The sequence below is a fragment of the Schistocerca piceifrons genome, chromosome 3, assembly GCF_021461385.2.
Source record: "Schistocerca piceifrons isolate TAMUIC-IGC-003096 chromosome 3, iqSchPice1.1, whole genome shotgun sequence".
Lineage (NCBI taxonomy): Eukaryota > Metazoa > Arthropoda > Insecta > Orthoptera > Acrididae > Schistocerca > Schistocerca piceifrons.
In genome coordinates this window covers 587396099-587468187 of record NC_060140.1, presented here as the reverse complement: position 1 = coordinate 587468187, position 72089 = coordinate 587396099, and the positions used below count along the sequence as shown (strand labels likewise).

Here is a 72089-nt window from a genome sequence, read left to right as displayed (position 1 = left end):
GCCAATATCATTTCACTTCCATAACAACTCTTTCCTCTAGTCAGTCTCCTTGAACAAGTACAGATAAAATCCTAATGCAAACCTCATCATCCCATACAATCCGAAGACACATTGTCAACACACAATCTCTGTGTAATCCATCTGAGCCAAATCTTCTACTCATTATGAATTATAACCAAAAGAAATGCATACATGACCTCTAACAGACTTAGTTCGAATAACTCTCAGTAATTAAGTACGATTACGGAGTGTGAATGATCATAATATTTCATAGTGTGTACACCACTTCACGAATTATGGCAAACAGAAGCAAACATGTGGAGTATTTCTTGTGTCAAGTGTCACTTTCTATTTCAATTGCTCACGAAAAATGCAGTGTAATAACTGTCAATGGTCTAAACCTAGTTTTGGTATGTCATGTCGTTAGCTTTCTTTCTATTAGCATAAATTTATACAGCTTCCATAAAACCTTCAGCTCATGTGACTTCTATGAAGTTTCTTGTACTAATGTCGTTCGTCGAATTTTAGCAATTCATTTTCTTATCTTAAAAATATAAGGCACTGAGCGTAAGCAAAACAAGCAATACCGAATAAATATACCAGTAGAGAACAGAATGTCAACAAGTGGATGCAGCACAATTCTTACAACGAGGCTCTGCCAAGTGAACAATCTATAATTAAGACAATAATGTGACCTAAACTCTATGTTCATACACAGTATACCAGCATTTCTATATACCAAATTAAAGAGTAGTTATGACAACAAAACAGAAATGTATAAATATGCAATCCATACGCATAGCAGCAAACATATATCTTACGTAATAAACAGGTCATTAGCATCATATCAGCATAAGCAAATAAATGTTCATATGTCATCTTAATAAGTAAACATGAAGGCGCAAGCAGATAAATCACAAAGTATAACTTACATACCTAACCACATCAGCACAATTAATCAGGTGACAATTATAATTTAAATAAATAAGCACAGCAGGCACATAATAAAAAAATATGACAACAGTGAAAAAGCAGTGCAGCCAAGCGATGCATAATATATACAAATAACAATCCTGTTCATTAATAAAACATTGACAAAATCAGCAAATATACGCAAGCACGTCGCTTCACAAGTAAATTCATAGAACATGAAATTAGCACAAAGTATGAATCACGTAATCGCGAGCAGCAAATTTCGTCTAAAGTACGTACCTAAGTGGAAATATGTTACCTGAAAAAAAAAACTCAATTAATAGTTACCTTTTTAGTTTATTAGTTTCTTCTTGGAAATTACATTCTTTCTGAAATTTTCTCGATAGCAAGTCCTCTTAACGTCGGAGACACACAGAATTTACCTAAAGTTCTTAAATATTTTATACAACCGTATCCTGAAAAATACTGAATGTTAATAAATAATTTATCAAGTCACTATAACTTTATACTGATTTTAGTCGGAGAAATTAAACCGTGTATTTATTTACGGCTGTCAGTGCATTCGCACTGAGCGCTCGATCAGCTGTAGACGCGTGACATAGGAAGCAATTGTTTGCGGTCAACGACTGCCTTGTGCGGCGCGCAGACTTGACTGTTGCTTTGAGTATGTGCCGCCGCCAAAACACAGCGCGGTATCCTTGTATTCTCTGCATGTTTACATGTAGCTGTTAGTTTCTCTAAAGTATGTCATTCCACAAAAATTTTAACGTTGGATATATGATTTATTCCCTTAGAGCGTCGAGATTTAAGAGTTTCTACTTCGACAGTGTTATCATGAATAATTTTGCGAATTCTATATGGACCGTTATAAAGCAGAAAAAATTTGCGACACAAGCCCTTTCCTTTGTGAGACAAACGATGAGACTTAATTAATACCTTTTGACCAATTGAAAAAGTTTTTAAACGACCAGGACGCTTAGCTGATTTCTCTCTTCTAGCAGCCGCAGATGCAATATTTTGTAGAGCCAGGTTGACAACTTCAGAATGCCGCAGTTTCCGTGAAGGCGGAAAAGGAACGATTTCAGAAATGCGATTTGTTGGTGCTTTGTTTTTTAATATCAGTATAGGTGGTAAAGAAGTTGAATCATTAGGAAGTTCATTCAGAATGTTTTGAAAAATATGAAGATACTGATCCCACGTTCTGTGATTCTGATGACAATAAAGACGACACAATTTATTGATTTCCTTCATCCATCTCTCTGATGCGTTAGATTGAGGGTGAAAAAGTGAAATGAAGATTGGTTTAATTTTACGACGCCATAGAGTAGGAAGCCAAATTTTAGAACGAAACTGTGATCCATTATCTAATATAACCTTATCAACATGATCAACTTCCTTAAGAAAATGTTTGATGAAAGCGTTAGATACTGAATGAGCTGTTGCTTTGTGTAAAGGTGTAAAACACACATATTTTGATGTCAACTCCACTGCTACGAAAATGTATGCAAAACCATTAGTAGAACGAACCACTGGACCGAACAAATCAACTGCAGCCATGTCCTTTAATTTCGCTGGAATGATAGGAAACAACGGTGCCCTGTGAGAAATTGTTGGCGGCTTAGCCTTTTGACATAATTTGCATTTGGCCAGAACAGCTCGAATACGTTTTTCCATATTACTGAAGTAGCAATTTTCCCATAATTTATTAAAGCATTTTCTGGGACCAAAGTGTGCATAACTGAAATGCGTATACCACATCAGCTTATTAACCCACGCATCAGGAATACAAACTAACCAAATAGAGTTGTCGACCGATTTTCGTTTAAAAAGGATGTCATTGCGGACTAAATAATGCTGTCTAATCGCTACGCTTTCCTTTCTCCTCCACTTCTCCTTAATGTCCTTCCAGATTGGATCCTTATTTTGCTCCTTAGCGATGTCCTGGAGCGAAGACGAAATGAAGTTCTCAAACGCAACACCTTGAATATACATCAAACAATAATTGTTTTCCTTGCAGTCCTCTTCAGCGCTTTGTTTCAAACCCATAGGTGCACGTGATAAAGCATCAGCAACAATATTTGAAGAACCCTGTATGTAAACAATACTAAAGTCAAATTTCTGTAGGTACAACGCCCATCGTGACAATCTGCCATGAGTTAATTTTGTCGACATAAGAAATTCCAGAGCTCGATGATCGGTGTAAACCTTAGTATGTCTGCCAAACAAAAATGTCGGAAATTTTGTAAAAGCCCAAACAACAGCCAAAGCTTCAAGTTCCGTAATCGAATAATTCTTTTCTGATTTAGAAAGAACACGACTTCCAAATGCAATAGTCTTTTGTACTACAACGCCGTTTTCTTCTGTCTCTTGAAATAAATGTGCACCTAGGCCTTTGTATGATGAGTCCGTCGCCAAACAAACATCTTTAGATAGATCCGGATGTGAAAGAAGTGGAGCAGCAACTAAAGCATCACGAAGTTGTTCAAATTCTGACTGAGGTTCCTCATCCCAACACCAATTAGAATTCTTTCCGGATAGTTCACATAAACGAGGTGTGGCCAAATCGTCCAATTTAACAAAGCGTCTAAGAAAATTACAGACACCAAGAAAACTACGAACATCACGTTTTGTGGTAGGAACAGCATAGTTACGAATAGCGTCTAATTTTTCTGGATCAGGAAGAATACCTTCTGTAGAAATAATGTGACCGAGAAATTTCAACTGAGAACGACCAAATTCAGATTTTTCTAAGTTCACTGTAATGCCAACTCGTGCAAAAATACGTAATAATGAATCCAAAATTTTGTTGTGCTCACTCCAAGAACGTTTAGCAATAAGAATATCGTCAACATATGAAGTAATATTGTCACGAAGATAAACAGGTAAAATTTCATTTAAGCTACGAATGAATGCTGCTGAAGATACAGTAAGTCCAAACGGTAATTTCCGAAACTGGTAACAGTTACCAAAGGCTAAAAAGGCAGTATATTTTCTACAATCAGGGTGGAGTTCTATTCGCCAAAAACTCGCGCGCATATCAATCGTGGATAAAACTTTAATTCCATGAAAATGTTGAAGAAGTTCATCTAAATTTTGTGGACGGTCAGTTTCAGGAATGATGATATCATTTATCTGTCTGGAATCCAGAACCAAACGAATTGACCCATCCTTTTTAAGAACAACGTGTAATGGGCTAGTATAAGGACTGACTGCAGGCTCAATAATGCCCTGATCTAACATGTACTGAAGTTCATTCTTAACCTTGTCTCTGTAAGCCAAAGGAATAGCGTACGTTTTCCCGCAAAATGGTGTGTGTTCTTTTACTTTAAATAAATATTGTAAGCCTTGTATAGTTCCTGTGTGATGACTAAACACTGTAGCATGTGAAGTCAAAATGTGGTGCAGCTCTTCTCTTGCAACGTCATCTGGCACTTCAGCTTTCTTAACCTTTTCATTAATTAATTCTTCGTTATTAATTATATCATCCATCGCGTCTCTGTATCTTTTGTCATTGTCATGAATAAGCACACTGTCGTCATAATGCTCAACGAAAACATCAGAAGTAAGAAACCTTAAACATTTTGTATCTGACTCAGATCTTGTTAAACACTCGAAAAATTTCAAACATTTCGGCATTCCGGCAACAGTCAAATTCACACTTCCTTCTTTAAAGTTCAAAATTGCCTTATGTGTGTTAAGAAACTCCATACCTAATATGATTTGGGTACTGAGTAATGGAACAATAATAAAATTAGCAGAAAATTCGTATCCTTGACAAATGAAATTTAAGTTGGTCTGTTGTTTAACTTCCACACTTTTTCCAGAAATAGCCCCTCGAATTGTAGTTTTAGAAACAGGTAACACAGGACAAGCAATAGTTCTTACACATATACGAAAAACTGGTTCACTAATGACATTCAATGGGCTCCCAGAATTTAAAACTGCAGTGAACTTATTCTTACCCACACATACTTCAATAACAGGATGTAAAATTGCGTCTACATTATTTTCCTTTTCGTCTAACAAAATATCTCTCATGTCTTCCAGGCGTACGTAGTGTAAAGTCGTAGTGTCATTACTTTCTGAACCGTCTATATTGCTGCCAGAAGTCATTGTCGATTGTTTGCGTCACGTCTTTGATTATTCCCGTCATTTCACGGATCAATTTCTACTATTTGCACTTGTCTCTCTGAAGTTCTGTCACGTGGAGGATGCCAATTAGGTCCCTCCTGTCTGTTAGATGCAAATTCCTGGTTGTGTCTGTTACAAAAATTTCTATTTTCCTGTCTGTCTGCATGACTACTCCTTGTATAATTTCTACTGTCACTTCTGAAATTATTGTTGTATCTACTACCCTGGCTATTTCTGTAGAAGGAATTTCTATTATTGTATGAATAATTTCTGTCTTGATGGTACCGATTACTGTTTCCGTATGATTGATCATTCCGGTAGGAATTGCCGTTATTATAACTGTCTGTGTAATTTCTGTTAGAACGTCTGTTATTGTCATAAGGCTGGTATCTATTGTCCTGTCTGTTTCGTCTGTCATTCTCAAAATTACCGCTATAACGTCCGTTCCGACCGCTATCCCTTTTCTCTGAAAATCTATTGTAATTACTGTTACTGAAAAAATTACAGGAAGTCCCGTCGTGATTGTCATACTCGAGTTCTTGTAGCAAAGTCTTAAAAGTCTCAATGTCGTCTTTACATCTTCCGGCTAAAGCAATTTGTCTTATGGATTGTGGCAGCTTAGTTAAACAAATTAATTCAGTCGGGCTGTAAGGGTTGGAAAGGAACTGATTCTTTCGAATCATGTCTTCAAAATATTCTGCCGGCGTGCGGAACTCAGACTGTTCGAAATTACGCTGCATAATAAGACTGTGTTTGACTCTGTCTTGCGTGTTTTCGGACCAATATGCCGATAGAAATGCATGATAAAAATCATTTAGATTATTACAATCTCTAATGAGTGCGCGCATCCGCGTCGCCGGTTCGTTTTCTAAATATCTACACATAAATTCCAGTTTGTAACTTAGTGGCCAATTTGGTGGAAGTGCGTACATAAATTGATCTAACCATGCACATGGATGTATGTCATTCTTAGAATTGTGGAAGATCTTAAATTTCCGAACAGTCAAAAGGTGTTTATAGTCAAAGTTTTCGCCTCGTGGCGACAAAGACCTACCGCGTCTGTCCCAGTCACAATGACGATTATTGTTAAATTCACACGCCTGGCGCTCTCTTGTTGCATCCCGTACATGAAACAAATTACTTTCTTCAAAGCCCTCTGCTATCTGTGATTCTAAATTTCTTCTACTGTCTTTTACTACGATTTCACCTTCAATTTGTTTGACTTGCTTTCGTAATGCCTCAACTTCCCTTTTAACGCGTTCATTAAATTTTCCCTGATTTTCAACATGTTTATTTATGTTCTGATACTCTTCGGTTTCTGCAAATGACAATGGTGCTGTATCATCCAAATCTCTGTCCCCATGTAAACTAAGATTTGTCAGTTTATCTGAAATTTCCTCAACTCTTTCCGATAAGTCACCTAATTGTTCTTTCTGTTTATTTACGTCTTCCGTAAGTGTCGTGACTCGGGTTTCAGTATTGACACATTTGGTAGTTAACTGTTCATATTGTTGTGTTAGATTATTTAATCTGTCATTTGGTACGGATTCCTCGATTCTCTCAAATACTTCTTCCTTATCTTTTGCACGTTGTAAATTTAACTCTGAAAATTTCTGTACTATCACGCGATCTCTTTCTTCCTGTTCTCCATCTTGTTCCCTTTGTCTGATTTCTACTGCAATTAATCTATTATTGTGAGCATTCAAAATTGGTTGTACTTCTTCTCTGATTTCTTTCTTTAATTCATCTTTCATATTTTTGAAACATGTCCCTATTCGTGAGTCTAACCGTGTTTTCAAAGTTCCCATCCCTGTTTTAAATTCAGATCGTAAAGTTCCCATCTCTGTTTTAATTGTTCCCATCTCTGTTTTAAATTCAGATCCTAACCGAGTTTCCATTGTTCCCATCCGTGTTTCCATTGTTCTTATTCGCGATTCTAACCGTGTTTCCATACGTGCTCCCAAATTTAATATAGCACTCATCAGCTGCTCTATATTAAATGGTTCAGAATTCTTTTCGCCCCTAACATTTCCCGCAAAACTAACTTCCTTCTGCATAGCCATAAGGCTATCTGTGTTCGATACTATTCCAGAATCTTCTGTCGTTAATCTCGGATTCTGTGAATTTTCTGATGGAGAAAAATTTTGAAATGGTTCCGGACTATTTTCCCGACTTATTACATTGTTTTCCACTTCATTATCCATCATACTGTTTTCCTCTGTTGGCGAGTTCGCCATGTTAAAAATTTCGTCATTCTCACTATTCATCATTTTTGCCTTTTTCATCGATCGCGTAATCATTTACAAAACATACAAAACTCGTCACTGTACGAAAAATACACACAATGACTCTTTATCTCCAACAATACCATTCACTCGAAATGTTTCCCTCAAACACGATTAAACGAACAATTGAAATAATTGCACTAAATTGTCAAACGCGTATACAAGACAATAAAAATTACATTTTGAAAAATACCATTAGAAGAATGCTAATTACCAAATCTACACATGCAAAATAGACTACAATTACTAAACTACAAACTACTACAACAATACTACTGTCTTCTATTTTTACAGTCAGAAGATTCCAAGGGACGATCCGAAGCAGCCGTCGCCACGTGCATGGGGGCTTAATTAAATAAAATGCAAATATTTTTGGTAGCTGTAGGTCCGATTACGCTGTGTCTCGTAAACTGTTGACCCTAACTAGCATTATTACGCTATCTGACTGCATAGAACAACAACAAAGAATGAAATGAAAATTTTCGTTAATACAATTAATTAATTAAGTCCCCAGCAACTATAAAACCTACGAAGCCAACAAAGCTCAAGTGTAGCTGTTCTGTGTGTGGGAGTGTGACTCAACGTACACATCTGGCACGGTTCTTCTTCAACAAGACAAGAAGTTTTAAATATCATTTGTACTGAAGTAATTAAAAAATAGAAATACTATAATTGCGTAATGAAAGCAGAATTACACTCTAATACAAGAACACAAGCCAGATGCTTTGTTGACTGAACCTGTAATGACGCATTATTCAGGACATTGAAATAATGAGAAAAAAAAGTAGTTTGTTACCTTAATTTACATTGATGAAAGGCACTCTAATCATTACAATATCTCCACACCGACCCGTTACTACCACATCTCAACCAGAACTCTCCAATATCACATCTCAGCAAGCACTGCCTACTAGCACATCTAAATTTTCATATTTCAGAATTTTTATCTCATTATAAAATTTGAAATTTTCCGAATATATATATATATATATATATATATATATATATATATATATAGGGTGTTACAAAAAGGTACGGCCAAACTTTCAGGAAACATTCCTCACACATAAAGAATGAAAATATGTTATGTGGACATGTGTCCGGAAACGCTTACTTTCCATGTTAGAGCTCATTTTGTTACTTCTCTTCAAATCACATTAATCATGGAATGGAAACACACAGCAACAGAACGTACCAGCGTGACTTCAGACACGTTGTTACAGGAAATGTTCAAAATGTCCTCCGTTAGCGAGGATACATGCATCCACCCTCCGTCGCATGGAATCCCTGATGCGCTCATGCAGCCCTGGAGAATGGCGTATTGTATCGCAGCCGTCGACAATACGAGCACGAAGAGTCTCTACATTTGGTACCGGGTTGCGTAGACAAGAGCTTTCAAATGCCCCCATAAATGAAAGTCAAGAGGGGAGCGTGGAGGCCACGGAATTGGTCCGCCTCTACCAATCCATCGGTCACCGAATCTGTTGTTGAGAAGCGTACGAACACTTCGACTGAAATGTGCAGGTGCTCCATCGCGCATGAACCACATGTTGTGTCGTACTTGTAAAGGCACATGTTCTAGCAGCACAGGTAGAGTATCCCTATGAAATCATGATAACGTGCTCCATTGAGCGTAGGTGGACGAACCTAAAATGAGCTCTAACATGGAAATTAGGCGTTTCCGGACACATGTCCACGTAACATCTTTTCTTTATTTGTGTGGGAGGAATGTTTCCTGAAAGCTTGGCCGTACCTTTTTGTAACACCCTCTATATATAGGGTGTTACAAAAAGATACGGCCAAACTTTCAGGAAACATTCCTCACACACAAATAAAGAAAAGATGTTATGTGGACATGTGTCCGGAAACGCTTAACTTCCATGTTAGAGCTCATTTTAGTTTCGTCAGTGTGTACTGTACTTCCTCGAGTCACCGCCAGTTGGCCCAATTGAAGGAAAGTAATGTTGAACATGTGCCTTTACGACACAACATGTGGTTCATGCGCGATGGAGCTCCTCCACATTTCAGTCGAAGTGTTTATACGCTTCTAGTTTCGTCCATCTACGCTCAATGGAGCAAGTTATCATGATTTCATACGGGATACTCTACCTGTGCTGCTAGATGGGTGACCGATGGGTTGGTAGAAGCGGACCAATTCCATGGCCTCCACGCTCTCCTGACCTCAACCCTCTTGACTTTCATTTATGGGGGCATTTGAAAGCTATTGTCTAGGCAACCCCGGTACCAAATGTAGAGACTCTTCGTGCTCGTATTGTGGACGACTGTGATACAATACGCCATTCTCCAGGGCTGCATGAGCGCATCAGGGATTCCATGCGACGGAGGGTGGATGCATGTATCCTCGCTAACGGAGGACATTTTGAACATTTCCTGTAACAAAGTGAAGTCACGCTGGTACGTTCTGTTGCTGTGTGTTTCCATTCCATGATTAATGTGATTTGAAGAGAAGTAATAAAATGAGCTCTAACATGGAAAGTAAGCGCTTCCGGACACATGTCCACATAACATCTTTTCTTTCTTTGTATGTGAGGAATGTTTCCTGAAAGTTTGGCAGCACCTTTTAGTTACACCCTGTATATATATATATATATATATATATATATATATATATATATATATATATATATATATATCACTTATAAACTCACATGGAAAGTATTTTATTTTATTTTTTAAATATAATCTACACCAGTTGAAATGTTAAGATTTTTACATGCTTTACTTCAAGATGTAATAAAATCGGTAAATTTTTATATAGAAGGCTGTGGATTGCTTTGGTATAAAGGTTAACAGTCTTGGTCATGTCCAGGAGAGGATGGGCACCAGGTTGAGAAAGTCGAAACAAAGTTTGAGAGACAAGAAATTTGCTGATTATAAAACCATAAGAGGCAGGCTGGCAGACAAAATTGTTGATGAACTGCTGCCGTATTATGTGGTGGCCATTAGAAATAATACTGAGGATTTGTTGAAAATGAAGCAGGCGGTATGGGCTACCTCCTTCCATAGACTGTCAACTGATGAAAAACCAGTACATCCTCCTAGACCTGATTCTTAGTGCAATTACCGCAATGACCAGTAGTCAAACAGTTCGTACAGCCCTAAACAATCCATCCCAGCAGCAGTCATGGATATAATGAAACCTATTTACAGAGATCTGGCAAATCCTGAATTACTGAGGGAGTATATCTACATGGTCAAACTCAAAATCCAAATGTTCAATATTCTTGTATGGACTCGCTTAGCAAAAAATGATTTTGTTGGAATGAAGACGCTATACTGAAGGGTCAGTGATGCTGTTATTGCTTTTAACGATGGCAACATAGGTAGGGTGAAAGTGCTGCCGCATATTGGAGTTAATCCTGGTTGAAACTGCATCAGATAACTTGAACGGATGGACAAAGTTCGCCTTGATAAAGCAGAGTATGCAGCACAGATGGCCACTAAGGAGTCCAGTTCGAAGAAAAGAAGAAAAACCTTGGAAAAAGATCAAGAGGATGATATACAATATGCATATATTAAATCAGTTATAGTTTTCTGAAACCTTAGAAGCCTTTCCTGAAAATGTACATTTTCTTTTGCATTTTCCCTAAATGTCAGAAACCCCTTCAAGTAGAGTATTCAAATTTCCAGGGAGCAATAACGTACATATCCTGAGTCTACTGAACTAAAAGAAGAAAATAATGTTATGTATAATTAAAATTATTTAGGATAACGTACAAAAAAGTACACAAAATTTTAACAGAGTAGTTAAAAAATTGTATTTCCTAAAGAAGTGGCTGAAATGCAATTATTGTAATTCAGTCGACTCAGAACATACAGCTGAATGTCATGTGAAACTCTCATGTCAATGGCTACAGTGGTTCCTGAAATACAGGGAAACCAAGTCACTAAATTGAACATTGTCCGGATAGGGCGTTCCAATTCCCCCCAAACTGACTTACGCTAAGAATAGCACACACACCCATGCCCGAGGGAAGACTCGAACCTCCGGCGGGAGCACGAATTTAACAGTAGAGTTCTAATCACAACGCATCTGGCTCTGTAACTGACAAATTCGTGCCCGTAGCAAATTTTAGTGTGACCAGATAAACAGGTCTAAACGTATGGTAGGGGAGAGGGTTGTAGCTCGAGGATAGTGTATCTAGTGGTGTTTCAGTCTTGTGGCTGACTTTTGAATCACATTAGAAATCGTCAGAAACAGTTACCGACATGTTCTGCTGTTTTTGTTGTTGTGTGAGATGAGGTTGTGTTTTGTACAGCGTTGGTAAATATTACGTGTTCTACATATTTAAGTCCTGTGTAACATATGAAACCTGTTGTTAATTCTTCAGTTACACAATTTTGTGGTGTATTTTTAAAAGTGTTTTCATGATGTGTGGACGGTTAAGCCATACTTCGTCGGTCGTCATCATCTTGTACCTCGAAAGAGAAGAAGGTCTTCTACTACGACACAAGTGATTTGTGCCCAAGCACTAAATTTCTTTAATGTCTTAACAATTTTTCTTGTATTAAAAATGGAAATTTGAGTTAGTTGCCAACAGCTTTTATTTCAAAATGTTTTTAAGTTGTAACTGGTTTTTCATAATACTTCTGCTTACTTTGATTTCACTTACTGGTTGTTTATATGTAGTAGAGTAATAATGTAACAGGTAAACTATTAAATACAATATGACCATATTTTTTCTTTTAATCAGCGTTTTGTCTGGTTTGATGCCGCCGCCCACGAATTCCTCTCAGGTGCCAACCTTTTCATCTCTGTGTAGCAACTGCAAGCTACGTCCTTAATTATCTGCTTTTTGCTAAAAGTATTCCAATCCCTGTCTTCCTCTACAGTTTTTACCCTCTATAGCACCCTCTACCATCATAGACGTTATTCCTTGAAGTTCTAACAAACGTCCTGCACCGTTTTCCCGCCTCCATTTTAGTGTTTTTCGTGGCCGATTCCGCGGAGAACGTCCTCTTTCCTCACCTGATAAGTCCACTGATCCACAACATTCGTCTATATCTCCACATCTCAAATGCTTCGATTCTGTTCTGTTCCGGTTTTCCCACATCATGTTTCACTACCAACAATGCTGTGAGCCAAAAGTAAATTCTCAGAAACTTCTTCCTCAAATTAAAGCCTATGTTCGACACTAGTACAACACTTCCTTTTTTCCAGGGCTAGAGTGCTTTTTATGCCCCCCTTGCTCCGCTTGTCGTGCGTTATCTTCCTGCCTAGGCAGAAAAACTCCTTAACTTCCCTAACTCTGATGTTAAGTTTCTCACTTCTCTCATTTATGCTATTTCTCATTGCTATTGTCTCTCTCCGATTTATTCCCAGAGCATATACCATCACATGTGGCCTGTGATTGACAAAGTGTGGAGATGATCTCTCCATTTGGCAAAAGATTACGGACTAGGGCACCATTCAGATCTACGGGAGGGGAGTGCCAAGGGGAAGGTGACTATGGGAAGAAGATTGTATGACCAACGAAGCAGTGAATACTATCATTTGAAAACGGAATAAGACGACACATCAATTTTCTATTATAGGGCTGGCTAGAGGAGGAAGTCTGAAATGGTTTCTATGGTAGAACACTCTCCCTACTTATAGATTGACTTTTGTACAACATAATTATTGGAACACACTATAATTAGTACAACGTAATTAAGCCACAGGTAAAATAATCCAATCCTGATTCATCTAGTGCATTACAGCAACCGAGAGCACTGAATTGTAGTGGTATAGATGTTCGGATGCTAGAAATCTGTTCGATTCATGTTCGTGGAACAAATGTTCATCATGACAAAGTGGTCAGTGAGGAGAGAAGAGATACTGCAGTGCATATTTTGAGCACTGTACGCTGTAAAACCACTCAGCAGAGTCATACACACACCACACATTGTACTATATGTCTTATATACTCCATAAAATTTGTATTTCTTTGTCATTGCAGGGTTGCGTAAAGTGTAATCTTGTACGGCCTGACAGACGCCAGTTACTAATGAAGCTTAAACGTGTAGCAGTATCATACGAAGTACTATTTTTGCAGATGATTTTTATAATTAAAACTGCAAAAAATGTTTATAAGAGAATTACAGCCGTGATAACGGGATAGGAATGAAATGAGCAGAACTAAAATATTAATATACAAATCCATATTAGAGAGTGTGGTTCTGTATGGAACGGAGACCTGTACAATTAACCTAAAGCACATTAAAAAATTACAATCTCTAGAGATGGACTTCTGAAGAAAATCGGCAAGAACCTCCAGGAAAGAAAAGATAAGGAACACCGAAATAATAAGGAGAATTGAAATAAAAGAAAGAATATATGATGTAATGGATACGAAGAAATTACAGTGGTTCGGGCATTTACGACGAATGGAGAATGCCAGAATACCAGGATTGATACTGGAGCGGAAACCGGAGGGGAGAAGAAGAAGAGAACGACCTATAACCACCTGGCTCCAAAATATACAGCACACAATGAGGAGAATAGGCACAGAGGAAGAGGACACACAAGATCGAAACATCTGGAGGAATATTTTGAAAAGATATTTTAAGAACGTTTATTCTTTGTATTGTAATTTCCGAGTAAATTTCATGTTGGATATAACCCTCTGTAATGAGGAAAAGCTCAAAATAAAAACCAATTACAGCCGTATTAAATTTCGTAAAATAAGTAATAGCTTTCTTCACATACACCTTAAATGCAAAGAACTGAGCAAAGGGTGTGGATGTAATTTTTTGCAAAAAATAAAAGCACTTTCCTTCTTATGAGCAGTAAGCAAATAATCAAAAATTATTTAACCTTTGTACAGAATTCTATCGACTGTGAAGCCTGCTGCAGAGGCGAGTACTGTTACATGGAGAAAAAAAAGGAGTCAAATGCTTATAATGTAGCTCTAAGAGCAGATCGATGTACCCGCTGGAAGCTGGAGTGAAGCCTGCGCGTGGAGTGACGGCACTCAGAGCTAATGTGGCTCAAATGATCCCGGATCGTCTCCTAGGGGTGTTCTAGTCTTGAACCGACAGCAGAGCAACGTTCACACACCTCTGGATCGTGCTTCACTCGCTTCTTTCTTAGCAGTCTACACACGACGGTCTTCACATCTTACTAGTTCCCAATCAAAAGCACTGATCTGGGCTACAAGTCAGATTAAAAATTCAAAAGTAGGAGAGAAGACTAAATTGAATTAATGCTGAACTTCTGTTTGATCACTTGATGGCATTCGAACATTAACTATACAGGTGAAGCAAGCGCCTAAAACCGTTAGTTACACCCAGGAGCCATCACACTAAAACTAACAGCGCCCCCAGACTTGAAAATGGCTTCAGCTGAGTGAGGAGGAGAGTCCGCAGGTTTGTTCAGGTCTCCCACATCCAGCCACTTAGACTTAGATCCTACAGAGCAACCAAATCCAGTGTTAACTGTTACATTCCATTCTCCATTCCAAGTAGTTCCGGATATTTTTTTACGGCAGTGAGATTCATCAGGTTTGATTCCATAGGAATTAACATAATCCAGAACTGAAAGAAGGTCAGTATCGGTCGTAATATCATCTGCATCTTATTGCAGATCTAGATTTCAGCTAACAGCGCACCTATTGTCAGTGCTTTATAGGTGTAACGAAACATATTACATAGCGGTAGCATCTTTGATTACTGACAGGAAATGTCCTCGGTTCCCGTTTCGAACTCCACTACCGCTGAAATTTTGAATAAAATCAACAGCAATGGCGGCCGAAGACTTTCGGCATAAGAAGTCGACCTAATTCTAACAACGGGTTATCAAAAGGGCGGACGAGCGGACAGAGGTTCAGGTCACTCTCTTGACCGTGAATGGAAACTGTCCTAAGGGCGGAAGGATCAGCAATGATCAACGGCATGAGGATGCAGAAGACAATGGAAACCACTGCATTAAAGAAACGCAGTTTGTGTCAACAGAGCATGGGGATTGTAATGAAAAAGTGTCATGATTATCTTTCTATTGGCAAATGATAGTTCCCCATTCGAATAGGGGACTACCAAGGGGGTGATGACAATGACGACTCAATAACCAACGAAAGGGTAATGTTCTACGAGGCGGGTCGTGGAACGTCATAAGTTTGAAAGTGGTGGGAAGCTAGAAAATCTGGAAAGGAAAATGTCAAGGCACAAAATTGATATAATGGGGGAAGGTGAAGTGAAATGGAAAGAATACAAGGATTTCTGGTCAGACGAGTATGAGGTCATATCAACAGCAGCAGAAAATGGTATAACACGAGTAGGATTCATTATGAGTAGGAAGGTAGGACAGAGAGTGAGTTACTGTGAACTGTGCAGTGATAGGGTTGTTCTCATCAGAATCTACAACAAACCATCACCGACAACAATAATTGAGGTGTATGTGCCGATGTCGTTAGCAGAGGATGAAGAGGTAGAGAAGGGATATGAACACCTGATAGTCATGGAGGACTGGAAAGCGGTTGTAGGGGAAGGAGTAGAAGAAAGCGTTAGAGGAGAATGTGGGCTTGGTATTAGGAATGAGAGAAGAGAAAGACTAACTGAGTTCTACAATAAGTTTTAGTTAGTAATAGCGTATACTCTGTTCAAGAATCACAACGAGATATACATGGAAGAGGCCGGAAGACAAAGAAAGATTTCAGTTAGATTACATCATTGTTACACAGAGATTCCGATATCAGACTTTGGACTGTAAGGCGTGCCAGGGAGCAGATATAGACACAGATCACAATTTAATAGTGATGAAGAGTAGCTGAAATTTAGGATATTAGAGAGGAAAAATCAAGGCACAAAGAAGTGGGATACGGCAGACCTAAGGAGTGAGGAGGTGCGCTTGAAGTTCTCTGAGGCTATAGATACTGAGATAAGGAATAGCTCAGTAGACAGTTCGGTTGAAGAGAAATGAACATCTTTAAGAAGGGCAATCACAAAAGCTGAAGAGAAAAACATAGGAACAAAGAAGATAACTGCGAAGAAACCATGAGTAACACAAGAAATACTTCACTTGATCGAAAAAAAGGAGGAAGTACAAAAATATTCGGAGAATTCAAGAATACAGACATACAAGTCACTTAGAAATAACAGGAAGTGCAGTCGAAGATGAGGCGAAATGACTCAAGGAAAAATGTGAAGAAATAGAAAATGAAATGACTGTCGGAAGGACTGAGTGAGCGTACAGAAAAGTCAAAAGAATCTTCAGTGAAACTAAAAAGCAAGGGTGGTAACATTAAGAGTGGAATGGGAATTCCACTGTTAAATGCCAGGAGAGAGGGCAGATACATGGAAAAAGCACGCTGAAGTCCTCTATGAGGGGAAGACTCTTCTGATGAAGTGATAGAAGGAACATGAGTCAATATAGAAGATGTGGTGGATTCACTGTTACAATCAGAATTTAAAAGAGCTTTCGCTGACTTTCAAACGAATAACGTATAAGGGATAGACAACATTCCATCAGAATTTCCAAAAGAACTGGGTGAAATGGCAACAAAACGACTGTTCACGTTGGTGTCTAGGATAAATTAATCTGCCGATATACCACATTAATTTGGGAAAAATATCATTTACACAATTCAGAAGAACGTAAGAGCCGAAAAATACGAGAATTATTGCACAGTCTGCTTCAAAGCTCATGAATCCAAGCTGCTGACCAGAATAACATGCAGAAGAAAGCTAAAGAAAACTGAGAATGTATTATATGACGATCAGTCTGGCTTTAGGAAAGGTGAAGGCATCAGAGAGGCAATCCTGACGTTGCAGTTGATAATGGAAGCAGGGCTAAAGAAAAATCAAGACTTGTTCATAGGATTTGTTGTCCTAGAAAAAGCGTTCGACAGTGTAAAATGTTGTAAGATGTTCGAAATTCTGAGAAAAATACGGGTAAGCTACAGGGAGAGAAGGGTAATACACAATAAGTGCAAGAGCCAAGAGGGAATAATAAGAGTGGACGCACAGGAACGAAGTGCTCGGATTAAAAAGGGTTTTTTTAAGACAGGGATGTAGTCTTTCGCGCCTACTGTCCAATCTGTACATCAAAGAAGAGCAATGATGGACATAAAAGAAAGGGACAGGATTATAGGACATTTGTTAAGACATCGCGTGCTAACTTCTATGGTGCTAAGGGAAATGGAGAGTGCTTCACCTTTATCTCTAGCGAATTTCGCGCTACAGTCTCATTTCCACGCAGCTCAATGTTTGTGACGTCGTACCTCCTGAACTATGTGCAGTACAACGATATATTTTTGCAGGACCATTCCGTGGTATATGTGGCTACCGTCTGCAAAATGTGTTGCGAGTGGAGTTAGTAGTAAAGAAGTAATACCCGTAAATAGAAACGTCATTCTCCATGCTGCAGTTTTACTGCGTGAACAGCAAGAAAGTAGAATGAGACTTTCACTCTTCAGCGGAGTGTGCGCTTATATGCAACTTCCTGGCAGATTAAAACTGTGTGCCGGACCGAGACTCGAATTCGGGACCTTTGCGTTTTGCGGGCAAGTGCTCTACCAGTTGAGCTACCCAAGCACGACCCACGCCCCGTCCTCACAGCTTCTGCCAGTACCTCGTCTCCTACCTTGCAGCTGTGAGGACGGCACGTGAGTCGTGCTTGGGTCGATCAGTTGGTAGAGCACTTGCCCGTGAAAGCAAAGGTCCCGAGTTCGAGTCTCGGTCCGGCACACAGTTTTAATCTGCCAGGAAGTTCCATATCAGCGCACACTCCGCTGCAGAGTGAAAATCTCATTCTGGAAACATCCCCCAGGCTGTGGCTAAGCCATGTCTCCTCAATATCCTTTCTTTCAGGGGTGCTAGTTCTGCAAGGTTCGCGGGAGAGCTTCTGTAAAGTTTGGAAGGTAGGAGACGAGGTACTGGCAAAAGTAAAGCTGTGAGGACGGGTTTTGAGTCGTGCTTGGGTTACTTAGTTGGTAGAGCACTTGCCCGCGTTAGGCAAAGATCCTGAGTTCGAGTCTCGATCAGGCACACAGTTTTAATCTGCCAGGAAGTTTCAGCTAGAAAGTGGTAGGGGAAAGCTTTTATCCTTGGGTCATATTGTTGGGGTTGTCAGTGACAACAAGTTTCATGATGGTCTGAAATTATGTGCAAAGTTTGCTGCAAGTCACTAAGTTCTCTCATTCTAACATACTAAATTATGAGTACTCGCGCATAGTGGGCTACATTCCTTTTTCACCTTCACCTCCGATCCCTTTCAAAGGCAGATAGTTCCTACTCCTACAGCGAGTCTTCGGACAGTAAGTGATACGTATGACAACTTTGGTTGAAATCGGTCCTGTGGTTTAGAAAGAGATGTAAAACATAATCTTACGCATACACATTCGTATATACTTACATCTATTTTATAATATGTGCGTACGTGTCGTTACAACTGATTCTACATGCCTACCTATAAGACACTGATAGTAACTGCACTCTTAGCTGAAATCTAGATGATATTACGACCGACGCTGGCATTCTTTCTGTCCTGGACTAAGACTGCTTCGGGCATAGCCGCTAGTGTCGCCGGCCGCGGTGACCGAGCGGTTCTAGGCCCTTCAGTCCGGAACGGCGCTGCTATGGTCGCAGGTTCGAATCCTGCCTCGGGCATGGATGTCTGTGATATCCTTAGGTTAGTTAGGTTTAAGTAGTTCTAAGTCTAGGGGACTGATGACCTCAGATGTTAAGTCCCATAGTGCTTGGAGCCATTTGAATTTGAACTGGAGTGTCCATGGCTATGGCGTACGCAACGAGAACAGGCTGGCCAAAGGAAGCTAAGAAGAGAGTCCACGTTCACTATCTAAGCGTAAGGGACTATTGATAAGCAGCATGTCATGATTATTTGGTCCCCCGCTTCAGGCAATGAAACCGGATTGCAGCAAACAGGAGCCACTTTCGATGCTTCCTGTATAACATGACTCATCACGATGAACTCTGACCAATTGCTAGTCACGGGTTCACCTGGATTACGCCCGTCTTGAATTTCTATAAGACCAAAACCTCTTAGGAATTTTACTCAGATCGGTTGACAAAGCGTTACTTCCAAAGTCACTGAAAGGTCTCTAACTTTTTAGTGCTTTCCTTACGCTTATTTTCGCTTCGTTCAGCGAAGTCATGGTTGCTATCAAAGCCTTATGTTCACCGTCATCATCCTCAGCCACCCTGAGAGACAGATTACCCCAGCTGCACAGTACTCCGCCAAGTAATAACGATACTCAGTTAACTTACGGGTTTGCTGCCGGGTGACGTCGTCGAACACCGCCGACATAAGAGCACACCTTGCCATTCTCAAGGCACAAATGCAAGGAAGAAGAAATGTCCGAAGAAATTTAATACCTCGGTTCACAGAGAAGAAACAAGGAAGATACCACACACAGAACAAGTGTCAACACAAACAAAGACAACCAAGAAATATCGATAGTTACTATTAATCAACAGGTGAGGTAGCACTAATTCTGTCCCTTAGTTTTTTGACGAGATACAGAGCCGGATTCCAAGCAGCATTTAAACAAAATCCACCATCTCTGTTAATAAGGTTGCTTGATAGTTTGATTTCAACAGCTTCCTTAATAACACTATCCCAATAGCTGGACGTGCAAGCCAGAACCTCCGTGTTGTTTTATTCCATAGGACCTTGACCGGTGTCAAGGAAATGTTCTCCAATAGCGGATTTGCTCGGCTGTTGTAAGCGTTTGTGACGCTTATGTTCAGTACACCGGTCTTCCACAGTCATGATTGTCTGACCAATATATGACATACCACAACTGCAAGGAATACGATAGACCCCAGCCTTACGCATACCAAGATCATCTTTTACGGACGCCAACAGGGCCTTAATCTTAGTAGGTGGTCGAAAAAGACATTTCACATCATATTTCCGCAAAATACGACCAATCGTGTTGGAAATGCTTCCTGCGTAAGGCAAAAAGGCCGTAGACTTAGGTGTCACTTCGTTGCTATCGTCACTCACCCGTTGCACAGAAGGCTGATAGCGCAACGCACGTTTGATCTGCCTCTCACTATAACCATTCTGACGAAAGGTGACTTCGAGATGTGATAGCTCAGCTGCCAAACTTTCAGGGTCTGAAATAACGTGGGCCCTGTCAACGAAGGTGCGAAGTACTCCCTCACGCTGAGCTGGATGGTGACAACTATCAGCTCGCAGATACAAGTCAGTTTGGATACGCTTCCTATAAACAGAATGTCCCAACGTACCATCAGTCTTCCTTTTGACCAACACATCAAGGAAGGGAAGGCATCCATTCTTTTCCACCTCCATAGTGAACTGAATATTCGGGTGGATTGAATTCAGGTGTTCCAAAAACCTGTTTAAATTCTCACTACCATGAGGCCAAACAACAAAAGTATCGTCTACATATCTGAAAAAACACCCAGGTTTCAAGGTCGCTGACTCCAATGCACCTTCCTCAAAGTCCTCCATAAACAAATTGACCACAATAGGTGACAACGGGCTTCCCATTGCAACTCTATCAGTCTGTTCGTAGTACTGACCATTGAATAAAAAGTAAGTGGAAGTCAGCACATGTCGAAACAAATTTGTTAACTCGAAACCAAACTAGCTGCAACGAATCAGAGAGAGGAACGCGAGTGAAAAGAGAAACCACATCAAAACTGACTAAAATATCAGAGCCATTCAAACGCAATCCCTGCAATGGACGTAAGGAATCTGCAGAGTTTCTAATATGGTGTTCACACCTACCTTCTAGTGGGCTCAACAAACTATCAAGAGCCGGCCAGGGTGGCCGAGTGGTTCTAGGCGCCACAGTCTGGAACCGCGCGACCGCTACGGTCGCAGGTTCGTATCCTGCCCCGGCCATGAATGTGTGTGATGTCCGTAGGTTAGTTAGGTTTAAGTAGTTCTAAGTTCTAGGGGACTGATGACATCAAAAGTTAAGTCCCATAGTGCTCAGAGCCATTTTTTTTTTAAATTAGCAAGATGTTTAGCTACACGATATGTTGGAGCACCAATATTAGTAACAATAGGCCTCAACGGGACAGCCTCTTTATGGACCTTAGGGAGACCATATAATCTAGGTGGTAGAGCACGGTAAGAATTACGACCCTTGATAGTCTCCTGTGACAAGAACTTTTCTTCAGGCGGGTATTTGTCTCTCTCTCAACACTCTTCGTAGGGTCAGCACCGATTTTGTGATACGCCGAATAAGAAAGTAGACACTGCACCTTTTGATTGTAATCGTGCTCGTTCAACAAAACGGTGGCGTTTCCCTTGTCCGAAGGTAAAATAACAGTATCAGGATCCATTCTAAGTGAACGTAAAGCAGCCGCCTCAGTTGCTGTAATGTTACACTTGGGTGGACGGGCCCCAGTCAACACACGACAAGCTTCCCACCTAACCTCTTCCGCAGCCTCGGAAGGTAATTTATAAACATATTAAAAAGCTAGAAACCCGCCTCGACTGCGAAAAAAGCACCTAGTGTTAACCTAAGTTTCGGCGTAGATAACTACACCTTCTTCAGAACAATAAAACCGACAAGTGCCTAAGAAGATCTTTGTCAATGATTAATAGAACACCATAGCTATACATTTATAAACGAAAAAATGGAAAACACAAACAGTGCATATGTACAAAGTCTAAAACGTTACTTAACTTAATGGTGTAACCTCCACCTCACACCGGCCTATGTTCGATGGGCCATGACTCGCCATAAACTCAGAGTTTATGGCGAGTCATAATTAAATGAAGCTGAAATAATTCCTTAGAAACAAAATCTAATTGACGGCGAGTATAGTGGATCATTTCACGAACACGAGCTAAACCAGCACGTTCCTTGATGCTATTGGCGGCAGGAGAATTAATATGATGCATAACCTTAGCAAAGGTCGGAACCATACTATGATTTCGACACTTGAATAAAAACGATAATGCACATTCCAACCTTACTCTACTGCTGCTAAATTTTAGCCAACCTCCGCAAGCAACGATACATTTCCTCCCCGTAGAGGTAAACAATGTGAGACCTTAACTTTTCCCGGCGAATTGAATGTTCAAATAACTTTCGGACAGAATTAGTGCTACCTCACCTGTTGATTAATAGTATAACTATCGATATTTCTGATGTTGGTTATCTTTGTTTGTGTTGACATTTGTTCTGTGTGTGGTACCTTCCTTGGTTCTCCTCTGTGAACCGAGGTATTAAATTTCCTTGTACATTTCTTCTTCCTTGCATTTGTGCCTTGAGAATGGCAGGGTGTGCTCCTCTCGAAATATCGGCGGTGTTCGACGACGTCACCCGGCAGCAAACCCCTAAGTTATTTGAACATTCAATTCGCCGGGAAAAGTTAAGGTCTCACAGTGCACGAAGACAAAACGCTTAGGATGATTTCCAATCGATAGCTCACCGGAGAGGAACATGGCACGCTGATCCAGCTGCCCCACATGGATGGTGTGAAGTAAATTCCGCAGCCGCTATGCAAAAGTGCCCTTCAGTGACCCCTACAGAGTGGATACCCACTTCACCCCGCTGCTCTGCCATGCAGCCTACATCACAGGCGACGATACTGTGGTGTCACCGCCAGACACCACACTTGCTAGGTGGTAGCTTTTAAATCGGCCGCGGTCCATTAGTATACGTCGGACCCGCGTGTGGCCACTGTCAGTAATTGCAGACCGAGCGCCACCACACGGCAGGTCTAGAGAGACGTACTAGCACTCGCCCCAGTTGTACAGCCGACGTTCATAGCAATGGTTCACTGAAAAATACGCTTTCATTTGCCGAGACGATAGTTAGCATAGCCTTCAGCTACATTTGCTACGACCTAGCAAGGCGCCGTATTTAATTGATATTTATTATATGAAGCATGTATCATCAAGAGCGATGATCTACAATTATGGATTAAAGTTAAGTATTCCAGAAGCTACGTACTTTTCTTTATAGTATTCATTACGTATCCTGTTTCAGACCTCACGCCAGCCTGCGTGAGTTTAAGCGCGTGCCTTTCGGCTTCCTCTCATTGTGTCTAGGCTGTGTTGTCTAGACACAACAGATACCACTTCCAGTGCCTCAATAACAGCCTCCAAACCAACCTGAGAGGCAGGTTACCCCAGCTGCAGTGTCACCTAGTGCTCCAGTGCTCATTGAGCCACCGCCACTGAGCAACGGAATCAGTTCCAGCCGACTTACAGGATTATTTCGCGATGCTGCCATCATCCAACAACGAAGAAATGGATCTCCCTCCTCCCAAGCTCTCAGGATTGAATCTTTCCTCGGCGCTTTTCCAAGACGAGCATGTAACGCAAAATGACGAGGGTGAAGCCTCGTGAGTCGAATCCTTGAACAAATCTGTCTCTGAGGCCCAGTCCGAGCACTGCAGATGTAGAAGGCATCAAACACTCCTAGTCGTATCAGCTATATTCTAGGAATGAGGAGTACTATGTTTCCTCTAAGCACAACACCATTGAGACTGAAGACGCGTATGGCCACTGTGTATATAACGAGAACACGCCTTTCAGCTTTACTGGGTGGCCAAAGGAAACTAAGAAGAGTTTCCCATTCCCAACGTAATTGACACTGATGAGAGGGCTTATCGATAAGCAACATCGCATGATCCTTGGGCACATCCAGAATGACTATGAAACTAGAATGCAGCAAGTAGAAGCCACATTGGCTGTTGATTGTGCGTCCTGGATAACGTCAGCTCATCACGATGAACGATCAATTACAATTCGCCTGGACTCTGCCTGGAACTCTGCTATGGATTCTCTAACGCCGCCGAAGACGACCTATAGACGAACTGCTAAAGAACACAACAGATACGCTGTCTCATTAGCTAACAGACAGCAGTCTCACATCAGCTAATCAGGTGATCTAGCGGGACAGTTGAGCAGCGACTGGGTGCGTGAGGTTTCGTCAAACCAGGGACTGTAGTCCTGTGTACAAGTTTACAGTCACCCTTGAAGACGGGAGTTCCACATTATGCTCATCATGAAGGTGTAGAAGACGGGGTAGCACGTGGTCTCTGACAGAGCTGAGATAAAAATCGTGGTTCGTGTTCTCCGTAACTGGAAAGAGCGGGTCTGCGTCACGTTATGAACGTATAGAAATAAACACTGCATCAAAGCAATACGATCTGTAGCAATAGAATAGAAATATGCGGTGTGCACCAGAACTCCAACGTCAACATTTCTGTGTTTGTTCAGGTATCGTTACATAGTAATTACATTTCGTTTGATTTCTTGATATCATGTAGCTTTGTATCTGTACTGTACTGAAAATGTCTATATAACATTGCAAATGGGGACGGTATGCTCTTTTACTTGTTTCGGAACTCTTATTCCATTCACTCACATTAATTACTTGTCGCTGACAACAGTAAAGCACACTTTATATTCGACCAAAAGACACCTTCAGCACTGCTCGCTTTCGTCCTTTTCTTTTTCTTTTTTTTCCGGCTGATTTAGTCTTTGGTTAGCAGTGATACACAGCAACACGGGGAAGTCTATTGATAGAGAATTTCCCGACATGCATCTCATGTGTGGCTTCACTGTAAGAAATGGAAGAGAGGCGTAAAGCCGCCATGCTGAGGTTTTCTCCAAACGATGAGAAACTCATTACATTACTTTCGCACTGTTTGAGGATTGGTGCGTTACTCTGTGTTTTGCGGTAAAATGCAGGCTTTCACTTTCGATATCGTGACAAAATGAGTAAATTAAAATTTCATCATTATTCTGTAACGATTCACTGTAGACCACGGGTACCTTGTCCCAAATTGTCCATAAAATATCACAGACTCACCTGCGAATTTTTGTTGATGGAGGTTAGGTTCACTTGGTATATTTCGTAACACTCATAGTATGAATACTTACAAAGCCAATTTAACCACAGTCAATAATAAACGAAGTTTTCTCATTTTTGTTATTGCTAACCTTTTAGTAAGGGTGTTTTCCTGCATTGCATCGAAACCTACATGCGATGTTGAGGGTCCCCGTCAGTTATATACCATACTGCGTCACCCATCTCAAGGTGTGTGACGGAGGGTATTTCTGGTACCACTACTAACTGATCCTCCCACCGCTATTACATTCGCAAGTGGAGCGTGGGATGACTCACTGTTAAAATAGTGCTGTCTCATTCGGTGTACAGTACTGTACGAAGTTATGAAATACTGTAAAAGGCTAGTGCTACACTGCTCATTCATTTCTAACACACAGTACACAACAGTTTCACAGCGTAGTGCTAGATAAACTATCATCTGATGTCAGGAAGATATGAACGATACCTGGTTTCTATTCTGTGTTTGCAGCTTCTCATCTGCTAGCCTGAAAAACTGAACCGGCATCGCTCTACAAAGAGTGAGATAATGAGCTCTAAAAGAGGATTAAGTATTAATGTTATACATTGCATATAACACATCAAAAAGAGTTTTGCATCACCCCGGTTCCCAGAGTTCCCAAAGATAGACGTTGACTGTGGATTTTATATCACAGACACAGTCCCTTTGACTGTTCAGAGTTGTAAACAACCATGCATGAGAAGCGCCTATTAGACGGAGGAGGTCCGACAGCCGATCAGTTCCAGTCATTCCACCAGGAAGAAGGTGCACAGCTCGTGTTGTCTGTAGTTCAACCATGCCTAGACGGTCAATACCGCGGTTCAACCGCGTCCGCATTGTTACTCTGTGCCGGAATGGGCTCTCAACAAGGGAAGTGTCCAGGTGTCTCGGAGTGGACCAAAGCGATATTGTCCGGACATGGAGGAGATACAGAGAGACAGGAACTATCGATGACATGCCTCGCTCAGGCCACCCAAGGGCTACTACTGCAGCGGCTGACCGCTACCTACCTATTATTATGGCTCGCAGGAACCCTGACAGCAACGCTACCATATTGAATATGTTTTATGCAGAAACAGGAAGTCATGTTACGACTCAAACTGTGCGCAATAAGCTGCGTGATGCGCAGCTTCACTCCCGACGTCCATGGCGAGGTCCATATTTGCAATCACGACACCATGCATCGCGGTACAGATGGGCCAAACAATATGGCGAATGGATCACTCAGGATTGGCATCAAGTTCTCTTCACGGGTGAGTGTCGCATATGCCTTCTACCAGACAATCTGAGTCTGGCATCTGCTTTACCGACGATCATCTTTATATGATCATTCCATTTTAAATCACTACTAATGCCTACTCCCAGATAATTTATGGAATTAACTGCTTCCACTTCCTGACCTGCTATATTGTAGCTAACTGATAAGGGATCTTTCTTTCTATGTATTCGCAGCACATTACACTTGTCTACGTTGAGATTCAATTGCCATTCCCTGCACCATGCGTCAATTCGCTGCAGATCCTCCTGCATTTCGGTACAATTTTCCATCGTTACAACCTCTCGATATACCACAGCATCATCAGCAAAAAGCCTCAGTGAACTTCCGATGTTATCCACAAGGTCATTTATGTATATTGTGAATAGCAACGGTCCTATGACACTCCCCTGTGGCACACCTGAAATCACTCTTACTTCGGAAGACTTCTCTCCATTGAGAATGACATGCTGCGTTCTGTTATCTAGGAACTCTTCAATCCAATCACACAATTGGTCTGATAGTCCATATGCTCTTACTTTGTTCATTAAACGACTGTGGGGACTGTATCGAACGCCTTGCGGAAGTCAAGAAACACGGCATCTACCTGGGCACCCGTGTCTATGGCCCTCTGAGTCTCGTGGACGAATAGCGCGAGTGAATGCCATACACTGACCGATAGTGCAACCATATCGGCAATATATTCGCGATGCATTCGTCTTCATGGGCGACAATTCGCGCCCCATCGTGAACATCTTGTGAATGACTTCCTTTAGGATAACGACATCGCTCGACTAGAGTGTGCAGCATGTTCTCCAGACATGAACCCTATCGAACATGTCTGGGATAGATTGAAAATGGCTGTTTATGGACTACGTGACCCACAAACTACTCTGAGGTGGTCTAGCGGTTCTAGGCGCGCAGTCCGGAACCGCGCGACTGCTACAGTCGCAGGTTCGAATCCTGCCTCGGGCATGGATGTGTGTGATGTCCTTAGGTTACTTAGGTTTAAGTAGTTCTAAGTTTTAGGGGACTGATGACCACAGTAGTTAAGTCCCATAGTGCTCAGGGCCATTTGAACCATTTGAACTCTGAGGGATCTACGCCGAATCGCCGTTGAGGAGTGGTACAATCTGGACCACCAGTTCGTTGATGAGCCTGTGAGCTTGTGGGTTGTATGCCACGACGAATACAGGCATGCATCAATGCAAGAGGACGTGCTACTGGGTATTAGTGGTACTGGTGTGTACAGCAATCTGGACCACCACCTCTGAATGTCTCGCTGTATGGCCGTACAACATCCAGTGTGTGGTTGTCATGAGCAATAAAAAGGGCGGAAATGATGTTTATATTGATCTCTATTCCAATTTTCCGTTGAGGTTCCGGAACTCTTGGAACTGAGGTGATGCGAAACATTTCTGATGTGTATATCAGCGATTAAGTTTTTCCAGAAAATAAAATAAAGAAGAAATATAGTGTGAATTTATTATCTGAAGTAATATACACGGTCCAGTCAAATTAATATGACCACCCTTTACGTATGATGTAACGAGCTATGACCACTAGCAGTGGAGGGTGTATAAAGCGTGTCGCGGAGGCGGAGAACAGGGCAGTCGTTGTCGTAATGCGGAAACGGAACGATTTATCTGACTGTCAAAAGGACGCGATCAGTGGCTTTCGGGCCAACAGTGGAAGCACTACCAAAGCAGCTAAATTAGTAAACTGTTGCGTGAACTATACTGTCCACGGTATAGTAGGACTATTCAAAACCACCGCCGAGGCGCTTGTGAACGACGGATGTGCACGTTTATATGGGCGAGTAGACGTGTGACTGTTGAGTAACTGATGACTCAAATGAGCCAGAGGTATCAATAGTGTCTCCTCAAAACCGCACAGAAAGCGTTGCTTTATGTGGGCCTCCGTAGCAGGTGTCCGGTTCACGAACCCAAGCTGACACCTCGTCATCGGCGATGAAGGCTGTAGTTCGCTCGCCAGCATCGCAATTGGACGTCCTCTAAGAGGCCACAGGATGCATTTCGAAATGAATCACGTTTTATCCTCCATCGAACATGTGGTCGTTGGAGTGTACGGCGTGAAACGTCTGTAAGCAAACACCCTGCAACAACCGTCGGAAGAGACCAGGCTGGAGGGCATTCCCTGGGTGATCACGTTATTCTGTAAGGCACAACGGGGCAACACAAGATGCATCTATCCTCCGGGGAACATGTCCACCGCTTCACGAAGTGTGTTTTCCCTCGGCACATTAGCACATAACAGCAGAACAATGCAAAATGTCACACAGCTCGCAGTGTCTGTCGGTGGTTCGAAAGGCACGAGGATGAATTTACCGTATTCTCCTGGTCACCAAATTCCTCGATTTTAAAACCAATCGAGACTCTGTGGGACCATCTCGACTGGACTATTCGTGTCGTGGATGCTCAGGCGATAAATCTAACGCAGCTGGCTACAACACTGAATCGGCCTTGGCTTAACATTCCTGTCGTTACCTTCCGGAACCTCACTTACTCTTTTCTAGCACGTTTCACAGAAGTCCGCGCTTCCAAAATGTGGTCATTCGGGCTTCTGACAGGTGGTCACATTAGTGTGAGTTGACAGTGTATTATCGTTGTTATTACTTTTTACATGTGTTACATTTGTTATTAAACCACTACTCTGTGTTGTATGAGCAGTCCTTCATACAGAATGCACTGCTTCACACGTATGTTTTAACAGCCTTTTTAAATAAGGCTGCTTTACTGATCTCTTTAATCTTCTTAGGGAAGTTAGAGTACAATTTTATTCATTGGTGTAAAACGCTGTTTCGACTTGTCCGGATAGCCAAGCGTGTTGAGGCTCAGTTTGCAGGAACGAGAGTTCCAGGCCTCGTATGGAATTCGCCCGGATTAACGACGTGGAACGGATGTGCTCCCGGCCTGTATGCGCTTTTTAAGCGGATTTCCACGCTTCAATAGTTGAATAACGTGCTGTTGTTCACGTTGTGCTCCAGCTAGACCATTTGCAAACGTTTGGAATACTTTTGCTCACTTTTGTTTAAATGACCCTACACACTTATAATTAGACACGTAGTGCACACGCATTCCTTCCGGGGTGAGGGGATGGGGGTAATTGGGTGGAAACAGGATGGACAACTGCTTTCCCTTCAAGGCAACCATGCGGTAAAAATACACAAGCAGAAGAAAATGCTGTATTGGGTTATATATGCTCATGGATTTTTTTGTAAATATAAGTGGAGTTTAGCTCTTGTCCCATCGTCATGGACAAAGCTGTTTGTGTAGCATTTACCATAACTATTTTCTTATGTGTACTGTGAGCCGTGGTAAAATCTGCTGCTTTGAAGTGCGCGCCGCAGCGCGTAGTAGTGTAAAGCAGTCGCCCTCCGTTTCTGGCGGAGGCGCCGCTGTGGCTATCGCAGATTTGGTGTCTCCCTCGGGGGGGGGGGGGGGGAGGGGGGGGGGGATGTTGCCTGTTCACGTGCATTTAAGGGGCGCTATGAGCTCGCTAGGGGCGAGTCTGGTCAGGTCAGGTGGTGAGCCGGGTCAGTGTGGGGCAGTCAGTATCTGTATGCAGTCTGCTCGAGTTTGCTCAGTTAATGGTCATTGGCGGTTGGATCGATCGATCGGTTGGTCGGTCGCGCGCCGGGTTGATTGGTTGGGGAAGGAGACCAGACAGCGTGGTCATCGGTCTCATCGGATTAGGGAAGGAAGTCGGCCGTGCCCTTTCAGAGGAATCAACCCGGCATTTGGCTGGAGTGATTTAGGGAAATCACGGAAAACCTAAATTAGGAGGGCCGGGCCCGGGATTGAACCGTCGTCCTCCCGAATGCGAGTCCAGTGTCTAACCACTGCCCCACCTCGCTCGGTACACAAGATGACTTGTCCGTCTTGAGCATCGGCGCATGTGAGGTCGCCACGTCAGTCCAGTGGGCCGCGCCGTATAGCGAGGTGTAGTGGCTTCGCGGCCGACACGAGAGCAACAGGAGTCAACCCACGACATCGGTCTGGCCGGCGCGAGCTGCGACGCTGTGAGACGGGAGATCGGCGCGCCTTCCTGCGTCCGTTCAAGCGACTGGCAGCGGACGTTCGGGAGAGCGTTTTGGGCGTGCTGCGCCAGGTCTTCGCCTGACATGGCAGTTTATTAAAAGTTAAGTGATTCGTGATATGTTGTTCCATTTACTCTTGTTAAATTCTACTTGTGTTCTTGGTCATTCTCTCGTCCCCAATTTGCTCGTCTGTTTCCCGTCCGCATTTGTTAGGCAGTTAGTGTCTGTCTGTCGGTCTGCTGTACGTTAATAGCTGCCTCTGTCATGTTTGTCGGATTCGGTGTTAATGAATTTATTGCTTAAGGTGTAAAGGCCGAATTCCTGAAATATGTTTTTATATTTCCTGTCATCTTGAGAGGCGGTATATGTGTAACGTAGAGTATGTTTGTACATTTTATGTAAGATTGCATTCCATGGGTTTTTATTTAAATGGTCATTTTAGTATATAAAGTTGCCACCCTTCCACTGTAAGAGTTTTCTTTTAAAAACAAGTTGCACTTTAGGTGGCAAGTAATTTTTTTAATGTGAGTGTTTTGTACCATTTCCATCCCTCCAACGGGATGCATAGTTTCTGTGTTTGTGTGAATTGTTAAAATTTTTAGTTTAAAGTAATCTGGTGTGTTACAGATTTGCACCAGTGTAGTCTTTCAGAGGTTGTTGTGAGCGGTCGTGACTAAGGCCGTGTTAAAAGGGAGCGGCAAGCTTCTCAGCCCGAAAGCTCACACTGTCAATAAAAAAAAAGATGTTATTTCTGCCTCTGAATAAATTGTAACTTGATATTTAGATGGTGCTTTCTGATTACAATTTTTAAATCTGTTTTTTTGTTTCTTTTTTTTTAAGAAATGGTTTTTAGGAATAAAATTTCCATTTGTTGAAAGAAATTTGTTTCCATCAGTTTCCCATTGGCAACTACTTCCACGCTCACATAATGTGATTAAATGTGTTAATGTTTTTGATGAATCGCTAGTAAATAAAGTAAATTCCTTAAGAAAGATTTTGAAAGTAAATCCACGGTTCATACTGAAGATTGGTAGATGTACTCGCGGGGTGTAGCTAAAATCGCCAGTGTTTTGAATAGGCTTCTACAATGTGCTCGAGTCCTGTTTTAGGTTATTATTCTTGTGGCCCGTTCCTATAGTTTGGAAAGCATTTCGTATTTTGTGCCCTTGTTCCCCAGGAAAGAACTCCACAGCTAATAATTGAGTCTACGTGTGAATGGTATACCAGTGAAAGACATTGACTCTTACACACTGATGACAGGCCTCTGAGGGCATAACATACTGCTGACGTTCTGTATTCACTGTAATTACTAACAGCCGCAGATAAGTCACATGGATAAACTGATATTTAAATCTGTACTTAATGACTTTTTAATTAACGTGAGCGACAGTGCACCCTCTTTCTGGTGCTTCCTACGGCTAGGTTTAATCACTGGGCCACCAATGCTTTTACCGTGGACGAGAAACGATTTACGGTAGCTTAAATACGCACAACTTTGTTTATAATGTTATAATGTACGCAGAGCGCTTCTACGTTGAGCGCTGCAGCGGCCAGCCCCACGGTAGCGTCAGACTAAAGACAGTCAGGTTCATGAATGGAGTAAGTACGTAGCCGCCACCTGTCGGCGGTAGCTGTGTGGGCGCGCCACGTGCGGCTGCCGTGCGCGGCGTATTGACTCGGCGCGCTGAGAATTACCCTCGGCTCGGCGCGACACGCACGGCCGGCCACATCCTGCCGACGCCGCCACAGCTGTGTTGACACGCACCAAATAAACACCCTGCTGCACACGCCACAGTTCGGGTTCCGCACCTCCCGCGCTAACGGCACAATTAACTGGCACGCCTAGTGCCCGTACGCTCTATGAAATATGACTAATCGTCTGAAACGGAAGGTAATCCTCATACCTTCGACAGTACTTGCTTATCTGTGCTTGTATCAGTGGTAGTAATAAAGTTTTAATTATCACCTCGTAAATTATGAGTTATTTCATTAATTAATACATAACAATCAGAATTATGTATGAATATAAGTCCTAGCAACATTTCTGTAACTCTTTAAAATTAATTTGCGTACTGTAATTTTTAATAGAAAATTTTCAACACTTGCTCAGTTTCTAATATTCAAGATGTAACGAGTATAAGTGCAGATGTTTCTATTGGTGACTGAGGACGGCGTGCTGAATGACATTAGATCAATATTTAAGTCATTTGCTGTTTAACAAATTTAGCCGTTACAAGTCATATGTTTTTAGGTCGGTTACTACCTCCAAGTACATCTCGCAAGGGCAGGCCATTAGTGTTCATTCTCCTCTGAGCAGGTGTTGAAGTGTGGACGCCCGAAGGCGAAATGGTTAGTCAATACTGGCAGGCGTAGTCCACTTAGTGGTGCAGTATGACCGTGCAAAAAACATCAGTTCAGAAAATTGTGACGTGTTTGTGAGAAGCCGGCCGGTGTGGCCGTGCGGTTCTAGGCGCTTCATTCTGGAACCGCGTCACCGCTACGGTCCGACGTTCGAATCTTCCCTCGGGCATGGATGTGTGTGATGTCCTTAGGTTGGTTACGTTTAAGTAGTTCTAAGTTCTAGGGGACTGATGACCATAGATGTTAAGTCCCATAGTGCTCAGAGCCATTTGAACCATTTTTGTTTGTTCGTGAGAAGTCTGTTCGACTCGGTGAAAAAACAACCAACTCACTGATGTGTGTACATATGAAGTTATCACATCTAAAAATATTTGCACTCATACCGTCACACCCTGTATTTCGCCGAGCAACATCAGTCATGTGACAGCTAACATTGCAAGTAACTCTTTCGACTTACAGTTGAATGTCCATTCTTGTGACTGAAGGTTTGGAGGACTTCGGCAGTTCAAAATGTTCAAATTTGTGTGAATTCCTAAGGGTCCATACTGCTGAGGCCATTGGTCCCTAGACTTACACACTACTTAAACTAACTTATGCTAACAACAACACACACACCCATTCCTGAGGGAGGACTCGAACCTCCGGTGGGAGGGACCGCGCAGTCCTTCGGCCTTTCACTTATCTAATAAAACGAAACATCTGCAGTCGTCCTTTCGATGTTACTTATTCGACAGCAACCAGCTTCGGTGAATCAATACACAATCTTCAGGCCTTAACTGATGTTGATTAGTAGCTAACAATATTATTGTATCTGAGGGTGCAGCCGATTCAGTCGGCTTATCATGAGTTTTTGTAGTGTTATTTCACGAGGACGCTCCGTCTGTCTTGACAGATAGTATATGCACAACTGTCTTGAAATCATTCACAGCTTGGTGCGTTTTTCTTAGTCACGATTGTTTCCGATAATTTCCCACAGGAGGTGGTCGGGTATTACATAGAAAAAAGCTTTGTTTTGATTTCCAACTTGTATTCCTGCACTGTTGAGCTGCATGTCGCATCGTATCGTTTGTGAAAAGTTCAGAGAAAGTTCAGCTCATAGAAATGAAGGTATCTGATCACATTATAAGGAGGCAGCCATGTCAAAAGATCAAATTGAGCTATTATTCGCCTCATGTTATTCACGTATGGGCACAATAGAACCACGCGAGGTAAAAGTAATCAATGTCGCCTTTTGATGTTTGACCCTCCAATTTGTGTCCAAATTTGTTACATCCTTTCAGAATGAAGTCTCTTTCATTCATCACACCACGGTGTTCCAGTCTGTTCTTTAGTTTCCCTCCGAACAAATTTCCAATGAAATATGTTTTGTCTGTAACTCTAAGATCGCACTTAATCGCAGCAATCCATTTAATTGGCTCAGTGGTGCAATTCATTCAATGTGCCCATAAAATTTAAGTTTTCGTTTTCTCATGTCATTACTTATGACTGTGTGTTCTTCTACTTCTTTATTACTTCACAGCCGATTAGTTTCTTTGTGGCCTAATATTTTTCAAATAATCTTTCTTTCTTTCTTTTGAATTTCTTCAATATCCCTCTTTTAATTTAAATTTAAAGTTTCTGCTCCATAAAGACATTCAGGTTTGATTACAGTGCTGTAATGACTACATTTACTGAATTTAGGAAGTAATTTTTACTATACTTATTGTAACCTCCCCACAAAAATCTTTCCCAATTTATAACCTCCCTACAAAAATTCATTCACATTTAGTGTAACCTCAACAGAAAAATTCTTAAACTTCTCAACAGTACAAAATGTAAATATGTCGTTCACATTCATTGTAACGTCCCAACAAAAGATAAATTCAGTAACCTGGTGATAATACAATGTAACTAACCTCTCAATTAAATTGTCGGTCACTTATAACCTTTCAATAATTGACTGTGAATTTAATCTGGTAAGTTTTGGACGTCAGCAGTGCTGCGTCACGGCCCTCAAAGATCATTCTGAATAAAAAAAAAGAAAAATTCTTACCTCAATGAAGTCGCCGGATAACGCATATATATCTGCTCTTACAATAAATTTTTCCGGCACAGCCCTGTGCAATGCTGGCCCAATAGATTTGTCGTTTATGAAAGGGAAACAACTGATTTTTCTTTTGCAATAATCGGGATGATCATGGATTGGAAAAAATAGTACATTTTATAAATTGAAATGAATGGTTGTTAAAAGTTACTTTTTATGAGAAAGATTATTATTACAAGATTTTTAAAAATATTTACATGGGACTTGAGATAACATTACTACATATGCGCGAGGCTGCTTTTTACCTTCTACAATAATACTCAGGCTCCGACATCGCTGCACCGCGACCGGCAACCCAACACGATACACCAGAGCAGACCAGAGCAGACTGCAGACTAGCAACAACGTACTACTACAGCTACACAGTTCCTACTGCAGTCAACACTGCTCTCTGGTCAGAGATTCTCTTATGCCTTGCATATCGCAGGCAGCACATGAGCAGTACATCGCAATTACATCTGCTCGGACCTCTTACATAACCCTCCACTGGGGGGGGGGGGGGGCAAAAATTTGGCAGCGATGGTGAGTCAATTGGACTTGCCACAAGCAACAAATTTTTCTATAATCTACTTAATTAACTAAGTCTACAGTCACAGAGTATATACATATATATAAGTGCAGAACATCTAATGAAATAGAGTGCACATGCACTGAGTACAGAACATATCAAGAAATGACAAAATGTATACGCAATGAGTACAAAACATATTAACAAATGACATAAAGTGCACACGCACTGTGTGGTGTCACCGCCAGACACCACACTTGCTAGGTGGTAGCCTTTAAATCGGCCGCGGTCCGTTAGTATACGTCGGACCCGCGTGTCGCCACTATCAGTGATTGCAGACCGAGCGCCGCCACACGGCAGGTCCAGAGAAACGTCCTAGCACTCGCCCCAGTTGTACAGCCGACTTTTCTAGCGATGGTTCACTGACAAATTACGCTCTGATTTGCCGAGACGATAGTTAGCATAGCCTTCAGCTACGTCATTTGCTACGACCTAGCAAGGCGCCATTATCAATTGCTATTTATCTTGTGATGCATGTACCGTCAGACCGATGTTTACCAATTATGGATTAAAGTTAAGTATTCCAGAAGCTACGTACTTTTTTTACTAGACTCAACTCCTTTAACTGTTCCAGACCTCACGCCAGCCTGCATGAGCTTAAACGCGTGCCTTTCGGATACCTCATAGTGGCTTGGCTGTCTTGCCAAGTCACTACACACTGTATAAATTTTTACCATTTTACAAGAACTAGGAAAGGAAAGGAAAGGATTGCATCATGGTTGTAGCACAGTAGGTTGCACATAGCTGCACTGAAAGGCCATATCTTTCTACAGAAGCATAACACCAAGTGAGACAAATTGAAGTTCTCTTACCTGAAGTATTAATCAATGTAGCCAAGACACTGAAATGTTGTATTAATATTCAATGTTATCATTTTGGTAGTACATTAGGTACACCAAACAGTGGGACCATAATAACATCTCCATCGTTCAAGGTGGTGGACAGCATGATGTGTCAACACCACACTCCTGCAGAATCCATAATCTTTCACCAACATAGAATTAGAGCAAAATCCAAATATAGTGCTCCATGATCATGAGGATGGACAGGACAAACGGATATTGCAGTAATTTCTGGTAATTAGGTCAGGAGGCGAAGGACATTAAGTCTTATGCTAGTCATCATTGAGAATTACACTAGTCTATCAACAGATTTGAGTAATTGTTGGCACTCATTGCCTAGTTACTAAACATTTCTGTACTATGTATGGAGTATTACAGAACATTACTCATAAGTCATCTAATTACAGTAAATATTGGCACTCATTGGCCAATTACAAACCATTTGTATGCATTATTCAGAAGTCATCATTCAAAACAAGAGTTAATTAATGGCATAGAATTTACATAATTCATCTAATTATAGTAATAATTGGCACTCATTTGGCCAGTTACAAATCATTTTTATGCATTGTTCAGAAGTCATCATTCAAAACAAGAGTTAATTAATGGCATAGCACTTACATAATTCATCTAATTATAGTAATCATTGGCATTCATTGGCCAGTTACAAACCATTTTTATGCATTGTTCAGAAGTCATCATTCTAAACAGGAGTTAATGAGTGTAGCATTAAGCTACTGGTATTCATATATGATATCATGTAAGTGACATAAGACTAATTTAAAATATAAGAAACAGTGGCATTCATTGCCCAGTTACAAAGTATTCATATAGTTTTATAAAACATTATTCAGTATTATTCACAAGTCGTCATTCAAAATGAGAATTAATTATTGGCATAACATTTATAGAGTATAACAAAAATATTATTTACAGAAATTATTGGCATAGCATTTATGCATTATTACAAAACATCATTCAGTATTACTCAGAACTCATCATTCAAGTAACATAGGACATATTTAAAATGTAACACACTATAACTATTACTCAAGGTCTGTGGTCCAACAATACATAGATATAATGGATTCAATACATCTGAGAAATTTGCATTATATTTGGAACTAGAAATATCTCTTAAACTAGTAGCATTATTTGGTTGTATACTGGTAATAGCTGGGACTGGTAATTTTTTTTTTGTGCTAGCAATGCATTGCATTGAGATCGATAATTAACTGCTGAGGCATGAAAATATTTGCTTTCGACTTATTGCTGCAAATAACGATTAATAACGTCATTCATTATGAGTCAGCTGTAACAAGGTTATGAAACAAGTAGAGAATATGTGATCGCATTCATGAATGACACACACAAGTGGGTAAAAAAATGCAAGTACTAGAACAGGTTTAATGACTAACTGCTTGTAGCACATTAATTTCATGAATAGCTTCTCCTGGAAAAAATACAAAATGGATTACTGAGCTGAAAGAAGAAACGCATATTATGCTGAAAAGTAGTGAACTTCGAATTAACAGGTAATGAAACGTGTACTCAATATGTATGTACTCTAGCTGTCCTTTCCAAAACATTCGGTCATTATACCATGCGACGTAAGACATACTGTCAAAACGAACTGCAACAAATACTTAAATAACTACATAGCATTCCTTAACTAACAGTAAATATATAAACTTCATCATTATCCTCATCTGCAAGGAAAAACTTCATTATTCATGTTACCATAACTTCATCACTATCATCACCTGCAATGAAAAACTTCATTATTCATATTAGCATATTCTTCATATAATTATTCATCATCATTCATTATAATCTGCAAAAAAGACACTTCATCATTCATTATTTAAATTACCATTTACTTCATACAACTATTCATAGTATAGAGTTTCTTATTTCTAGCATATTTCATCACTAAAACTAAGATGTGTAGTTCTGTCTGACAGCCTTCATCAATCGCCTCGTATTCTGAAAGAAAAATAATTAGTTAAGACTGCTATCATACGATGTGTATAGTATATTCTTGTTAATGCTTGTTAATTCTGATCCATTTACTCTTCATCACAAGGTATTGCATTTTCTTTCGTTCATTCCGAAGGTGAAATTCCCATTTCATAGTAATCCACTGTGGTTTGTTTAATTTATTTCTTTTACACGTTATTGCTTTCTGAAAATGATGAATATGGATTAATAACTTGCCTTTAATTCATATACTCATTAAATAAAAACTTGTTTCTAGTGATATAATTAAGCATACAGCATAGCATGACAGAAAACGTATTATGTCAAAAACATAGACAGTTTTCAAGTGCAAAAAAAAAAAAATGTACACAGAGTATCATAATGTAGCAGCAAAAAAAAAAAAAAATGTAAAATAGTCAATATATTGAGATATCATAAGGAAAAATGTCAAAGTCAACTGGTGTTTGTTATATTGTTTGTTATATCTTAAAGATTACATAGTGCATACAGACAAAAATTCTACTTTCGATAAGAAAACAATCATACATACACAAAAAATGGAAAATGTGCAAGGTCTGATATATAACGACAAGAAAAGCGACCTGCTAACCTTACCTTGCCGGGCACTTGCCAAGAAAAAATATGATAATCATCAGTAAGTAGTCACATACATAGAATTGCATAAGTGGTCATAAAATATGTAAGTTTATCTGGAAAAATGTGCACGGTCTGATGTGTAACGACACGAAAAGCGACCTGCTAACCTTACCTTGCCGGGCACTTACCAAGAAAAAATACGATAATCATCAGTAAGTGTTCATATAAATATCTGCAAATGGCATTACAGTGCGACAAATCATAAAGTATGTTCATTCAAGAAAGGGTTTATTATTTGAGACATGGTGATTGCCTTTACTTTTTCTGGTTCTCAAAGTTTCGACGTGTACTACATTGGGGTGAGGAATGCTGCGAATTCGATATGGACCTGCGTATAGAAGCTCAAATTTACTGCATCTACTCTTTCCTCTGTTGGATAAATAGTGTGTACGTACTAATATCTTCTGTCCAATGTGAAAGCCACGGCGTGTACAAACCTGTTTTTGCTGTCTCCTCCGGCGCTCTGCGGCACGTTTGATGTTGTTCAGCGCAATGTCAATTATTTCATGGTGTCGTAGTCGACGATATGTAGGGAAGGATACTAATTCTTTAATTTTGTTAGGTGGTTCAACATTTTTCAGTATAACAGTCGGAGATAGCATAGTAGATTCATTTGGTATCGAGTTAATTACATCCTGGAATGACAGTATGTGTGTATCCCAATCAATATGTTTTTTTATGGCAGTATATTCTACATAGTTTACCAATTTCTTTCATTAGACGTTCACAAGGGTTCGAAGAAGCGTGATACCTGGATATATAGATCGGAGAAATGTTTCTAGCTCGTAACATACGTGTCCATAACACAGATCGAAACTGTGGTCCATTGTCGGAAATTACTTTCAATACATGCCCTACATGAAATAAAAAATGTTTTACAAAGCCATTCGAAACAGATTTAGCAGTAGCTTTGCGTAACGGAGTGAAGGTAAAAAATTTCGAAGTGAGTTCAACAGCGACAAAGATGTAACAAAAACCTCTATTAGATCTGGGAATCGGACCAAAAATGTCTACAGCGGCCATGTGTCTCAATTTAACAAGTACAATGGGATGTAACGGAGGAATATGTGAAGTCGTGTCTGACTTAGCTTTCTGGCAGATTTTACATGACGCTAAAACTCGACGTATACGATTCTCCATGTTGGCAAAATAACAGTTCTGTCTCAGTATAAGAAAACATTTTCTGGCTCCGTAATGTGCGTAACTTAAATGAGTATACCAAATTAATTTGTTAATAAGTTCGTCAGGAATACATAGTAACCAGTTGTTGCCGTCAGGGTGAGAGCGGCGAAACAGAATGTTATTGCGTACAGTGTAATGTTTTCTGATGGTAACATTATTCTTATCTTGCCAAAGGTGTTTAATTTCTTTCCATACGTTGTCTTTGCTCTGCTCCTGTGCTATATCTCATAGTGATGACGAAATGAAATTTTCAAATGCAACTTGTTGAATATACATGACGCCTAGAATTTGCTTGGCAGAAGTTGGTTGCGATGTCTTGCTGATTGATGCTGAGAGAAAGGGGTAGGGCGTCTGCTACAGCATTTTGTGTACCGGGAATGTGAACAATTGTAAAATTAAATTCCTGTAAATAAAGTTTCCATCTGCTTAACCTGTCATGTGTAAATCTTGCTGAAAGTAAAAGCTGTATAGCTCTATGATCTGTGTAAACGGTAGTATGTCTTCCATAAAGAAAATGCCTAGATCTCGTAAATGCCCATACAACACATAATGTTTCAAGTTATGTGACAGAATAATTGCGTTCAGCAGGTGACAGAATGCGACTCGCAAAGGCGATGTTTTTAATTACTGTAGAACCATCTTCTTCAATTTCCTGAAAAATGTGTACGCCTAAAGCGGTGTTAGAATGTCGGTGGCAATGGAAAAATTTCTAGTTAGATCTGGATGTGATAAAAGTGGTGCATGCAACAAAGCTTGTTTCAGATTGACAAATTCAGACTGCGCTTGGCTATCCCAGGACCAAATAGTGTTTTTACCCGTCAATTGACATAATCTAGGGATGTCTAAAGCAGAGTAATGAATAAATTTACGAAAAAAGTTAATTAAACCCAAAAAGCTGCGTAGTTGTTTCTTCGTCGTAGGTACAGTAATGTTACGTAAAGCTTGAAGCTTTTCCGGGTCAGGCGCAATGCCTTCTGCTGAAATTACATGTCCAAGAAATTTTATAGAAGTTTTGCCAAAGTGCGATTTGCTAAGATTAACTGTGAGTCCTTGTGCACGAAAGGTTTGTAACAGTTGTTCAAGAATCAAATTGTGTTCAGACCAGTTAGCTTCTGCAATAAGAATGTCGTCTACATACGTTGTGATTCTGTCTTTAAGTTCTGTCGGAAGTATAGTATTCATACCGCGAATAAATGCTGCTGAAGAAATAGTTAAACCGAACGGTAATTTACAAAATTGATAACAGTCACCAAAACAGAGAAAAGCTGTGTACTTTCTGGAGTTCGGATGGAGCTGAATTTGCCAAAATCCCGATTTCAAATCTAATGTGCAATAAATAGCAGTACCATGAAATTTCTGTAGAAGTTCTTCTAGTGTGTGTGGGCGATCTGTTTCATTAATAATAATGTCATTGATGTGACGCGAATCAAGTACGAGGCGAAGTGAACCATCCTTTTTCTTAACAATATGGAGCGGGTTTATGTACGGACTAACTGCCGGTTCAATAATTCCTTGGTCAAGCATAGCTTGCAATTCTTCCTTAACTTGATCTCTGTGAATGTATGGAATGGGATAATGTTTGGCTTTAAATGTATCGTGCTGTTTAACTTAAAAGTCATACATAAAACCGGACATAGTACCAGGGACGTTGTCAAAAACTGGAGCTTGCTGTAAAAGAATTTTGCGTAGCTCTGAACGTTCGTCGTCTGTATTTGCACTGCTTTGCTTTGCTTTATCAGAAATCATTTGCATAACGTCATAGTCAGCTTCGTCTGGTGTATTATAATTGTGTAAGTACGTATCTGTAAACAATGTCAAATGACAGACTATGTAACGCGATGTAGAAATGACCTCTGTTCGATTAATTGTTTGTTCTTCTACAGATAAAGAGTGCTGAAATTCTAATGCCAGTTGTACATTTTCCTTTAACATTAAATAGGAATTTTGAAGGTCAATAATTGCGTCATGTTGTACCAGAAAATTCGTACCTAAAATAACGTCTGTTGTCAATGAGGGAACAATCCAAAAATTTGAGTCAAACGTATGACCTGCAAATACAAAATGAAAAGTGTGTCTGTAACTTTACATCTACTCCTTTACCACATACTGCTCCTTTTACTTTAGTTTTGCCTGATGGTAACGTAGGATAGGTATTCTCTTTGTTACATTCGTTGAAAGTTTCTTCATTTATAACTGACATAGGTGATCCAGAATCGATTACTGCTGAAAATTTGGATTATCCAATCTTTACTTCAATGACCGAGTGTGAAATGGTTTTTGAATAACTGGTTTATCCTGCAAAAGAGTGTCTCGGATGTCGTCAAAAGTAATAACATTTTCGTGAACAAGATTCTCTATGTCAAAAGTATTGCTTGCGTTGCTGGAAGATGCAACCTGTACTGTATCTAGTCAAATTCTTTCTGACGTGCTGTTATTCGCGGGAGGATGCTGTGGCATTTCAACTATTTGTACTGTTCTGTTATTTCTTCCTGACGTATTACGTTCGGGACGATACCTACTGTCTGGTTCATTCATGATAATCTGTTGTTGCGGATGATTCTGTTGCTGGTATGACCGACTGTTATTAAACGTACGCTGAAAATCGTGCTCATTACTTTTACGTCTGTTATGATAGTCATTTCTATACGGAACGTTGCGATACGAGTTGAAATGATGTGTTTTCTGTACGTAGTTATTTCCTTGCTGCGCGTTACTATTTGGCGGAGCCGACGCTGTACGTGTAGGCGGCGAAACATTAAAGCTTGGTTGACCTTGCAAATTACATTGTTGGTTCGGTATGCTAACCGGCTGGTTTTGTTGCTGTTGTAGGGAAAAACCTCTATTGTTTCCAAAATGTGGTTCCTGTTGCTGATAATTTTGACGATACTGATAATTAAAATTTTGTCTGTTATTGAAGTTCTGGTGGTTGTCGTTCCTGGAGCGTCTATTACCTTTGCTATTAAAATAGCGTGGCTGATCGTAATTACTGTATGTTGGTTGGCCTTGGCTATGATGTGAAAAATTTTTGTTTATAAAGGAATAATCCGATTGCTGCACTTCCAAAAGCTGTAACAGATCTCTGAATGCCGAAATATTTTCTTTCTGCTGACCCGTTAAAAGTGACACTCTTAATGATCGTGGTAATTTAGAAATACATAATTGAATAAGTGCATATTCACTGTATGGCTCACTTAACTACTGGTTTTGTTGGACCATGTGTTCAAACAATTGCGTGACAGTGGGAAAATTTGAGTTCTCATAATTCGGTGAACTAATTAATTGATCCTTGATTCCGCACTGTGTCGTCTTGGACCATTACGCTGACAGAAAAGCATTCTGAAATTCTGCTACGGAGTAGCATCGTCTCGCGATCGGTCTCATACGAGTTGCCGGTTCGCCTTCCAAAAAACTGCAAATAAATTCAAGTTTTGGGCGTTACGGGCCAAGTTGGTGGAAAAGCAAAGCTAAATTGTTGTATCCAATCCAAGGGGTGAATCTGTGTTCAGTCATTTTTAAATACCTTACATTTTCTCACGGATAGAAAGTGCTTGTAATCAAAATCATCGTCTCTGTATGTCCGAACAGGTTCAGGATTGTATGATAATCTATTTGTCTGTGACTGTTCGGAATCTAACTCACGTACTCTCTGTAAATTACCTAAATTATACTGGCTGTGTGAGTCTGACAAATGTTCGGAAAGTGGCGTATGCTGTTATGTGTTAAACGCTGAAATATTTTTCATCTCCGTCAATTCGTGCTGTAAAGATGACAATTTTCTACGTAATGTATTATTAGACGAACCTATCTCACTGATCGTCTGCTGTAAATTTTGGAATTCGGGTGTTTGATTAAGCGAAACTGGTGACGTATCGTCTGATTTGGTGTCATTATTATTTTCGATAACGTCAATACGACTGGCCAATTCATCATATTTTTCAGTCAGTGCTTGTACCTGATCGTCGTTTTTAGTATCACAAGCATTAATTTGTTTTTGTGTTTTACGTGTGGTTTTGTTCAATTTTTTAAAGTCTGCTTTGATGGCATCGGGATCCTGTATTAGTTTCAACTTTTCAAGTCTGTTGGTCATTGTCTGAAAGTCTAATGTGTGTGTGTCTGTTTTTAAGATCGGAGATTTCATCATGCAATTCGGTGTTCAACTGTTTGATTTCGTCTGATACTGTAGCAATATTGTTGTCTACGTATGTTTTTGCTTTCGTAACCAATTTACGCTTATCTTCCTGTCTCTGTGCAGTAATTGTTTCCATGACTTATTGCTTTACTTTATTCTGTTCCTGTATAAATTTACGGTAACGCGTTTCACTGTTTTGTAGGTGGTGATTAAAACGTTCGTCAATTTGGCTGTTCTGTTGGTCAAATTTCGTGTCTACTTTCGCATCCAGTGTGCGTGAAAGTTCTGATGACATTAATTTAAACTTGCCGCGTAACTGTGTTGCGTTTTCAGCACATTGTTTCGCGACTGCACTAATTTCATCTCTAAGTAATTTTGTTGTGGCTGCATGTGTATTACTTAATTCTTGTGCCACAGATCTAATTTCTTCCCTACTGTTCCTACCACAAGCCTTAATATCCTCACGTAATTGTTCTTTAGTATCATGACATTGCACGGCAACGGATGTAATCTGTTCACTAAGTTGTTTGTTCTGTTCATGAAGTTGTTTGAAATTGTTATCTTGCTTATCATTCGACTGTTTGGAATTGTTGTCTAGTTTTTCATTTAGTTGTTTGTTCGATTCATTAATTTGTTGTTTGAAATTTTCATTAAGTTGTAGTAATAATGCCATAACTTGATCCATGCCAATATTACCTACTCTACTCTCTCTGCTGTTTGATGGCGTACTTGCAATTGTCACGTTTTGTGTAACCATTTGGTCATTCTGTGATTCTCGAAAAGGTTTGCCACTCGGATGTGCTCTGTGGGTCACTACCTCGGAATCAAATAAATCTGACGTATTTTGACTACATTGCTCATCTTCGTGAGAAAAATTTATCTGTTCACTACGCAAATTTTGCAAATCAGGCATGTCAAACTGGCCAGCGTTCATTGTATCGGAACGTGCCGCGTCATCAATTGTCGTTAAATTAACAGAGGAGACAACTGAATTTGTTTGTTCATCATTAGCATTAAAATCATTACTAGTGGTCGGTACGCACTGATTGTCTGTAAATGGAGGATTATCGCTATTACACTGAGTGTCGCAAGTATTATCGTTCAAATTATGCGAGTCGGCTATTTCACTCGTTGCACATCGCGATGTACTGTTAACAGTTTTTCGCGGCATTTTTCACAAATCAAAATTAAGCACAAAATGAAACAAAGACGAACCAAAAATGGAACAAACACAATTACAACAAAGAGCAATAAATTGCCGATGATCTGTGAAAGAAACAGTAACAAATTAGTAAATGCGTTGCTCCAGATGCAAACTACATTTAAGTAAATATGAGCAGATATATGACTACTCATAAATTCACAAAGAAAATACGATCCTGGCCGGTTGTCGCCAAGTGTAGCCTCCCCACAAAATTGTTTCACATTTAATCCAAGCTCAAAACAGAAAAAATTCCTAAACCTGTCAACAGTAAAAAATATAATTATGTCGTTCACATTCATTGTAACGTCCCAACAAAAGATAAATTCAGTAACCTGGTGATAATACAATGTAACTAACCTCTCAATTAAATTGTCGGTCACTTATAACCTTTCAATAATTGACTGTGAATTTAAACTGGTAAATTTTGGACGTCAGCAGTGCTGCGTCATGGCCCTCAAAGATCATTCTGAATAAAAAAAAAGAAAAATTCTTACCTCAATGAAGTCGCCGGATAACGCATATATATCTGCTCTTACAATAAATTTTTCCGGCACAGCCCTGTGCAATGCTGGCCGATAGATTTGTCATTTATGAAAGGGAAACAACTGATGTTTCTTTTGCAATAATCGGGATGATCATGGATTGGAAAAAATAGTAAATTTTATAAATTGAAATGAATGGTTGTTAAAAGTTACTTTTTATGAGAAAGGTTATTATTACGAGATTTTTAAAAACATTTACATGGGACTTGAGATAACATTACTACATATGCGCGAGGCTGCTTTTTACCTTCTACAATAATACTCAGGCTCCGACATCGCTGCACCGCGACCAGCCACCCAACGCGTTACACCAGAGCAGACCAGAGCAGACTGCAGACTAGCAACAACTTACTGCTACAGCTACACAGTTCCTACTGCAGTCAACACTGCTCTCTGGTCAGAGATTCTCTTATGCCTTGCATATCGCAGGCAGCGCATGAGCAATACATCGAAATTACATCTGCTCGGACCTCTTACAATATTATTCGTATTTGATTACAGTGCTGTAATGCCTACGTTTACTGAATTTAGGAAGTAATTTTTTATTATACATATTTCGTATAATTTGAATGCAGTTACCATTTTTTGACAGCGAACTTCGGTTGCAGCTTTTTCCATACCGTTTTCTTGTATGATTTCCGTCAAGTATTTAAACTGAGAAACCCTTTTTATTTTTCCCTATATCTCGTTTAAAAACTTTGGTACTTTTTGTTGCATATCATCTATTTCGTTTTTTCGAATGATACTTGTAGTCTTACTTTTCCGGCAACTTCTTTAAGAATTTGAATTTGTTTTTGAGCTGTGGTAATATCCCTAGTTAAAACTGCCAGATCATCTGCAAAGGCGAGGCAGTCTACTCTACTATTACTTCTACCTACCTAACCAGATTGACTAATCGGTATTTTGACTCGATCTTTGCTCTCTCCATTCTCTAATTACCTTTCCCAAAACACAGTCAAACAATAATGTCGAGACTTCACCTCACTGTCTGACATCGGTCTTTATATCAAATGGTTCAGAATTTTCTCCCATGAGTTGCACTTTAGAGCCAGTATCGGTTAACGGTTCCTAAATTTTATTATCTTGCCCTTGTTCCTTTAAAATTTGTAAAAGAGACTCGCTTATGAACTGTGTCCTAGGCCTTTTTAAAATCCACAATATACATACAATAATATTAATAGAAATCCTTTGGTGCCTAACAGTTAGTTTTAAATTGATAATTCGTTCTGGACAGGATCTGTTTGATCTAAATCCTGCTTGTTATTCACCAATTTTAGGTTATAACTGTTCTTGGGCTCTAATTAAACATTTAGAGAAAATTTAATATGTGGCCGAGAGAAGAGAGATTCCTCGGTAATTATTAACACAGGTTCTATCCCCTTTTTCCATGAAATGGATGAATTACGGTAGTTTTCCAGACCTCAAGTATTTTCTCAGTTTGCCAAATATGTCCTATTATTTGAGTGATGTCTTTTACAGCGTTAGGGTCAGCTGATTTTAGTAGTTCTGCAATTGTACCTTCTTCTACGGATGCTTTACTATTTTTAAGTCTCTTAATTTGTTTAGTTACTTCGATTTCCTCAGTTTCTTTAGAGTTACGGTTGGTATTTATTCGATGGTTCTGGACCGTTTAATAATTTTTCAAAATAAGTATCAAATACCTTACAGTTTTCCTGGTTGTTGAGAGGCGAACTGCTATTTCCATTTTTGAAAAAAAGACGTTGAGGTTGACAACCGATTAGTTTTCGTTTTGAATGTTTTATAAAACTTTCTTGTACTGTCCTCTGGAAGTCCTTTTCGATTTCTAAGAGTTTGACATTTTCGTAGTTTCTTTTAGGTTCTTACATTAATTTAGATGTTTTTTTCTTATAGTTAGAAATGTGTTGTACGTATTATCAGTTGTGTTGCTATTTTAATTTTTGAATGCTTAAACTGCTGTTTCACAACGTTCCACTAAAGCCTTTTGTGTTTCTTTCTAAGTGGAATTAAATTTTGTGCTGTTTTGATGAACTTTTCTTTTAGGTTTTCTCAATAGTTGGATTTGTCAAGTTTGCTTGTTAGAGTTGGGGTTATTTTAGCACCGTCAAAATTTGGGATAACTTGTTTTTGGAGAGTTTTTTAGATTAAAGCTTTACTTTTATTCGCATTAAATAATGGTCAGAATCAATATTATCCCCTTTCGTAACTTGGACATTCAAAATTTCTTTGTAGTTAGGGAATGAAATTGGTACAAGACCGATTTGAAGTTCCCCAATATACATATTGGGTGCCCGACGAGTTTTCTGTTTGGAAGGGTTCTGCTTAAGATGTGTTGATATGATTTTAAGGTTAAAATTTTTGTACGTTTCAACAATTCTTTCGTCATTTTTGTTTGTCCATTTATGCTCAGGAAACCCGCCCCTTATAGGTTATACTTCACTTTCTCCACACGATAATCACATCACATGGCAAGACTAAAACAAATCAGTGTCTTTCTGCACTCATGTTAACTGTTCTTTGTACTGACGTTATACTCTTATGATATCTAACCTCGAAACCTGTTGCTAATTAAACACTGTCAAAGGGGGATGCAGTTGACTAAAAAGTCCAAAAAAATTATATTAAATAATTATAAACTGGGAATCAAAATTCTTTGTAGTTATTATATTTACAGTTCAAAAGTCCTTAATTTGTGGCAGTGGTTTAAGTACAGCGCACCGAACCTCTGTCGGATTATCAGTGGTTTTCAGAAGTACTGATTTTCTAAGCTTTTTTAATTAGCTCAAATTTTTATTTGTGTTATTAGCGTAGAATGAGTCATCTGTCTAGGCGTTAAGTACATAGCGCATTGACAGACACAACGACAACTAGAACAGTGAAAATAGTTAATCTTTCATAATTAACTGCTTTAGATACTTACATAAGACTTTGCAAATTCTAGGTGGAATTGGGGTGAAGTTGACGGTCTATTCTCGTGCTGTTCTTATAGTAGCAAAATACATTAACGTAGCAAGAGTGTGGCATAATGAATGCTGGAACCGTTGGTTACAATGTAAGCAGCAACATTGGTCTGTTATAGTGTAGGGGTGGAGTGAGGACGTCATTGTTGCAAGCGTCGGTACCTTGCCTTACGAGTTTGTAACATAGGCCGCAGTTTTGTTTGTTACATCACACGGTAGAGAACATGAGAGTTGTCAGTGTGAAAATACCGCGTAAATCGGTTGAACTGAAGAAAATACGTATGTATATACAATAGCTACGTATATAAAATTCTCAGAGGAATCCTAATAAACGGGATTCATGCTCTTCATGGTAAAACACTAGATGATCACCAGTTTTTAGTGCTGCAGAAGTGTGTTTCTTCAGAATTTCATAAAGTGAATTTATTATCACCTCTTTTCCTCCTTAAACTTTCTTTACGTGTTATTCTTAAACTAGTATTAAAATTTAATCACTGTGCCAGATTTATTTTTCAGTTATTCATAAAGTTTTAGGACAACTGAAGTCACCTCAGAGTCATAATCAATCCACAGCTATCACATGACAACTAATTGGAAGGGTGCTGTTGTCCGACGCAGTTTCTTTTGCTATAAATTTTACGGTCCGATAACAGCGAAAGATAATAAAGACCAGAAGTTTCATTACTACAAACTAATACCCAGGCCTTAAAAGATAACCGAATAGATTAAGTTTATTGGTTTAGTGCTTCTATAAATATTTAAATGTAAAGTCCAAAATTCCTCAACTTCATCCTCTCTTGACGCCAGGTTGAGCCGTCAACAACTCTCGTGAGTGGTAGTGATATTTGTACAGCGTTTACATAATCTCTTCTGTGTTTCTGGGCACACTCTGAAATCCGAGTACCGTAGTACTCTGGTATTGGCGCCAAAATGAAATCTTGCAGTCCGTTGATAAAACAGATTCTGTTCTTTTCTGTTGCCTTATCCCGGGTCATCATGGAGTCAGCGTGTTATTTCGGATTTTGCAGCGTTAGTGGTTGTGGGTGGCCGGATGTCGTTCCCGACCTCACGACACCCGAGCCCGGAATTTGTGTTCTTCATCTGTCAGCGACTAGTATTATCGCATGCGCAACTTTAAGAAAGTTTCCTAAATACTGTTCCTAAATACTCGCGAATTACGTAAATCAGGCGGGACGCAGGTACAAGCCCGACATTCAACTAATCGGATGTGACGCTTATTCAAAGTGGTCAGTGTTTCTTCCAGACCGTGGCAGTGCACTTGAGCGGCCGGGATGGCGAAGCTTTCGGACGACTGTCTCGTGCTGAATGTTGTGATTTTGGACAATGAACAGGAAAAACAAGGGAAAATACGGAAGTAGGTTCAGCAGGCGTGGAAAAAAAGAGGGCCTTTGTACAGTGAATTGATGAACGATGGAGCAAAGTTATATGAAAAGTTTAGATCGTCGGAAAATTCATATAGCTTGTTATGTTGGATGTTCATACAGAACAGCGAAACATACACTGGATAAAAGCCAAAGAGAATGGTTTGCCGTTTCGTTGAGCTTTCTTAGTATATATTATAATGAACATCTTTTTTGATAGGTCATTACTAGTTAAATATATGAAATCATCATTCATCGTTATTTGTTTCTGTTGTGTAATCTTGAGTGTTTCTTCTGTTTCGCGCGATTGCAATTTACTACCTACTAAAACTTCGTTATGCCACTGCTGTGAACTGTGCTATGCCCCACGCTATAAATAAATGAAATCATGTTTAGCGTATCTCCAGATGCCAAATATCCGAGAAACCTACAAGACAATTACAGCCAATATTATGGACGAATTGGTGCCTACTTCGATAGAAGAAACTTGGAAGTACATTTTTATGAAATGTGGAATGTTCCCAACTGTATACGAGCTTTGGATGGGAAACACGTTACTATTCAGGCTCCTTCGAATACTGGGTCACTTTTCTTTAATTACAAAAAGACATTCTCCATACTTTTGTTAGCCCTTGTAGATGATCAGTGTAATTTTATTGCTGTTGATGTTGGGGAATATGGATGATGGTTGGAGGGTGTTCCAATTCATAATTAGGTAAGGCGCTTGATCAAGGCTCCTTCAATGACCCAGCAAATTCAACCATAGCAAGCAGTGATACTCAGGTGCCACATGTAATTTTAGCTGATGAAGCATTCCTTGTAAAAAACTACTTAATGTGAACCTATCCAGGTGATACTTTGGAGGATCGAAAGCCTAACTTCAGCTTTCATCTGAGTCTTTCCAAGAGGACATCAGAAAAAAATTTTGGTATATAGTCTCCAAAATTTAGACTCTCCAATTGTCGGATTCAATCTGCTCCAAAGTACATAGATTACGAAATTATGGCCACTTGCTTACTGCATAATTTTATTAAAAAGTGCGATATAGCTGTATATAATTACGTCACTCAGCAAGTCGATATGAGCATTGGGTGCCACATATTACAAAATTTACGTTTTCAAGAAGATAACGCAACGGAAGATGCATTTCCTGAATACTTATATTCTGAAGCTGGGTCCCTGCCATAATTATCAGATACCTATGTAAAGGAAAATGTTGAGCTCTAGTCAACATTCACAAAACAGTAATTTTTTGCCTATCTTGATTCTGTTTATTGATATAAATTCAGAGATAGGCATGTACTCAATTAAAAACTTGTTTTATTTATGCTCTTATTTTGTTCCAGAGTACATTCTTAAGATGTTATTTTATGCATGTTGGACCTTGCGACTCCGCAGCCGTTAATGATAGTTGGCCAATGACGCAACCAGCCACCAATACTTTTTGAAGGTTTTATTTTACTGTCACAACCAGTTTTGGATTACCATGCTCATTGAGCCGTGTCCGGCTCGCGTTGATGCCGTTTGTTCTTTGGCATTTTGTCACAATTGAGTGGTGTCTTATTTCTCCTTGAGTTACTACCATAACGAGTTGTTGACTTGCCTCTGTCAGTGGCAGCAGCAGCGCTTATCGATAGTAGTACTGCTGTACGATCTTTGGTGTGACAGCTATATTTCCGTGTGGTGTGTGTCAGTCGGTCGGTTGGGGTAGAGCAGTGAATAAGTCCCTGTGGCGCGAGGTCAGGCCAGGACCACTGGTGGCGTTCATGCACAGTCGGATTGTGAGGCGCTAGCTGCGAGAGCTACAAAGTTCGTTGCCCACCAAACCTGGAAACTGAAGTTGAGTGACCAGTTATCATGTTATGAAACCTCAACTGCTGTGACATCTCTTCGTTCATTGCCAGTTGTTGCTTCCTGGGCCATTCCGGCTAGCAGCAACATATGGTGTGTTCGAGTCAGAAAAATTTTGCAACTGTCTTCCTGTATGGTCTTTAACTATTAAATTGATTGTTACTTATCAGTGAAGTGCACCAGCGGTGTTTTCTGGCTTTTAGTTGTTTGTTCATATTTTTTTCTTGGCTATTTTTAGACGCCAATTTTGAAGATGTAGTGCTGCTGGTATCTTCATCCTTGGCTGATACTTTCCGTTGTCATGCCATTCGTCAGGCGGAAGGGAATTGATTACGTTGTTGGTCAGTCCTTCAGCCATCCCTGGGTCAGGTTGCCACCTGGTTAGTCAACCTTACTCTTGGCTGTCTGTCTCACCTCACCTTACATTAGAGCTACCTCCTCAAGCCGACCCTTGGAACACTTCTGTTCTTTGGGCTTTAGATTATGATTTTCATTTTAGTCTGAAGTACTGTGCGAGGCCTTCAGCCGTGTATTAATTTAGTTTGTTTTAATTTTAAAATAAGGCCTTCAGCTGACTTAAATCAAATTTGAAGATTGATTTGTTTAAAAACTAAATTTTGAAAGTCTGTTCTATCTTAAATTCTTGTTATCCAGGCCTTAAGCCCTGAGTTATTCAATGTCCAGTGTGTGGCCTTCAGCCGAGCTTTTACGTGAAATATCTTTAAGATAAAGACTTCAGCCCTGTTAAACTAAAATTTGAAGATTCATTTGTTTAAAACGGTATTTTTATTTTACTCTATCTGAAGTTCTTGTTATCCAGGCCCTAAGCCCTGAGTTCTTCAATATTTGTGTGTGGCCTTCAGCCGGGTACTTCGTGATTTATTTTTATTTTTAAATAAGGCCTTCAGCCGCGTGTATTCTTTGAAGTATTTTGTTTAGAGCTTGTCTTCAGGCCTTCATTCGTTCTTGTTTTTGGTGTGGATTTGGGCCTTCAGCCCAGAAGGTATTGCAAGTTTTCTTAACTAGTTCTTCAGCCATATTGTTTTAATCTTGTCCTTTTAAGGCAATGTGTAATTAAGTGGTTCTTAGGAAAATAAATGTTTGTGTATTTTGTGCAACTAACAGTAACTGATTACGGCCCCCTCCACAACCAGAACCTGATCCGCTCTATCCTCTGAAACCAGATTTCACTCATCGTCAGATAGCTGACATTTTTCGTTACATAGATGTTTTGGTTAACAGCATGTCGTCTGTTCAACAGCGCACTAGAATAATTGCGGATTTAGTGCCATTTTATCAGTTTTTTCGTATATTACAAAATGGTTGTGTTCACTTACACATATTCTAGTAGACAGTGATCCTTTTGTTATGGTCCATGTGCTTTTCTTTCTGGATATATATGTTCTTGAATTCCACCATTACACACATATTTTAACAGAGTTACAGTGCTACGGCTCACTATATTGTTAAAATGTGTGTTGAGCCTCGCACATGTGTTGCACACTTCACGTTTTTCTTTAAGATTCAAAGTTTATGATTAAGCAAAGACACAAAGATATCATTCATTAAATATCGACCAAGGATGTAAACAGAGCAAAATGATGTTGGACGTGGAAAATGTAACATGTTGATGACAAGAAAATATTTGCACCTTGAAAGTGAACTTATTATTAAAAGACAGGATAAATTGTTTTCAGTAGGCCTTCTTTTGTGCAGTCAGTGGTTAATATTGACGAAATACTTCAAAGGCAACTCACTGCATATTATAAAGTAGATGTATATGTACACAAACCTATGTATACAGATGTCTGAGTATTACTGCAGTTCATAAGTTAACTACAGGAGATACAGTATTAAAATGTTGGAGGGTGCGATGAGAGCTGTATGTTTGTTCACATGGTAGTTTACTTACTTATCGCGAATGGACCCAGAAGGATCACGCAAAGCTTTCTGACGTCGTTTCTTCCATACTTCTTTCATTCGTTCTCCATGTTTTCTTTTTCTTTCTTCTGTCCATTTTGTTCCTGGTCTCTTTAGTGCTTCCTTCTCCGACAATACAATCCACTTTTCCACCTTATTTCTAAAAGTTTTTCTATCTTTGACATCTTTAAGTTCAATATTTGCTTTTTGTAAATCTAATTTTACTCGGCTAATCCATGGTGTTGTTGATTTGACTTTTTCTATGCAAGTGAGAATTCTGTTGGTGAGTCGTGTGGGGGGAAGTCTAGTGACATGTCCATAAAATTTTAATCTTCGCCTTCTTATGTCTGCTGCCAGGTTTGATATAGTTTCTGTGGTTCTTCTTGATTGTATCCGGTATCCTTCTTCTGTCAATTTTGGACCTAAAATCTTTCTCATAATTTGCGTTCTTCTTTTAGTATTTTTTCTAAATCACATTTTGTGTGGAGTGTGAGCGTTTCACTAGCATATAGTGCTGCTGGCTTAATTACTGCGCAGTAGTGTCTGATTTTTGTGTTCGAGGAGATGCATTTTTTATTGTATATTTCATGTGTCATACCATATGCTCTCTTCATTTTCTGTTGTCTGATCTTCTGTGCAACTTTCTCTCCTGCGGTTGGCTCCAAAATTTCACCTAGGTATTTAAAATGTTTTACTCTATTTATTTTTCCATATTTTGTGTTCAAACTGTGTATATGGAATTTCGTACAGAAAAATTCTGTCTTTTGAAACGAAATTTGTAAACCTACTTTATCCGCGCATTCCTTAAGGATCTCTATTTGTTTGGTGGCGATTTCTTCATCATCTGCAAGTATGGCCAAGTCGTCCGCGAATGCTAAACAAGATATCTCCACGTTGTCTTTGGTTCTACCAAGATGGGTTGGTTTCCAGTAGGATTGATTTTTTAATTCTTTTTCCCATTCCTTAATGACTTTATCCAGGACTATATTAAACAGAAGTGGAGATAGCCCGTCACCTTGACGTACTCCAGTTCTTATGAGAAAAGGTTCAGAGATTTCTCCCCTGAATTTAACTTTAGATACAGTGTCTGTCAGTGATTCTTTGATAAGCCTTAGTGTTTTGGAGTCAAGTCCAAGTTCCTCTAAAATGTTAAACAAAGATTGCCGGTCAATTGAGTCATAGGCTTTCTTAAAATCTACAAATGTACAAATTATGGGGGCATTTCTAATAGCTTTGTGTTTTAATATTGTCTTTAAATTAAATATTTGTTCTATGCATGAGCGACCGGGGCGGAAGCCTGCTTGATAATCACCAATTTGGCGTTCCAGCTGCTCTTGTGTTCTTTTCAGCAGGCATGTTGAGAGAATTTTGTAGGTGACTTGTAAAAGTGAGATTCCCCTGTAGTTATTGACATTTGTTCTGTCTCTTTTTTTATGTAACGGGTGAATAAGGGCACATTTCCAATCCTCTGGTAATTTTTCTGTTTCCCATATTTTTTTTATTATTTTTGTGAGCTCTTGCAACGTCTTTGGTCCTAGGTTTTTTAATAGCTCTGCAACAATACCATCTTCGCCAGATGTTCTATTATTTTTTAAGTTTTTAATGTGACATTTGATTTCTTCCTGTGTTGGTGGTAATGAATCCGGTTGAGCGTTGGCACTGATTTCTTTGGGAAACCTTAAACTAGGTTCTGGGCAATTTAGTAGGTTAGAAAAATATTGAGTCAATACTTGACAGTTTTCCTGGTTTGTTAGGGCTAATTTACCATCTGGTTTTCTGAAACATAAATTTTGATGGATATATCCTCGTATTTTATCTGCGAAAGTTCTGTAGAAGTCTCTTGTATTATAGTTTTGGAAATTTTCTTCTATGGCATCTAGTTGTGCCTTTGTGTACTTCCTTTTTGCTTGCCTAATAGATTTTGAAACCTGTTTTCTAACCTCGTTAAATAAATGTAGACTTTCTTGTGATTTTTTACTGTTATATTCTTGAAATGCCTTTTTTCTCCTTTCCAATGCATTTTCACAGTCTGAATCCCACCAAGGATGTTTGAATATCTTTTTCAAGGGAATAGTTTCCTTAGCTATTCGCGTGATTTTAGAATGAAATTCTTCCCATGTGTTTGCCTTTTCCTTCTCCCATTCTTCTTTTACTTTAGATTCTTTAATCTTCTTGGTGTCATATTTCTGTATTTCTGTTTTCTTCTGATGACTTCTTTGTGCTGTAAACTTGATTTTAATTCTAGTTAGGTAATGGTCTGAATCAATGTTTGCTCCTCTGCGTACTTGGACGTCGTAAATTTCTTTTTGTACTGGGTATGAAATCGCCACATGATCTATTTGAAACTCGCCAATTTGTTGTATAGGAGATCTCCATGTCTTTTGTTTTCTTGGACATTTTCTTAGAAATGTTGACATTATCTTCAGGTTATTCTGCTTACATAGTTCGACGAGCCTTGTACCATTTTTATTGGTAAATTTATGTGCAGGATATTTGCCTCCGGTTTTTTGGTGGATTTTCTCTCTACCAATTTGGGCATTAAAATCGCCGAGTAGAACTTTTGTATCATCTTTTGGAATCTTGGCCATTATATTCTCCAACTTTTCCCAGAACTTTTCTGTTTCTATGGGGTTTTTCTTGTTGTCTCCGTTTGTGGGAGCATGAACATTAACCATTGTGTATGTTTTGTTGGCACATTGTAAGCGCATCGTCATTATCCTATTATTTACGGGAGTAACTTCCTTGATGGAGCTGAGCACGCTCTTGTGTATGATAAACGCCATCCCGAGATGGGGGGCTCCTCTTCCGATTCGTTTATCCGTCTTGCTCTTAAAGATGCGATAGTTGCCATAATCTGATGTTTCTTCATCTGTAAAACGTGTCTCCTGTAAAGCTGGTATTACTATCTTTTGCTTTTCAAGTTCTGTTGTAAGGTTTAGAAGTTTTCCTGGTTGGATTAATGTATTTATGTTACAGGTTCCAATGTATGTAGGTGTTTTAAGTGGAAGTTTGCCAGAGAGCTCCGACTTTCTCTGATGTAATCGTGGAAGTCCAGGTTCCCCAGAATCCGAATTCCTGGTTGCCATCTGTTGATGGGTGGATTGGTTACCATCTGGGGTAATGTTGTTATTACTTGCACGAATCATACTTGCTTGTAATCAAGTTGGTCCAGTGTTTCCACTGGGTGTTTAGAACCAGGGATTGTTAGTTCCTGGCGCATTATGACCAGCCGCACATTGTGTGAACAGACGCTGACCAGGATGCCGATGGTTCCCACTTCAGACGCGTCCTGGATTTGGGTGTTGACAGTGCTTATTGTAATGGCGGCACTTACTCGCCATGACACAGCAACGTCTTCGGGTTCTGTGGTTTTTGAATGAGTGTGACCCTTGCCAAAAGTCACCCTCCCACACCCTCGTGATGCTGCCGCCTCGGTCCGGGACTGCTTATTTGGGTTTCCCCTTATTCGCAGCTGTCCACCATATCTGATGGATCGTTCGCTATCCGCCACCTGCGACCCGCCCTGTACCTGAGGCTCGGTTAGGGCATGGTAGTTTATATTTATACAATTATATACTGCTGTTTCAAACTACAATGATGTTGCTCTTAGGGGTGCAATTTGTGTATGGTTTCTGTCAGCAGTCCAAGAAAAGTATTTATAAAATGATTATTGCCTAACGGCAGCCGTTCGTTTAGGATATATTGGGGTGATCTGTTATATATTAAATATATGTATATATAATGCAAGTACTTTAGCGTATTTTTATTAATGAAACGATTGATAAAATGGTACTAAATACTCAAATATTCGTGTGCACTGTGAAGCAGACAACACGCTGCTAACCAAAACATCTATGTTAGCTACCTGAATATCGGCGTGGTAGCCCGAAACGTGTTATGGCAGTAAAATAAAACACTCAAAAAGTATTTGTTGCTGCTTGCGTCATTCACAAACTATATTCTTGAGATCTGTGCTGCAGATTGCTCAGATTTTCTATATAATATAATCCGCACACACATGAATATCAGTAAACTTCAACACATTATTGACATATATCTGAAATCAACATTCATACATAACAGCTAATCAGAACATCCATATAACAAATCCGATATATGTTACATAAGTAAGAGCACACAAGAAATAAACCTCTGATCTGTGTGTTAGTTTACGTGCGTGGTAAACATGTAAACAGTTTCGCTTAGACATTCTAATGAATCACGACTGTGGCAGAAAACTAACTACATATAAAACCATCTTTTAGCTTCGTTTTCATTCGGCAGCAGGATGAAGATACTGTTCTATTGAAGAGGTGAATGAAATGGACTGTTGGCCGCAATCAGCAGATGATGATGTTTGCAGTTCATTCCCTGAAGTAGTCTGATAACAGATTCCTTCGAATTGTTGCTATGAATGATAGGGAGAAGTTCTCTGTTTGCTTTGATCAGTAGATGCTGTGTTGTGACATTCATTCCCTGAGGCAGAGAGATGACAGTTTCCGACAGAGAAAGATAGTTCAGAGCGCACTGATACAGAATAAACTGCCAAGCGAGACGACTCCGTAATTTGTTGGTGGTCCATACGAAGTTCGAGCTCATATTTTTGAACGGCAGCATGTATATCTGCTTTGCTGTTATTCCAGTAATGTGGGGGTAATTTTTTCAAAGCTGGAGCAACTCCACATAAAAAAGTCAAGGAGATATAGAGGGGGCGATGAAGGGCAGCTCATACTTCCTTTCTTTGTAATGAAATACTCCATTAAAGTAGCGGCAGCAGTTTTTGGGAAAGCAGCGTTTGGTACCAGCTGTTTCTTTTTTCCTTGGTATAACGCACTGAATAGAGCCTGTTGGTTTTGAATTGTGCAGGGTGAGATTTTGTGATTCTACACTTTCAGGATTAGTGGCTTCTGCTGGGTATTCTTGAGTGTTTTTTTCCATTTTTCTGTGATTCTGCTTCATTACCGCTAAGACCACCTGTGACTTCGTTTGTTCTTTCGCCATCAATGTTTGTCCTGGTTCCCTCTCCTCGATGAGTTATTTCATGAAGCTCAGCTGCTCGAAATGCTTCTAAGGCTCCACATTTTTCCTCTGTTGGCCATTCACAATTTTAGTTTTCTTGGTAGACTTCTGAAGTTATCTCGAATATTTGATCGGATAGCATTGCACGACCGCCCTGCAACGCACAAAAAGTTATTTTAGCAACTGAGATTTTTATATTCACATTTTTTCACTAAAATGAACTATTTTCCCATAGTGTTTACTTTTTTCAGATATTTGGTCATTTGAAATCCACTAAAGAGGACTTCGTCTAGCCATCATATTAGGCATAGTGCAGTTCACAAGATCGTACGGGGAACCTGCAGGAGAAATTCAGCAATATGTTGGACGAATTAATGCCTACTCCGATAGAAGAAATGTTAAAGAAAATCAGTGGTTTTTATGAAATGTGGCATTTTTCCGAAATGTATAGAAGCTTTTCATGGGAAACACGTTTTTATTCAGGCGTCTTCGAACATCTGATCTCCTTTCTTTTATTATACAAAGATATTCTCCATACTTAGTGGCCTCTTGTAGACGCTCAGTGTAAATAACTATTTAGCTATTGATGCACAGGTATACGGAAAAGAAAATGTTACAGGTTTTACTTAGCTGGTTGTATTCATTGATGTAAAAATAGACATATACACGTATGTACTTACCGGTTGTTTTCTTTTCTGCTCATATTTTATTACAGAGTACGTTCTTCAGCTCTGTGTCCATGTATTTGAGATTGGAGAGATGACACAAGACAGGACAGTCGCGCACTATTTCAATAAGTTTTTCGCCATTCATGTTTATGATGATACACTACTGCACGACAGCGCAACAAACTGACTGTGCCGCGACCATGAAGTGAGAAAATATCGGCTGCAAGAAGTATACCGATGAAGGTACGGCGTCAGCGGCAGCCCGCTTTGAACTGCACGGTCACGCGACGGGTGAGTGTGAACACTGTCCTTTACATTCCTATAACAATAAGTCCACACACGTCAGAGGTCTAACGGACCGATCAAGGGACTGTCGTATCACTGATGAGTGGGAAGCGGCCTCGGCTATCAGGGCGGGTCACTGATAAAACGAGTTATTGTGCGGTAATCATTTTCCTGCTTTTAGGAGGATCAGCACTGCCTCAGTCCACACTCAGCTCGAGGGAAGGGTTTGGCAACAATGCACCACCGTATGTTTACGTGTTGGACATGAGTCCAGCATGATCAAACAATTCTGAATCTACATCTGCATCTATATAGAAACTCCGCAAGCTACCGTACGGTGTAGGGCTGAGGGTACCATGTACTACTACTAGTCAGTCCCTCCCCTGTTCCACTTGCAAATAGTGCTGGGGAAAAACAACTATCTGTGTGCCTCCTTGTGATCCCTAATTTCTCGTATCTTATGTACTCGGTCGTTACGCGCAATGTACGTTGGCGGCGATAGAATCGTTCAGCAGTCACCTTCAAACGTCGGTTCTCTAAATTTTCTCGCTACTGTTCCTCGAAAAGAACGTCGCCTTCTATCCAGAGATTCCTATTTCAGTCCCGAAGCATCTTCGTAACACTTACGCATTGATCAAACCAACTGGTAACAAATCTAGCAGCCCGCCTCTGAATTGCCTCGATGGCCTCTTCCATTCGACCTGGTACGGATCCAAAACACTCGAACAGTACTCAAGAATAGGTCGCACTAGCGTCCTACATGCGATCTCCTTTACAAGTGAGCCACACTTTCCTAAAATTCTCCCAATAAACCGAAGTCTACCAATCGCGTTCCCTACCACAGTTCTCACATGCTTCTTCCATTTCATATCGTTTTGCAACGTTATGCCCAGATACTTAAACGACATGACTATCAAAGACGACGCTACTAATACTGTATCCGAACATTACAGATTTGTTCTTCCTACCCATAAGCATTAACTTGCATTTCTCTGCATTTAGAGCTAGCTGTCATTCATCATATCAATTAAATACACACATAAAAAAAAGTATTCTATCACCTCGGTTCCGAGAGATTCGAAACCTGTACAGAAAATAGGAATAGAGATCAACATAAACATCATTTTATACTGCTCATTAAAAACCACACATTGCATGTTGTACCACGATACAGCGAGACCTTCAGAGGTGATGGTCCAGATTGCTGTACGCACTGGTACCTCCAATACCCAGTAGCACGTCCGCTTGCATTGATGCATGCCTATATTAGTCGTGGCATACTATCCACAAGTTCATCAACGCACTGTTGGTCCAGATTGTCCCACTCCTCAACAGCGATTGGCGTAGTTCCCTCAGAGTTGTTGCTGCGTCACGTCGTCCATAAACAGCCCTTTTCAATATATCCCAGATATGTTCGATAGGCTTCATGTCTAGAGAACGTGCTGGCCACTCTAGTCGAGAGATGTCGTAATCCTGAAGGATGTCATTCACAAGATGTGCACGATGGGGGCGCTCATTGCCGCCGAAGACGAATGCCTCGCGAATATGTTGCCGATATGGTTGCACTATCGGTCGGAGGATGGCATTCACGTATCGTACAGACGCTACGGCGCCATTCATGACAAACTGCAGTGTACGTCGTCCCCACATAATGCCACCACAAAACAGCAGGGAACCTCCACCTTGCTACACTTGCTGGACAGTGTGTCTAAGGCGTTCACCCTGACCAGGTTGCCTCGAAACACGTCTCCGACGATTGCCTGGTTGAAGGCATATGCGACACTCACCAGTGAAGAGAACGTGATGCCAATCCTGAGAGGTCCATTCGGCATGTTGTTGGGCCCATCTGTACCGCGCTGCATGGTGTCGTGGTTGCAAAGATGAACCTCGCCATGGACGTCTCGAGTGAAGTTGCGCATCATGTAGACTACTTCGCACAGTTTGAGTCGTAACATGACGTCCTGTGGCTGAACGAAAAGCATATTCAACATGGTGGCGTTGCTGTCAGGGTTCCCCCGAGCCATAATCCGTAGGTAGGGGTTATCCACTGTAATAGTAGCCCTTGGGCGGCCTGAGCGAGGCATGTCATCGACAATTCCTGTCTCTCTGTATCTCCTTTATGTCCGAACAACATCGCTTTGGTCCACTCCGAGACGCCTGGACACTTCCCTTGTTGAGAGCCCTTCCTAGCACAGTACGGACGCGATCGAACCGTGATATTGACCGTCTAGGCATGGTTGAACTGCAGGCAACACGAGCCGTGTACCTCCTTCCTGATGGAATGAATATAAATGATCGGTTGTCTGTCCCCCTCCGTCTAATAGGCGCTGCTCAAGCATGGTTGTTTACGTCTTTGGGCGGGTTTAGTGACATCTCTTAACAGTAGAAGAAACTGTGTCTGTGATATAAAATCCACAGTTAACGTCTTTCTTCAGGAGTTCTGGGGACCGCGCTGATGCTAAACTTTCTTTCATGTGTGTATTTTGTCTAAGTCGTTTTGTATCTTCCAATAGTCACTCAAGTCCGATACCTTCCCGAACACCACAGGTTCACCATCAAACAATCGTAGATGGTTGCCCACAGTGTCCACCAGATCATTTATCTACATAGAAAATTGCAACGTTCCTATCACACTTCCCTGTAGCACTCCTAACGATACATTTGTCCCTGATGATTGGAATAATGAAAAACGAGCCAGTAGATAATCTTACTGTGCAAAAACCGGGAGTCATAAGACAAATGACGTTTTTGTTGCTCGAGAATGTACCACTATCGAGATGATAATGGAAAATGTGAAAATCAATTGCAGTTCACTACATTTGAAATCAGACTATGGCTGCCGCTCGCAAGGTTCCGTAACTGCTCACACCCATTTCAAAATCCCGGCAGCACGAAATGTTACAGCTTTATAATTTCAATCCGGACGACTTATTTAACCGCCTACCATGGACTATTTCTGCCTGTATCGCTAACACTCCAAGACAAATTAACGTTAGCGCTGGGAAAATGTCGATTCACTACCCCCGATAAATGCTAAGTCCCAGCCATTACCTGTCAATGAGATGCTCAGTGTTTTTTGGGACTGCTGAGCTGTGATACTGATACATTATGCTATTGATGAGCAAGCTGTCACAGAAGGATACGACCTTAAGCACAAGCTGTTACGGAGGTCTGTCAAGACCGCAGCATTGCAGAAAGCTTAAAAGGTGGCTGTTTCTCAGCGTGTTCATTTTCTCTCAGTATAATTTACGATTTTTGTAATCGCTATACTTATTTTACTATAATCTATCATATCTGGATATAATCAGTTTTACTATCGATACTAGCTATTTCGCTAGTTCTCTGCTTATTCACTGTGCCAGTACGAAGACTCTGACAAGTCGTTCTTCTCTCGACCAACAGCAATCATTTGTCAGTTACAAGCCATAGAGCTTCCTTGTCCGAATCAAGTGCTATTCTACAATTCTTTCCATGGTGGTCTGTTCTGGTTTATGTTTTAAGTTGGAGAGCTGTACTCTAGGATACATGGGATTGAAAACCAACTGCCTTTGTCAAATGGAGATACATGTAGTTGAGCAGCCTTTTCCGTTAACAGCTAACCCGGTAATATCACTCCAATTTAAATCTTGTGCTAATTCACAACTGTTTGGAAGCTTTTTATTGAATTCCATACTACTTATTTCGCTTTATGTTACGATAAGTTCGAGTTGTTACATCTCCTGCGAAAGACTATTTACAATTTGTACAGAAACCAGATGGCAGTTATAAGGGTCGAGGAACATGAAAGGAAAGCAGTGGTTGGGAAGGGGGTGAGACAGGGTTGTAGCCTATCCCCGATGTTATGCAATCAGTATCTTGCGCAAGCAGTAAAGGAAACAAAAGAAAAATTCAGAGTAGGTATTAAAATCCATGGAGAAGAAATAAAACTTTGAGGTTCGCCGATGACATTGTAATTCTGTCAGAGACAGCAAAGGACTTGGAAGAGCAGATGAACGGGACGGACAGTGTCTTGAAAGAAGGATATAAGATGAACATCAACAAAAGCAAAACGAGGATAATGGAATATAGTCGAATTAAGTCGGGTGATGCTGAGGGAATTAGATTAGGAAATAAAACACTTAAAGTAGTAAAGGAGTTTTGCTATTTGGGGAGCAAAATTACTGATGATCATCGAAGTACAAAGGATATAAATTGTAGACTGACAATGGAAAGGAAAGCGTTTCTGAAGCAGAAAAATTTGTTAACAACGAGTATAGACTTAAGTGTGAGGAAGTCGTTTCTGAAAGTGTTTGTATGGAGTGTAGCCATGTATGGAAGTGAAACATGGACGATAACTAGTTTGGACAAGAAGAGAATAGAAGCTTTCGAAATGTGGTGCCACAGAAGAATGCTGAAGATTAGATGGGTAGATCACATAACTAATGAGGAGGTATTGACCATAATTGGGGAGAAGAGAAATTTGTGGCACAACTTGACTAGAAGAAGGGATCAGTTGGCAGGACATGTTCTGAGGCATCAAGGCATCACCAATTTAGTAATGGATGGCAGCGTGGAGGGTAAAAATCGTAGGGGGAGACCAAGAGATGAATACACTAAGCAGATTCAGAAGTATGTAGGTTGCAGTAGGTACTGGGAGATGAAGCTTGCACAGGATAGAGTAGTATGGAGAGTTGCATCAAACCAGTCTCAGGACTGAAGACCACAACAACAACAACAACAACCTCTCCTGAACTGTACAGATTACGTTTCTCAGAGGTTTATTATTACGCATTTCGTTAATGGTGTAACGTCTGTTTGTGAACTAAATACTGCGTGTGATAGTTGAAAAGTTTTATTTTTGTATGCCTTTGACAATATAATGTTGCTGAAACTCATTTTTCACCATTTATCTTATCGAGAAGCCCATCATTCTTCATACACAGTCCAAATGAGTATGACAGGCAGTCATCTTGTACTTTTGTCTCACAAAAAATATCTGCCGAATTGAGAGTCATTTCGATCATTAAGTCTACGGCTAGTGAACCGTGTTTGATCCATCATGGTAATAAATAGAAAATCTGCGAAGCTATTTACGGTATAGGTATTGAATAAATTCTCTGCTGCTTGATCTTGGTATGGGACTCTTGGTTGCGCTGCCCCACTGAACTACCGCAGTACCATACACGACAGGAAATTAGGGTTTTGTTAAGTGATCATCCTCTGCAGTAGGAAAGAGCTAACGTTTTCAGAATATCGAGATATACGTCGTATCGATATGTTTGAGTAATATCGATATTGTCGGTACCAAAATATCGATATCACGATGTACTGGTTGACATTTTCAATGTTTAAAGAAATTTTTAAAAAAAATGATCAAAGTCACAGAAATCAATAATAAGCGTTTAAAAATTGGCAAATACTTTATTATAGCCGAGATTAACCAATGAAAGACATACAATGTACTATAAAATCACTCTTTTACAAGAAACTAATTAATGAAACCAATAATCATCACCAAAAGACATTAAGAGAAACCTTTGTTTAATGTGTTCCCCTGTAAATCGGCTTCTGTTATCTGGAACAACCAGGTTTGCTAAGGAAGCCGCTCTTTCAAACGAAACAAAAGAGGCTTGGCAAATTAAATATTTTTGAGCAGTTTCTGAGAAAATATATGTGAAAGACTATCAGTCCAGAACTTTACAGGATCACAGTTCCGTCCTACACGTGGTTGATCGAGGTTTTGTTTTAGCTCGTCTGGCAGGGAATCAGAGCTTGGAATTTCTTGTCACTGAATTTTTTGACAACAGTGACCAAACTGAAGGCTTGTCGGAATCTTCTTGTGTTACATATGAAGCTTTTTGTTCAAGTGACAGTTGACCAATCCACCTATCCTCGGAACGAAATTCCTTAGTTACTTCCACTATTGCAGCTGACACTGCAAGGGGAGAATCAAATTGAATGCGCTTGAACCGCGGATCCAAAATTGTAGCTATGGCAAGTAAAGTATTTCCTTCCAAAATACGTAGACTGTCTGGTACTCCTACAAGTAGACAATTTATTACAGGCAACCCCACATCATTATAAGGAGTTGCACGCTCCATTTCGTGTCGAAGTATGTTTGTGATAGAAGTGCATAAGCTTGCAGTCACGTACTTAGTGCCACTAACCTCTTCAGTGGCTTGTTTGGAAAGGGCAAGGTCAACAAGGTCTATCACATTAAGCTGCGACGTTGAAACCGTATCAGGTGCACCCCTAACTCACTGACTTTTTGTTGCTGAGATTTTCAGCTACAATTGCTGATAATCTTTCTACCATATCAAAGCAGGAGTTTCATCTTGTGCTGACGGCTTGTATTAAAGTCAACACATCGCCTTTTTTTCCAGTTGCTTCCTGTTCAGCTCTCAGCAAGTCCATAGCATTAACTGAATGTTTAAAATATGTCACAAAGATTCTGACCTGATCTCTAAGCACTGAAAACAATTTATTCTCTTTTAGTGCACCATCGACTACTAAATTTGGTATGTGGTCATACAAGGAAACCTCTTCTTGTCTCCTGAAAACAAGCGTGCCGCTGCCACTACGTTTGCACCGCCGTCAGTAGTTATATACGTAACTGTCTATGCCAAAGTCATATAATTTCCCGCCAGCGATCTTTGTTGTACTGTTCTGTTTGTCCCTGTAACATAATGCTCATCATAAAAGATATTCAGTACAATTACGGTATAAATATTGTATTTATTCATAACCTAGTTATCTTGATATACTTGATATAATAATTTAGAAAGTACCTGTTGCCGATCGAACACGCCAACTGGACATAAATTGACATGAAATCCCTCAGGACCACATCTAGAAACTATCGATCAATGTCAACCCGAATAACTGATTGCATAAGGGCCAGAGGTTGACCAATGCATTATTAACTTGCTCTGTTTGTGAATCTCTTTCCTTGTCCTAGAATGCAATCAAATTTTCTGACCTGCTCTGTTATCTTATTCTCAACAATACAATCTTTGGACGTTAAGATTATTTGCCCTTAAATGTCATTAGCATATTTGCTGGAAAGTATATCTAGGCTTTAGTATTAAAGCAAGACGAACGGTTTAGCGTCAAAGTGTCCTAATAGAAGTATCACTCTTCATCTGCATATATATTCCACAAGACATTTTACGGTCTGTGGTGGAGGGTACTACTTCTACCAGTGTCTTTTCCTCCGCTCCCTGTTTCTTTCACAAATGATAAGTAGGAAGAATAATTTGCGTATTTCTCCGATATGCTCGTCAATTCATTTCACGAGACGTATGGAGGAGGAAGTATCGTGTTGTGTGAAACTTTTTGCAACTTACGATCCCGGAATTGCTGTAGAAAACCTCTCCGTAATGCACAACGCCTTTCTTGCAGCGTCTGCTTGTGTGATTCGCTGATAATCTCCGTCACAGTTTAATGACAGCTAAACCTTCCTGTAACGAAGCGGGCAGCTCTTTTACAACTTTCCTGTATATTTTCTATTAATCCTACTTTGTAAGCTTTCTGGATTGATTAGCACCTCTCAAAAATTCTGACGTACTTTTATGCCAAATTTTTCGTTGATTAGTTAGTTGGTTGGTTGATTGGTAGATTGGTTGATTTGGGGAGTGGACTAAACAGCGAAGTCATCGGTACCATTGGATTAGGGAAGGATGGCGAAGAAAGATGGCCGTCCCTTTCAAAGGAGCCATCACGTCATTTGCATGAAGCCATTTGGAAAAATGACAGAAAACCTAAATCAGGACAGCTGGACGCGGATTTGAACGCCCCCCTCCCCTCTCCCCACAAATGGAAATCCAGTCTGCTAATCACTGCGACACCTTTCTCGGTGTTGATTGGCTATATTTGCTTTTCTCGCGATCAATTCAGCCGGCCATCCCCTTTGCTTGCACTCAGTTCTATGTAGTCATTCTACTTTAAGCCGTTCTGGATGGTTATTCCTAGGTATTTTTCCATTTGTTTAACATGCCACCAACGGCGTAATAGAAGAGCAGTAGAACTCTTCGCCTATTTATATGCAATATTTTACACTCTTTAGCCTTCAGGGATATTTGCCGACCCTGCACCAATAGTCGATTCTGTGCAGGTCTTCCTAATTTTTTTTCAATCTTCTGGCGATCTAACATTCCTAGGGACATCAGCATCGTCGGCGAATTAATTCACGGAGCCTCCAGCATTACACACCAGATCATTTATATATACTGAAATTATGCTCATTCTTCCAACGGCCTTGTCAAAGAGGGCGGAAGAGCGGACAGAGGTTCAGGACACTCTCTTGTCCTAGGAATGGGAAATTACCCTAAACGCAAAACAGGAGAAGGTGAGGAGTGATAGATGACATTTAACACAAGATATAAAGAACACATCAGAGCATTCAAATACCGTACAAGTCACTCAACAGTTGCGGGTCATCTAAAGGAAGCACACCATAGATCAAGCAATATTAAAAACGACATGAATATCATAAAAATCAGTAAAGACTGACACCTCCTTCCTTTCCAAGAAAATTTCCTCGTACAAAAAGCATTAACACAAAATAAACAGTTGCTATATTACCAGATAAATACACTCCTGGAAATGGAAAAAAGAACACATTGACACCGGTGTGTCAGACCCACCATACTTGCTCCGGACACTGCGAGAGGGCTGTACAAGCAATGATCACACGCACGGCACAGCGGACACACCAGGAACCGCGGTGTTGGCCGTCGAATGGCGCTAGCTGCGCAGCATTTGTGCACCGCCGCCGTCAGTGTCAGCCAGTTTGCCGTGGCATACGGAGCTCCATCGCAGTCTTTAACACTGGTAGCATGCCGCGACAGCGTGGACGTGAACCGTATGTGCAGTTGACGGACTTTGAGCGAGGGCGTATAGTGGGCACGCGGGAGGCCGGGTGGACGTACCGCCGAATTGCTCAACACGTGGGGCGTGAGGTCTCCACAGTACATCGATGTTGTCGCCAGTGGTCGGCGGAAGGTGCACGTGCCCGTCGACCTGGGACCGGACCGCAGCGACGCACGGATGCACGCCAAGACCGTAGGATCCTACGCAGTGCCGTAGGGGACCGCACCGCCACTTCCCAGCAAATTAGGGACACTGTTGCTCCTGGGGTATCGGCGAGGACCATTCGCAACCGTCTCCATGAAGCTGGGCTACGGTCCCGCACACCGTTAGGCCGTCTTCCGCTCACGCCCCAACATCGTGCAGCCCGCGTCCAGTGGTGTCGCGACAGGCGTGAATGGAGGGACGAATGGAGACGTGTCGTCTTCAGCGATGAGAGTCGCTTCTGCCTTGGTGCCAATGATGGTCGTATGCGTGTTTGGCACCGTGCAGGTGAGCGCCACAATCAGGACTGCATACGACCGAGGCACACAGGGCCAACACCCGGCATCATGGTGTGGGGAGCGATCTCCTACACTGGCCGTACACCACTGATGATCGTCTAGGGGACACTGAATAGTGCACGGTACATCCAAACCGTCATCGAACCCATCGTTCTACCATTCCTAGACCGGCAAGGGAACTTGCTGTTCCAACAGGACAATGCACGTCCGCATGTATCCCGTGCCACCCAACGTGCTCTAGAAGGTGTAAGTCAACTACCCTGGCCAGCAAGATCTCCGGATCCGTCCCCCATTGAGCATGTTTGGGACTGGATGAAGCGTCGTCTCACGCGGTCTGCACGTCCAGCACGAACGCTGGTCCAACTGAGGCGCCAGGTGGAAATGGCATGGCAAGCCGTTCCACAGGACTACATCCAGCATCTCTACGATCGTCTCCATGGGATAATAGCAGCCTGCATTGCTGCGAAAGGTGGATATACACTGTACAAGTGCCGACATTGTGCATGCTCTGTTGCCTGTGTCTATGTGCCTGTGGTTCTGTCAGTGTGATCATGTGATGTATCTGACCCCAGGAATGTGTCAATAAAGTTTCCCCTTCCTGGGACAATGAATTCACGGTGTTCTTATTTCAATTTCCAGGAGTGTATTAGAAAGCAGACTCTACCTCTACATAGAATAATCGATGAAATCACATGAAAAAGAAAAGAGCCTTTTCCATCCTTCACCCCCTCCCACGCTCCTACAACCCCCTCCCCCCCCCCCCCCAGGCCCACTCACAGTTTCATTTCACCTCCCGCTCCTCACCTTCGCTTCTAACCTCCACTCCATCACACTGCTATGTACTTATGTCCACTCATCATGTTTTCTCCTCCCAAAAAATAAATAAATAAATAAATAAATCCCATCGCTATTCCTTCTCTACTCTTACACAGTATATAAATACACAGAAGCGGTTGATAATGGAAGCAAGACTATAGAAAAATGAAGACGCGTTCATAGGATTTGTCGACCTGGAAAAAGCATTCGACAGTGTAAAATGGTGGAAAATGTTTGAAATTCTGAGAAAAATAAGGGTAAGATATAAGGGGAGACCGGTAATATACAATCTGTACTAGAACCAAGAGGGATTGATAATAATGGTCGAACATGGGCGAAGTGCTCGGATTAAAATGGGTCAAAGACAGGGATGTAGTCTTTTGCCCTTACTATTCAATCTTTACATCGAAAATGGAAATATATTAAAAGTTCGGGAGTGGAATCGAAATTCAAGGTGAAAGAATATCGATGATACGATTCACTGATGACATTGCTTTCCTGAGTGAAAGCGAAGAAGAATTACAGGATGTGCTGAACGGAATGAACAATCTAGTGAGTACAGAGTGCGGCGTGAGACTAAATCGAAGGAAGACAAAAGTAATAATAAGTAACAGAAATGAGAACAGCGAGAAATTTAATATCAGGATTGATGGTCACGAAATAAATGAAGTTAAGGAATTCTGCTACCTAGGCAGTAAAATAACCAACGACGGACGGAACAAGGAGGACATCAAAAGCAGACTAACAATGGCAAAAAGGGCTTTCCTGGCCGAGAGAAGTGTACTAGTATCAAATGGTTCAAAAGGCTCTGAGCACTATGGGACTTAACATCTGAGGTCACTTGTCCCCTAGAACGTAGAACTACTTAAACCTAACTAACCTAAGGACATCACACACATCCAAGCCCGAGGCAGGATTCGAACCTGCGACCGTAGCGGTCGCGCGGTTCCAGCCTGAAGCACCTAGAACCCCTCGGCCACATCGGCCGGCCATACTAGTATCAAACATATGCCTTAACGTGAGGAAGAAATTTTTGAGAAACTGTTTTGGAGCACAGCATTGTATGGCAGTGAAACAGGGAGTGTGGGAAAATCGGAACAGAAGAGAAATTGAAACATCTGAGATGTGGTGCGAGAGACGAATGTTGAAAATTAGGTGGACTGATAAGGTAATGAATGAGGACGTTCTGTGCAGAATCGGAGAGGAAAGGAATATGTGGAAAACAATGAGAAGCAGAAGAGACAGGAGGACAGGACATCTGTTAAAACATCAGGGAATAACTTACATGCTACTAGAAGGAGCTTTAGGGGGCAAAAACTGTAGAGGAAGGCAGAGATTGGAATATATCCAGCAAACAAAACACAACACCTAACACCACAACCGCATCGGGTACACCACACGACACCAGTAACAACACCACCCTACCCCCTGATATGGCGGACTGCAGCCCACCATAGGTTACAGAAGTCGCACCAATACAGGGACGACCACAGCGTCAGAGGAGGAGAAGGAGAAACAATCGAAACAGGAGGAACACGACCACACCACAACAAGTACTCAGGCAACAGGTCACCATTCCTCACCAACATAATCCGGACACCAACTCTACAACCCACACAACACACCCACTCACCACAGTGAACACACAGGCGGCCGCTAACACGACCAACAACACACAGGCCGACACGCCCAACACTACGTCAACATTCCGGACAATAATGGAGACATTACTCCCCGGATTCACGACCACCGAAGTAGTCGCGAAGATTATGGGGTGTATCACACAACTCTTCACACAGTTCATGTCAAGCACGCTCAAGTGGACTAGCTTCCAAGCCACTG

The 72089-nt window shown here is 40.5% G+C and overlaps 1 pseudogene; it reads right to left on the bottom strand.

The window, feature by feature from the left end:
• Positions 1–32057: 32057 nt before the first annotated feature.
• LOC124788861 lies at positions 32058–59941 on the bottom strand (annotated as a pseudogene).
• Between the last annotated feature and the right edge of the window lie 12148 nt (positions 59942–72089).